Source organism: Argopecten irradians, chromosome 8 (genome assembly GCF_041381155.1).
Source record: "Argopecten irradians isolate NY chromosome 8, Ai_NY, whole genome shotgun sequence".
NCBI lineage: Eukaryota > Metazoa > Mollusca > Bivalvia > Pectinida > Pectinidae > Argopecten > Argopecten irradians.
Genome location: NC_091141.1, coordinates 3262869 through 3334957, shown reverse-complemented (window position 1 = coordinate 3334957; position 72089 = coordinate 3262869). Strand labels below are relative to the sequence as shown.

At 34.9% G+C, this 72089-nt stretch overlaps 3 protein-coding genes across 4 annotated transcripts in view; 1 reads left to right on the top strand and 2 right to left on the bottom strand.

Annotated features, from left to right (window-relative positions):
- The window catches only part of LOC138329108 (NSFL1 cofactor p47-like), a 24332-nt gene extending 1833 nt beyond the window's left edge, over window positions 1-22499 (bottom strand). The window contains exons 1-10 of the mRNA XM_069275857.1: window positions 22344-22499; window positions 19879-20033; window positions 19388-19480; window positions 18944-19018; window positions 18392-18536; window positions 14808-14917; window positions 14333-14470; window positions 12544-12672; window positions 12043-12102; window positions 1-420 (exon numbers count right to left, since the gene is read on the bottom strand). The exon at window positions 1-420 is cut by the window's left edge and continues 1833 nt beyond it. Of these exons, the coding sequence (XP_069131958.1) occupies window positions 288-420; window positions 12043-12102; window positions 12544-12672; window positions 14333-14470; window positions 14808-14917; window positions 18392-18536; window positions 18944-19018; window positions 19388-19480; window positions 19879-20033; window positions 22344-22451 (1146 nt within the window). The 5' untranslated portion in view covers window positions 22452-22499 and the 3' untranslated portion in view covers window positions 1-287. The remainder of the gene's footprint in view (window positions 421-12042; window positions 12103-12543; window positions 12673-14332; window positions 14471-14807; window positions 14918-18391; window positions 18537-18943; window positions 19019-19387; window positions 19481-19878; window positions 20034-22343) is intronic.
- A 4450-nt stretch (window positions 22500-26949) lies between these two features.
- On the top strand, window positions 26950-35008 carry LOC138329107 (uncharacterized). The gene is made up of 5 exons (XM_069275856.1): window positions 26950-27127; window positions 30594-30681; window positions 33307-33419; window positions 34184-34266; window positions 34777-35008. The coding sequence occupies exons 2-5, from the start codon at window positions 30605-30607 to the stop codon at window positions 34810-34812; spliced, it is 309 nt and encodes a 102-aa protein (XP_069131957.1). The 5' UTR covers window positions 26950-27127; window positions 30594-30604; the 3' UTR covers window positions 34813-35008.
- Window positions 35009-44956: 9948 nt separating this feature from the next.
- On the bottom strand, window positions 44957-71869 carry LOC138329106 (DNA helicase MCM8-like). 2 transcript variants are annotated; one of them, XM_069275853.1, is made up of 28 exons: window positions 71785-71869; window positions 70292-70531; window positions 69361-69486; window positions 68031-68113; window positions 67554-67614; window positions 64839-64927; window positions 63939-64083; window positions 60886-60986; window positions 60436-60477; window positions 59800-59885; window positions 58953-59035; window positions 58173-58241; window positions 57602-57782; window positions 57379-57409; window positions 56917-56979; window positions 56424-56492; window positions 55967-56044; window positions 53906-54043; window positions 51121-51164; window positions 50707-50793; window positions 50226-50289; window positions 49748-49803; window positions 49472-49505; window positions 48467-48574; window positions 47414-47479; window positions 46816-47070; window positions 46159-46248; window positions 44957-45871 (listed from the first exon to the last, which is right to left on the bottom strand). In XM_069275853.1, the coding sequence occupies exons 2-28, from the start codon at window positions 70476-70478 to the stop codon at window positions 45758-45760; spliced, it is 2550 nt and encodes an 849-aa protein (XP_069131954.1). In that variant the 5' UTR covers window positions 70479-70531; window positions 71785-71869; the 3' UTR covers window positions 44957-45757. The 2 variants fall into 2 exon arrangements, with proteins under 2 accessions (XP_069131954.1, XP_069131955.1); XM_069275854.1 differs by lacking the exons at window positions 69361-69486; window positions 70292-70531; window positions 71785-71869 and adding an exon at window positions 69103-69134.
- Between the last annotated feature and the right edge of the window lie 220 nt (window positions 71870-72089).

Here is a 72089-nt window from a genome sequence, read left to right as displayed (position 1 = left end):
CAAGTATGAAGTAAATCGGTCTGCCTTAATGGTAGGTAGTGAATAGCGACTTTGGAATAATTTGGATTATAACGATTTCTATTTTTTTGTTTATTTAATTGTTACCAAAAGTAAAATATCTTGGAGTATAAGTTCTATCTGTTTATTTTGATTTGATGTCCAAGACACTGTATATTTGAACATCACTGGTACGTTTGTGTATTTTTTTTAATACATCTTTGGAATTTTGTATGACACCTGGCACAATTTATGTTTATATGAATTCCCTCACACACCTTTTCTCTCCTTCACTTAATTCTTTGCACTATCACAGCATTTAACAGTTTCCCCTGCTCCAACGTCTGGGACTCATCAGTTAATTCTTTATTCGGAAACGTTGTCATGAGAACGAAATTTGCACCTGCATATCTTGGATTATTTCTGGTGATAGTTAAGGAATAAATAGGCATTACATTCATTACATACTTTCTTTTCACATATACATCAAGGAATTTTTTCAGGAATTGTTGCTGTGAAACAAAAACAATGTTATCAGAATTATACTAAAACATGTCCACTTTAATCTGAGGGAACTGGACCGAGATGTAAAGTTTGAATAAAGATATCCTGTATAAAGACATAATTTTGTGACGAATGTGTGATCGATGGTAACCAACAGAATATTTCCAAATTATACCAAAATGTAAACAAAAATTGTTGAGGTCATAAGAGAGTACACAAAATCTTGGCAATGATATGGCTGTACTGGTGAACATAATTTTATATGATTGAACAATACAATTGGATATTATATATATATATTGTTCCATAATCAATATAACAAGGTATCCAATAAGTACTGAGAAAGACTAGAAGGTTTATCTGAGAGATATTAGATAACTGACCAATATATATACATAATATATCCAATTATAGCATTGTTCAATCCTATAAAACTATGTTCACCAGTACAGCTATATCAGATAACTAACCAATATATATATACATAATACATTTATATCCAATTATAGCATTGTTCAATAGTATAAAACTATGTTCACCAGTACAGCTATGATATCAGATAACTAACCAATATATATATACATAATACATTTATATCCAATTGTTCAATCCTATAAAGCTAGGTTCACCAGTACAGCTATGATATCAGATAACTAACCAATATATATATACATAATACATTTATATCCAATTGTTCAATCTATAAAGCTAGGTTCACCAGTACAGCTATGATATCAGATAACTAATCAATATATATACGCAATACATTTATATCCAATTGTTCAATCGTAAAAAACTATGTTCACCAGTACAGCTATGATATCAGATAACTAACCAATATATATATATACATAATACATTTATATCCAATTGTTCAATCCTATAAAGCTAGGTTCACCAGTACAGCTATGATATCAGATAACTAACCAATATATATATACATAATACATTTATATCCAATTGTTCAATCCTATAAAGCTAGGTTCATCAGTACAGCTATGATATCAGATAACTAACCAATATATATATACATAATACATTTATATCCAATTGTTCAATCCTATAAAGCTAGGTTCACCAGTACAGCTATGATATCAGATAACTAACCAATATATATATATACATAATACATTTATATATCCAATTGTTCAATCCTATAAAGCTAGGTTCACCAGTACAGCTATGATATCTGATAACTAACCAATATATATATACATAATACATTTATATCCAATTGTTCAATCCTATAAAGCTAGGTTCACCAGTACAGCTATGATATCAGATAACTAATCAATATATATACGCAATACATTTATATCCAATTGTTCTATCCTATAAAACTATGTTCACCAGTACAGCTATGATATCAGATAACTAACCAATATATATATATATATAATACATTTATATCCAATTGTTCAATCCTATAAAGCTAGGTTCACCAGTACAGCTATGATATCAGATAACTAACCAATATATATATACATAATACATTTATATCCAATTGTTCAATCCTATAAAGCTAGGTTCACCAGTACAGCTATGATATCAGATAACTAACCAATATATATACGCAATACATTTATATCCAATTGTTCAATCGTAACAAGAGGCCCAGAGGGCCTGTATCGCTCACACCTGTTTGTAATGCAAAAGTCCAATGTTCAGCTAATTACACCGGCTTCGTCTAATTCGTTTACTTTTTCTGAACATCGGACAATTTGACATCAAGGTACCACCGAATTTTCAAACATTTTGTGTCACTCCATCTCACCTGCCCCTGGTGGGTTAAGAGCCAAAATTTTTACATGTTCATGTTTCCCTTCCGAAAAAAGAAGGTTTAGCGTGCCAATTTTGGTTTCTTATTCCTTGCAGAACTATAGGACCAAAAAGGAGTCTCAGATTATTATAGGATTTTAAACCTTTCCTCCAATTACTCCACTCCTAATTGAATGGCCTGCCCCTCCTCAGCCAGCCCAACGTGGGCGGTCAGAGCTTTCAAATAATGTATACAAGTTTCTTGATCCCTTTCCCCCAAGGATTAGTTTGTGGCCCCCATATTTGGTTACAATCCATGCAAAACTCTAGGACAAGTAGCGATTTATAGGATTTACCTCTATTTCCCCTATTGGGCCCCGCCCCTCCTGCCCCCGGGGGGTCAGAGCCAAAATTTTATACAAGCTCTGTTCCCCTTCCCCCAAGGATGTTTGTGGCCAAATTTGGTTACAATCCATGCAGAACTCTAGGACAAGTAGCGATTTATAGGATTTACCTCTATTTCCCCTATTGGGCCCCGCCCCTCCTGCCCCCGGGGGGGTCAGAGCCAAAATTTATACAAGTTCTGTTCCCCCTCCCCCAAGGATATTTGTGGCCAAATTTTGGTTACAATCCATGCAGAACTCTATGACTAGTAGCGATTTAAAGGATTTACCTCTATTTCCCCTATTGGGCCCCGCCCCTCCTGCCCCCGGAGGGTCAGAGCCAAAATTTATACAAGTTCTGTTCCCCCTTCCCCAAGGATGTTTGTGGCCAAATTTGGTTACAATCCATGCAGAACTCTATGACTAGTAGCGATTTAAAGGATTTACCTCTATTTCCCCTATTGGGCCCCGCCCCTCCTGCCCCAGGGGGGTCAGAGCCAAAATTTATACAAGTTCTGTTCCCCCTCCCCCAAGGATGTTTGTGGCCAAATTTGGTTACAATCCATGCAGAACTCTATGACTAGTAGCCATTTAAAAGAATTGTTGACGGACAGACGGACGACGGACGGACGGACGGACGGACGGACGGACGACGGACGACGGACGGACGACGGACGCCGCGCCATGACATAAGCTCACCGGCCCTTTGGGCCAGGTGAGCTAAAAAACTATGTTCACCAGTACAACTATGATATCTGATAACTAACCAATATATATATACATAATACATTTATATCCAATTGTTCAATCCTCCTATAAAGCTAGGTTCACCAGTACAGCTATGATATCAGATAACTAACCAATATATATATACATAATACATTTATATCCAATTGTTCAATCCTATAAAGCTAGGTTCACCAGTACAGCTATGATATCAGATAACTAACCAATATATATATATATACATAATACATTTATATCCAATAGTTCAATCCTATAAAACTAGGTTCACCAGTACAGCTATGATATCAGATAACTAACCAATATATATATATACATAATACATTTATATCCAATTGTTCAATCCTATAAAGCTAGGTTCACCAGTACAGCTATATCAGATAACTAACCAATATATATATACATAATACATTTATATCCAATTGTTCAATCCTATAAAGCTAGGTTCACCAGTACAGCTATGATATCTGATAACTAACCAATATATATATATACATAATACATTTATATCCAATTGTTCGATCCTATAAAGCTAGGTTCACCAGTACAGCTATGATATCAGATAACTAATCAATATATATATATATACATAATACATTTATATCCAATAGTTCAATCCTATAAAACTATGTTCACCAGTACAGCTATGATATCTGATAACTAACCAATATATATATATACATAATACATTTATATCCAATTGTTCGATCCTATAAAGCTAGGTTCACCAGTACAGCTATGATATCAGATAACTAACCAATATATATATATATATAATACATTTATATCCAATTGTTCAATCCTATAAAACTATGTTCACCAGTACAGCTATGATATCAGATAACTAACCAATATATATATATATAATACATTTATATCCAATTGTTCAATCCTATAAAGCTAGGTTCACCAGTACAGCTATGATATCTGATAACTAACCAATATATATATATACATAATACATTTATATCCAATTGTTCAATCCTATAAAGCTAGGTTCACCAGTACAGCTATGATATCAGATAACTAACCAATATATATATATACATAATACATTTATATCCAATTGTTCGATCCTATAAAGCTAGGTTCACCAGTACAGCTATGATATCAGATAACTAACCAATATATATATATACATAATACATTTATATCCAATTGTTCAATCCTATAAAGCTAGGTTCACCAGTACAGCTATGATATCAGATAACTAACCAATATATATATATATACATAATACATTTATATCCAATTGTTCGATCCTATAAAGCTAGGTTCCACCAGTACAGCTATGATATCAGATAACTAATCAATATATATATATATACACAATACATTTATATCCAATTGTTCAATCGTATAAAACTATGTTCACCAGTACAGCTATGATATCAGATAACTAATCAATATATATATACACAATACATCTATATCCAATTGTTCAATCCTATAAAGCTAGGTTCACCAGTACAGCTATGATATCAGATAACTAATCAATATATATATACACAATACATTTATATCCAATTGTTCAATCCTATAAAGCTAGGTTCACCAGTACAGCTATGATATCAGATAACTAATCAATATATATATATACACACAATACATTTATATCCAATTGTTCAATCCTATAAAGCTAGGTTCACCAGTACAGCTATGATATCAGATAACTAACCAATATATATATATACACAATACATTTATATCCAATTGTTCAATCCTATAAAGCTAGGTTCACCAATACAGCTATGATATCAGATAACTAATCAATATATATATATACACAATACATTTATATCCAATTGTTCGATCCTATAAAGCTAGGTTCACCAGTACAGCTATGATATCAGATAACTAATCAATATATATATATATACACAATACATTTATATCCAATTGTTCAATCCTATAAAGCTAGGTTCACCAGTACAGCTATGATATCAGATAACTAACCAATATATATACACAATACATTTATATCCAATTGTTCAATCCTATAAAGCTAGGTTCACCAGTACAGCTATGATATCAGATAACTAACCAATATATATATATATACACAATACATTTATATCCAATTGTTCAATCCTATAAAGCTAGGTTCACCAGTACAGCTATGATATCAGATAACTAACCAATATATATATATATACATAATACATTTATATCCAATTGTTCAATCCTATAAAGCTAGGTTCACCAGTACAGCTATGATATCAGATAACTAACCAATATATATATACATAATACATTTATATCCAATTGTTCAATCCTATAAAGCTAGGTTCACCAGTACAGCTATGATATCAGATAACTAACCAATATATATATATATACACACAATACATTTATATCCAATTGTTCAATCCTATAAAGCTAGGTTCACCAGTACAGCTATGATATCAGATAACTAACCAATATATATATATATACATAATACATTTATATCCAATTGTTCGATCCTATAAAGCTAGGTTCACCAGTACAGCTATGATATCAGATAACTAATCAATATATATATATATACACAATACATTTATATCCAATTGTTCAATCGTATAAAACTATGTTCACCAGTACAGCTATGATATCAGATAACTAATCAATATATAGACGCAATACATTTATATCCAATTGTTCAATCCTATAAAGCTAGGTTCACCAGTACAGCTATGATATCAGATAACTAATTAATATATAGACGCAATACATTTATATCCAATTGTTCAATCCTATAAAGCTAGGTTCACCAGTACAGCTATGATATCAGATAACTAACCAATATATATATATATACACAATACATTTATATCCAATTGTTCAATCCTATAAAGCTAGGTTCACCAGTACAGCTATGATATCAGATAACTAACCAATATATATATATACACAATACATTTATATCCAATTGTTCAATCCTATAAAGCTAGGTTCACCAGTACAGCTATGATATCAGATAACTAATCAATATATATATATACACAATACATTTATATCCAATTGTTCGATCCTATAAAGCTAGGTTCACCAGTACAGCTATGATATCAGATAACTAATCAATATATATATATACACAATACATTTATAATCCAATTATAGCATTGTTCAATAGTATAAAACTATGTTCACCAGTACAGCTATGATATCAGATAACTAACCAATATATATATACACAATACATTTATATCCAATTGTTCAATCCTATAAAGCTAGGTTCACCAGTACAGCTATGATATCAGATAACTAACCAATATATATATATATATACACAATACATTTATATCCAATTGTTCAATCCTATAAAGCTAGGTTCACCAGTACAGCTATGATATCAGATAACTAACCAATATATATATATATACATAATACATTTATATCCAATTGTTCAATCCTATAAAGCTAGGTTCACCAGTACAGCTATGATATCAGATAACTAACCAATATATATATATACATAATACATTTATATCCAATTGTTCAATCCTATAAAGCAAGGTTCACCAGTACAGCTATGATATCAGATAACTAACCAATATATATATATATATACACACAATACATTTATATCCAATTGTTCAATCCTATAAAGCTAGGTTCACCAGTACAGCTATGATATCAGATAACTAATCAATATATATATATAATACATATACATTTATATCCAAGCTAGGTTCACCAGTACAGCTATGATATCAGATAACTAACCAATATATATATATACACAAATACATTTATATCCAATTGTTCAATCCTATAAAAGCTAGGTTCACCAGTACAGCTATGATATCAGATAACTAACCAATATATATATATACATAATACATTTATATCCAATAGTTCAATCCTATAAAGCTAGGTTCACCAGTACAGCTATGATATCAGATAACTAACCAATATATATATATATACACAATACATTTATATCCAATTGTTCAATCCTATAAAGCTAGGTTCACCAGTACAGCTATGATATCAGATAACTAACCAATATATATATATATACATAATACATTTATATCCAATTGTTCGATCCTATAAAGCTAGGTTCACCAGTACAGCTATGATATCAGATAACTAACCAATGTATATATACACAATACATTTATATCCAATTGTTCAATCCTATAAAACTAGGTTCACCAGTACAGCTATGATATCAGATAACTAACCAATATATATATACATAATACATTTATATCCAATTGTTCAATCCTATAAAACTAGGTTCACCAGTACAGCTATGATATCAGATAACTAACCAATATATATATACTACACAATACATTTATATCCAATTGTTCAATCCTATAAAGCTAGGTTCACCAGTACAGCTATGATATCAGATAACTAACCAATATATATATATACACAATACATTTATATCCAATTGTTCAATCCTATAAAGCTAGGTTCACCAGTACAGCTATGATATCAGATAACTAACCAATATATATATATACATAATACATTTATATCCAATTGTTCAATCCTATAAAGCTAGGTTCACCAGTACAGCTATGATATCAGATAACTAACCAATATATATATATACATAATACATTTATATCCAATTGTTCAATCCTATAAAGCTAGGTTCACCAGTACAGCTATGATATCAGATAACTAACCAATATATATATACATAATACATTTTATATCCAATTGTTCAATCCTATAAAGCTAGGTTCACCAGTACAGCTATGATATCAGATAACTAACCAATATATATATATATATATACATTTATATCCAATTGTTCAATCCTATAAAGCTAGGTTCACCAGTACAGCTATGATATCAGATAACTAACCAATATATATATATATTTACCAATACATTTATATCCAATTGTTCAATCCTATAAAGCTAGGTTCACCAGTACAGCTATGATATCAGATAACTAACCAATATATATATATACACAATACATTTATATCCAATTGTTCAATCCTATAAAGCTAGGTTCACCAGTACAGCTATGATATCAGATAACTAACCAATATATATATATACATAATACATTTATATCCAATTGTTCAATCCTATAAAGCTAGGTTCACCAGTACAGCTATGATATCAGATAACTAACCAATATATATATATACATAATACATTTATATCCAATTGTTCAATCCTATAAAGCTAGGTTCACCAGTACAGCTATGATATCAGATAACTAACCAATATATATATATACATAATACATTTATATCCAATTGTTCAATCCTATAAAACTAGGTTCACCAGTACAGCTATGATATCAGATAACTAACCAATATATATATATACACAATACATTTATATCCAATTGTTCAATCCTATAAAGCTAGGTTCACCAGTACAGCTATGATATCAGATAACTAACCAATATATATATATCATAATACATTTATATCCAATTGTTCAATCCTATAAAGCTAGGTTCACCAGTACAGCTATGATATCAGATAACTAATCAATATATATATACATAATACATTTATATCCAATTGTTCAATCCTATAAAGCTAGGTTCACCAGTACAGCTATGATATCAGATAACTAACCAATATATATATATAATAATACATTTATATCCAATTGTTCAATCCTATAAAGCTAGGTTCACCAGTACAGCTATGATATCAGATAACTAACCAATATATATATATACATAATACATTTATATCCAATTGTTCAATCCTATAAAGCTAGGTTCACCAGTACAGCTATGATATCAGAAAACTAACCAATATATATATATACATAATACATTTATATCCAATTGTTCAATCCTATAAAGCTAGGTTCACCAGTACAGCTATGATATCAGAAAACTAACCAATATATATATACATAATACATTTATATCCAATAGTTCAATCCTATAAAGCTAGGTTCACCAGTACAGCTATGATATCAGATAACTAATCAATATATATATACATAATACATTTATATCCAATTGTTCAATCCTATAAAGCTAGGTTCACCAGTACAGCTATGATATCAGATAACTAACCAATATATATATATACATAATACATTTATATCCAATAGTTCGATCCTATAAAGCTAGGTTCACCAGTACAGCTATGATATCAGATAACTAATCAATATATATATATACATAATACATTTATATCCAATTGTTCAATCCTATAAAGCTAGGTTCACCAGTACAGCTATGATATCAGATAACTAACCAATATATATATATATAATACATTTATATCCAATTGTTCAATCCTATAAAGCTAGGTTCACCAGTACAGCTATGATATCAGATAACTAACCAATATATATATATATACATAATACATTTATATCCAATTGTTCAATCCTATAAAGCTAGGTTCACCAGTACAGCTATGATATCAGATAACTAACCAATATATATATATACATAATACATTTATATCCAATTGTTCAATCCTATAAAGCTAGGTTCACCAGTACAGCTATGATATCAGATAACTAACCAATATATATATACATAAATACATTTATATCCAATTGTTCAATCCTATAAAGCTAGGTTCACCAGTACAGCTATGATATCAGATAACTAACCAATATATATATATATATAATACATTTATATCCAATTGTTCAATCCTATAAAGCTAGGTTCACCAGTACAGCTATGATATCAGATAACTAACCAATATATATATATATATATAATACATTTATATCCAATTGTTCAATCCTATAAAGCTAGGTTCACCAGTACAGCTATGATATCAGATAACTAACCAATATATATATACATAATACATTTATATCCAATTATAGCATTGTTCAATAGTATAAAACTATGTTCACCAGTACAGCTATGATATCAGATAACTAACCAATATATATACGCAATACATTTATATCCAATTGTTCAATCAATATAAAAACTATGTTCACCAGTACAGCTATGATATCAGATAACTAACCAATATATATATACATAATACATTTATATCCAATTATAGCATTGTTCAATAGTATAAAACTATGTTCACCAGTACAGCTATGATATCAGATAACTAACCAATATATATATACATAATACATTTATATCCAATTATAGCATTGTTCAATAGTATAAAACTATGTTCACCAGTACAGCTATGATATCAGATAACTAACCAATATATATATACACAATACATTTATATCCAATTATAGCATTGTTCAATAGTATAAAACTATGTTCACCAGTACAGCTATGATATCAGATAACTAACCAATATATATATACATAATACATTTATATCCAATTATAGCATTGTTCAATAGTATAAAACTATGTTCACCAGTACAGCTATGATATCAGATAACTAACCAATATATATATATACATAATACATTTATATCCATTGTTCAATAGTATAAAACTATGTTCACCAGTACAGCTATGATATCAGATAACTAATCAATATATAGACGCAATACATTTATATCCAATTGTTCAATCCTATAAAGCTAGGTTCACCAGTACAGCTATGATATCAGATAACTAACCAATATATATATATACACAATACATTTATATCCAATTGTTCAATCCTATAAAGCTAGTTTCACCAGTACAGCTATGATATCAGATAACTAACCAATATATATATACACAATACATTTATATCCAATTGTTCAATCCTATAAAGCTAGGTTCACCAGTACAGCTATGATATCAGATAACTAACCAATATATATATATATACACAATACATTTATATCCAATTGTTCAATCCTATAAAGCTATGTTCACCAGTACAGCTATGATATCTGATAACTAACCAATATATATATACATAATACATTTATATCCAATTGTTCAATCCTATAAAGCTAGGTTCACCAGTACAGCTATGATATCAGATAACTAACCAATATATATATATATATATAATACATTTATATCCAATTGTTCAATCCTATAAAGCTAGGTTCACCAGTACAGCTATGATATCAGATAACTAACCAATATATATATATATACACAATACATTTATATCCAATTGTTCAATCCTATAAAGCTAGGTTCACCAGTACAGCTATGCCAAGATTTTGTACTTACATGTCTGTTATGACGTTAACAATTTTTGTTGTTTACACGTGTATCCATGACGTCACAATTTTTGTTGTTTACACATGTATCCATGACGTCACAATTAATTGTTGTTCTGAGGATGGCTCTTTTTGAGCCAAAATATGTCAACAACTCTCTGATTAAAAAATCAATTTACTGGAAGGAAATGCCTTGTTGGACTCAGTCTTTTACATGTTTTTTGCTTTATGGTTTTATATACACCAAATACAGGGAAAATTTTCTCACTGAAATATTCTTTAGATAAATAGTGTAAATCCACACATAAACACACCTCACAAAAACTCCATGTTTATAGTATATTCATATAAACAGCTTTAGATTAGGAAGCTGATCTATACTGATCTGTTTTCAAGTCAAAGGTGGTGACCGACTCATTTTCTGTGTGTGATATATCTTTTGATTCCCTCCCTTGAAATAATATTCATCCAATATGTAGTTCATAATCTTTCTAAACATTTTTATTATTATTTCACAATTTCCTCTTAAAGCTGAATATTTGAATTCATTCCATCAATTATCTAAGGAATTTCAAAATCAATCATGCTTACTGGACAGAAAAAAGGATACGCTATAATGTGTTGTCTTATGTCACTGATTCTGTGTGTGTGGTTAAATTTGGCAACCATCCTGAAATGTAGAAACAAAATTTTATAAAACTATTCATTCACACCAGAGCCACTAACTCACTGTGACACGCAGTGACAGATCATCAATATGGACACTTCATCCTGAATGTTACCTTGTGTCAGCTGTATAATACTGTAGGTAACTAATACATACATGTATTACTAAGTTTTCCAAAACCCTGTAAAAACAATCTTCATTCTTCTGAATTCCTAAATAGTGTATTTTCAGTAATATTTACTCTTTTATGAAGTCTACAAGTATTTTTTGCAGATATTTGAGAATAATTTGATTTTTTTTCCAAAATTTTTTTCTATTAATAACTGAAAAACATTAAACAGACTTAAATGTATGCACACTTAAAACTCCATTTCAGTAAATAGATTTACTATCACTTTCCATTCAGAAGTACCAAACAATATTCTACCTGTTTACACCACTCACCTTGACCCATCTGCGAGCCTAATTTGGAGACTGGTAGTGGGGCGGGACTGATCTACATTAACATTACTTTGTGGACCTGTAGTCGCTGAACCGGCAGCAGCTGAAGGTACAGCTACATTTGGTGCTGGACTGAAAAGTTTGAACTGAATCATAAACAACTGTTTCATAGACAGTCATCAAGTCTAGGAATGCTTCTATACATCAGTTACAATTAACACTATTAAATGGACATGAACCTAACTCACCATGTAAATTTGTGTAAAATACAAATTTATGATATGTCAGATACCTTACTAAATGAAATACATCAGTTATTGTGCAAATATGTCAATAAAATAATTATCATGGAAATTCAATCTTTCTTTATTTTGAACCAGCCCGGTCAAGACAGATATGTTGATTGAGTGCCATAAAAAAAGTAGCATTGAACTCTAGACACCTTCTACAATGCACTGCATAAATTAGGTGAATGTAAACAAAATGATGGGTCATAAATGGGGGTGAAGCCAACATAAACAAATTCCAGGTAAACGGAGTATGACAAGAGTCAGTAACGCACACGATTGGGAAAGTAGGTAAATATAAATGGATCGCTGCAATGCTAGAGACAGGAATAACTTGACACTTGCCTGATGTAAATGTGCTAATCAATTTCACTTCATGTCCCTTTAAATACAGAAATAAAATGATGTGATTTTCAAACATGAAGTGAAAGTCTGATGAGTACACATTTGTTACACTAGGTCACAGAGTTACCCCCTTTCCATTGTGACGTCATTATTGTGCGAAGGCAACTCCCGTAGTTTTCTCTGAAAAGTATATATGCCATTACCATCTGAATCACATGACTTCACAATCAATACCTACCCGTAAGGGCAGATAACTCTGTAATACGCAAATACAGAATGTCCTTGGTCATTTTCGTTTATTCGGAACAACCGGTTCGACCGTTTGTAAAAGTTATTATTTCAAGTATAAATCCTGACGGACCTGCAGTTTACGATACAGGCCTGTGGGGGCTTTGTCAAAGCTTGTCTGAAAACAATATATATGAAATCACCAGGTCCGTTTTTAATTCATAAACGAACAACTAGGTCAAACCAGTCAAACCGCATAATTGAAAACGGCCTTAGTCTCCAGTGGCTTTCAATCAGAACTGTTTTCTTGTCTACAGAATGTTTGGATTATCTCCCCTGAACCTGGTTTCTACTGAATTTCATGTCGAGGACTTTTGTCCTATGCTTAAATATCAGTTTATAAACTGAAGTAGAAGGCATGTTTCCTCCAGAGAAGGCCAGGCTAGCTCCATTACAAGGCCAGGCTAGCTCCATTACATTATACCCCATAAATGACTCACCTTCCAAGCATATTTCCATGTCCAGAGAAGGCCAGGCTAGCTCCATTACATTATACCCCATAAATGACTCACCTTCCAAGCATATTTCCCTCTCCAGAGAAGGCCAGACTAGCTCCATTACATTACACCCCATAAATGACTCACCTTCCAAGCATATTTCCATGTCCAGAGAAGGCCAGGCTAGCTCCATTACATTACACCCCATAAATGACTCACCTTCCAAGCATGTTTCCATGTCCAGAGAAGGCCAGGCTAGCTCCATTACATTACACCCCATAAATGACTCACCTTCCAAGCATGTTTCCATGTCCAGAGAAGGCCAGGCTAGCTCCATTACATTACACCCCATAAATGACTCACCTTCTAAGCATGTTTCCCTCTCCAGAGAAGGCCAGGCTAGCTCCATTACATTACACCCCATAAATGACTCACCTTCCAAGCATGTTTCCATGTCCAGAGAAGGCTTTAAGTGTTTCCTTGGGTTTGACATAGTTCTCTTGTCGATGATCTTCCATATTGAGATTGACTTCCCCTCCTCTAGCCATTCTGATAAGCTCGTTGGGTACTTCTCTGTCAATGGATGGAAATATGTGTGTTTATTGAATCATAGCAATGGTACCACAGTATAACAGTCAGTGTTTTACTTTAAATTTACTAAAAAATTCTATAAAACCAACTTATTTTTGTCAAGCTTCTATGTCTGAACGACTTTTTAAATGTGATTTATCGGTGCAATTTCTACTCAAATAGTTGTTCTGCATCTATAACATTTTTGTAGGGATAATTTTTTTTATTAAAGCAGTTAACTTTAACCAGCTCTCCATAAAATAAAAGAATCGATAGTAACATACAGTTCAAAAACGAAACTTTTATTCAAATCTACATATATATTGGATCTAATATTTACCCTTTTGCCACGGAGTCTAGGAATTCTTTGTTTGCAGGATTGTGGAAGTCTCTCAGTTCCCCATTATCCACACTGAAGCCATCCTTCCATAACTTAAGTACCATATCAACCTAGTACACATATGACAATATAATGATTACTCTTCTAAGTGGTAATAAATTCAAAGTTAAATGAAATTCAAAGTAAATAATAAGCTTGATCAAGTCCAAGGAGATACTTTGTGTAATTGTAAATACCTGATACATTGACCTTAAGGTGAGCTTACAGAAGTTTTAACTAATCTAATTAAAACATCTATCCTAGATGAAAGCCTCATCATAATTTGTAAAGTTTTACATGATTTACCTGTCAGGGACTTGATTGTAAAAGTTTACATGACTACCTGTCTGGGACTTGACTGTAAAGTTTTACACAATTTACCTGTTGGGTACCTGACTGTAAAGGTTTTCATGATTTAACTGTCTGGGACTTGACAGTAAAGGTTTGCATGATTTACCTGTTGGGTACCTGACTGTAAAGATTTGCATGATTTACCTGTCAGGGACTTGACTGTAAAGGTTTACATGATTTACCTGTCTGGGACTTGACAGTAAAGGTTTGCATGATTTACCTGTCTGGGACTTGACTGTAAAGGTTTACATGATTTACCTGTCTGGGACTTGACTGTAAAGGTTTACATGATTTACCTGTCTGGGACTTGACTGTAAAGGTTTGCATGATTTACCTGTCTGGGACTTGACTGTAAAGGTTTGCATGATTTACCTGTTGGTACTGACTGTAAAGGTTTACATGATTTACCTGTCTGGGACTTGACTGTAAAGGTTTGCATGATTTACCTGTCTGGGACTTGACTGTAAAGGTTTACATGATTTACCTGTCTGGGACTTGACTGTAAAGGTTTACATGATTTACCTGTCTGGGACTTGACTGTAAAGGTTTACATGATTTACCTGTCTGGGACTTGACTGTAAAGGTTTACATGATTTACCTGTCTGGGACTTGACTGTAAAGGTTTGCATGATTTACCTGTCTGGGACTTGACTGTAAAGGTTTGCATGATTTACCTGTCTGGGACTTGACTGTAAAGGTTTACATGATTTTCCTGTCTGGGACTTGACTGTAAAGGTTTGCATGATTTACCTGTCTGGGACTTGACTGTAAAGGTTTGCATGATTTACCTGTCTGGGACTTGACTGTAAAGGTTTGCATGATTTACCTGTCTGGGACTTGACTGTAAAGGTTTACATGATTTACCTGTCTGGGACTTGACTGTAAAGGTTTGCATGATTTACCTGTCTGGGACTTGACTGTAAAGGTTTACATGATTTACCTGTCTGGGACTTGACTGTAAAGGTTTACATGATTTACCTGTCTGGGACTTGACTGTAAAGGTTTACATGATTTACCTGTCTGGGACTTGACTGTAAAGGTTTACATGATTTACCTGTCTGGGACTTGACTGTAAAGGTTTACATGATTTACCTGTCTGGGACTTGACTGTAAAGGTTTGCATGATTTACCTGTCTGGGACTTGACTGTAAAGGTTTACATGATTTACCTGTCTGGGACTTGACTGTAAAGGTTTGCATGATTTACCTGTCTGGGACTTGACTGTAAAGGTTTACATGATTTACCTGTCTGGGACTTGACTGTAAAGGTTTACATGATTTACCTGTCTGGGACTTGACTGTAAAGGTTTACATGATTTACCTGTCTGGGACTTGACTGTAAAGGTTTGCATGATTTACCTGTCTGGGACTTGACTGTAAAGGTTTACATGATTTACCTGTCTGGGACTTGACTGTAAAGGTTTACATGATTTACCTGTCTGGGACTTGACTGTAAAGGTTTACATGATTTACCTGTCTGGGACTTGACTGTAAAGGTTTACATGATTTACCTGTCTGGTGATTTAGTTGTAGGTTTACATGATTTACCTGTCTGGGACTTGACTGTAAAGGTTTACATGATTTACCTGTCTGGGACTTGACTGTAAAGGTTTACATGATTTACCTGTCTGGGACTTGACTGTAAAGGTTTACATGATTTACCTGTCTGGGACTTGACAGTAAAGGTTTACATGATTTACCTGTCTGGGACTTGACTGTAAAGGTTTACATGATTTACCTGTCTGGGACTTGACTGTAAAGGTTTACATGATTTACCTGTCTGGGACTTGACTGAAAGGTTTGCATGATTTACCTGTCTGGGACTTGACTGTAAAGGTTTACATGATTTACCTGTCTGGGACTTGACTGTAAAGGTTTACATGATTTACCTGTCTGGGACTTGACTGTAAAGGTTTACATGATTTACCTGTCTGGGACTTGACTGTAAAGGTTTACATGATTTACCTGTCTGGGACTTGACTGTAAAGGTTTACATGATTTACCTGTCTGGGACTTGACTGTAAAGGTTTGCATGATTTACCTGTCTGGGACTTGACTGTAAAGGTTTACATGATTTACCTGTCTGGGACTTGACTGTAAAGGTTTACATGATTTACCTGTCTGGGACTTGACTGTAAAGGTTTACATGATTTACCTGTCTGGGACTTGACTGTAAAGGTTTCTTTAGCGGGACTTGACGTAAAGGTTTACATGATTTACCTGTCTGGGACTTGACTGTAAAGGTTTACATGATTTACCTGTCTGGGACTTGACTGTAAAGGTTTACATGATTTACCTGTCTGGGACTTGACTGTAAAGGTTTGCATGATTTACCTGTCTGGGACTTGACTGTAAAGGTTTACATGATTTACCTGTCTGGGACTGACTGTAAAGGTTTACTGATTTACCTGTCTGGGACTTGACTGTAAAGGTTTACATGATTTACCTGTCTGGGACTTGACTGTAAAGGTTTACATGATTTACCTGTCTGGGACTTGACTGTAAAGGTTTACATGATTTACCTGTCTGGGACTTGACTGTAAAGTCATGATTACCTGTCTGGGACTTGACTGTAAAGGTTTACATGATTTACCTGTCTGGGACTTGACTGTAAAGGTTTACATGATTTACCTGTCTGGGACTTGACTGTAAAGGTTTACATGATTTACCTGTCTGGGACTTGACTGTAAAGGTTTGCATGATTTACCTGTCTGGGACTTGACTGTAAAGTTTTACATGATTTACCTGTCTGGGACTTGACTGTAAAGGTTTCATGATTTACCTGTCTGGGACTTGACGTAAAGGTTTACTGATTTACTGTCTGGGACTTGACTGTAAAGGTTTGCATGATTTACCTGTCTGGGACTTGACTGTAAAGGTTTCATGATTTACCTGTCTGGGACTTGACTGTAAAGGTTTACATGATTTACTGTCTGGGACTTGACTGTAAAGGTTTACATGATTTACCTGTCTGGGACTTGACTGTAAAGGTTTACATGATTTACCTGTCTGGGACTTGACTGTAAAGGTTTGCATGATTTACCTGTCTGGGACTTGACTGTAAAGGTTTGCATGATTTACCTGTCTGGGACTTGACTGTAAAGGTTTGCATGATTTACCTGTCTGGGACTTGACTGTAAAGGTTTACATGATTTACCTGTCTGGGACTTGACTGTAAAGGTTTAAATGATTTACCTGTCTGGGACCTGACTGTAAAGGTGCTCCCTGTACAATATCAGCAGGTCCATCCTCAGTTTCACCAAGTCTGTAGCCAGAACCTTTAAATGCCATACTCTTTGTTGGTTTCTTTTCTGATCGGTCCACCTCCTCTGCACCATGTCTGTAGACAAAAAAATGAAAAGATGGATGGTATTAGCAAAAATTTTGGCTTTTTTAACATATGATAGGGTCTCTTTATTGGTCACTGATAGATAATTGAAGTTCTAAGCTCAGTTATAACTAAACAATGGATGTTAACCCCCATCAATCAATCAATTAATCAGGTCATTGGTAGGCGACAGGTCAGTTACTAAATATTGTGCTGGAATGGCAAACACCTTTAATTTATTTGTTAGTGTTTTATGCCAAACATAGTTTCTATGCTTATAGTTAAAGTGTACTAGTTTCTGTGTTTATAGCCCTTTGAAAGCAAATTTTATCATATATTTGTATACATAAAAATCTTATTGTATAAAAGAACAGAACTCTTCTCCTAAAGCTATAACATACACCGTAACCAACACTTACTCCCTTGCTGACTGAAACAGGTTATCTACCACCTTCTTCCCGTCACGTTTCTTTGGACCAATTATCTGTTGACCACTGAAAGCAAAAAGTAAAAAGTCATATTTACCCTATAAGTCAAAGTAATACATCTAGATTATTTAAAATGTCCTGGTATCAATTGAACAAAAATTCAAATACATGATAAGAAATAACCAATAATATTCTGTCTTTGTATATTACAGAGTTACCTCCCTTGTGAGTAGGTCCCATTAACATAATTATCTTTTTAGCGAAAATCACATCATTTTCTCATAAAAGATGACGTTATGCTCAAAAAGACATGACGTGACAATCATTACCTAACATTAAGGGTAGATAACTCTGTATTATGAAAATTACAGAATAATTTAATAATATGTTAAATTATGTAGTGCAACCTCTATCACAAGGGTACAATATATTTACCTGGTCTCAGAGCCACCAGCATAAAAGGCCTGTCCTTCATCCTCTTCTGATGAAGAACTTTCTTGTGTCTGGTAATTACCTAGCGTTGCAAACCTTAAATCAAAAATTGTGAAAAAAAATATCATCAAGTTTTATTCGTTCTGTTATAATGGCCTGTTATGGAACAACATTGTCAAATGTCAAAGATCATTGGTAAACCAAAAGTATTTCAATGAACTAGACATTGTAATATCTAAAGTACCGAGAATAAAATATTCAGAACTGTTTTTGCAAAATTATTGAAATATGACTTACTGTTAGAGAAGTGAGAGAAAAAAATTAGAAGTGAGAGAAAAAAATCACATCATGCAACTACAGTTGAAAAACATTGATACAGTATTACACAGACTCTAATCCATGAATCAGATACACATACAGCAGCCAAGGATCACTTAAATATATATGATTAATTTGTATATTCTGACATTTGTTAAGAACTGTATTATGTCTACCTGGATGGCCTTGAGCTTGGAGGTGGAAAGGCTGACGCTGCTGATGGCCCTGTGGGCTGTGAAGGCTTTGGGGGCAGTGGTTCAGGCTGTGCTGTTGGTGCCTCATACAGATCTTCACCTCCATCATCATTGTCGAAAAAACTAGCTACAGCAACCTATCAACAATCAAGTGTGATGAGTGAAGACTATTATGCTCTGGTAGGTACACAAATAATATCATTTTTCTGGTAGATTTGGTTTGGTTTGTTTAGTTTAATGTCCTATTAACAATCGTGGTCATGTACAGACGTACCAGGTTTGATGGTGGAGGAAAACTAGAGTACCTGGAGAAAACCACCGACCAGCGACCCAGAACTCGCGACCCAGAGTTGTCAAGACATCTTAACCACTCGGCCACTGCCACCTATTTTTTTCATCTAGAAAACCACAGAGGGAAACTTTCGAAATGTGATAGACTTCATACCCTAGATTGACTTAGCTTTGAACGTCAGTTACTCAACGTAGCTGATAACAAATTGGCATTATATAAGCACTATCTAACAGCATTAAAGTTAATCTTGCCATGAAACATTTCATAGGTGATAGGTTAGCAAATATTTTCATACCGTAAAACAGGTTTGAATGAACCATCAAGGTTGTTTTAAGTCTTAAGATGTCTACAATTTGTCTATAATGAACTTTGCTATAGTTGACTCTGGTATTAGAGTACATGTACGTATATAACAGTGGAATCAGGACTTATCCCCGACCTGTTTAAACATCTGTAGCGGGATTGGACTGGGTTGTTCATCAGTGACCAAGTAACACAGCGGTAGAGCATTTGGCTAGTGTTAGGAGGTCCTTGATTCGAATCCCAGTCTGGCCGCTACAATTTCTCCTCTCCTGTTACAAATTGGCGCCCAACAAATTTATAAATTACCCAATGGTGGTGGTATAAGGGTCTTGTACATGTATGTCTTCGAGGGCGAAGATTTTAAAAAAGGAAGGAGGAGTGTGGCGGGATTCGACTGGTCGATTGCCAGTGACCGAGCAGCTCAGCGGTAGAGCATTTGTGTAGAATTTCCCATTTGGATGTCCCAGATTCGAATCCTGGTCTGGCCCCTACATTTTCTCCTCTCCTGTTACAAAATTGGCGCCCAACTATTAAGCGTAGCTCTCTTGGCGGCAAAAGGCCGTGTAGAGCGAAGCTATACTAACCATATAACACGTGCGTGAGCTTATATATTCCAATACATTCCAGTACCCCTTGAACTTTGAAATCATGTCCCCCGGGAAAAGTATCGTGCCTCCATTAGGCAGCCATGTTTTAATTCTCGTTATCAGCACAAAGAGATTTGAAATTTTCTGTACTAGGCGAAAACGTGTCATCGGGATACGCTTTAAAATTACTTAACTTACACATATACAAGAACAAGGAAACAAATGTATTGGTCAAATATATTATATACTCTGTATGTTCTCAAGCGCACGGCACCGTCAGCAGTGACGTCACAAAACCTGACGCCAAAGATGACGGCACTGATTCCCGCGTATTTTTGATAACATGTGTGGCATATAATGCCAAGTTTTCTCCCCATCTGATGCAAAGTAAATTGAACTTTTCCATTTGGATTATATCAAATTCTTTCTAAATATTGATATCCTGTGCATATCAGTGAAATATATTTTAATGTTAATCTCGTAGAAAAATGTAGACAATATAAATTTATGATGTTATATAATCCTGTATTTACATGACATGGAGCTGCGCTCTTCTGAGGCTTTGCCTTAAATTCAAATTAAATTACCCAATGGTTGTGGCATAAGGGTTTTGTATGTCTTCGAGGGCGAAGACTTTGAAAAAGTAAGGAGTGTAGCGGGATTAGACTGGGTCAATTGCTAGTGACCAGGCAGCTCAGCGGTAGAGCATTTGTCTAGAGTTTGCCGTTTGGATGTCCCTGGTTCGAATCCTGGTCTGGCCGCAACATTTTCTCCTCTCCAGACTCCTGTTACACATCCAGTATTCATCCTCCTGTATCATTGAATTTAATTGAAGTTAATGGACGTAGGCTAGAAGCCTCTATGTCCATATCATAAAACATCAAAATATACATTACAATTACATTTATGTCAATGGTACAGGTATTTGTTAGCTCATATATATACATATATCAATAATTATTATAAATGTTGTCCTTTAAGTGGTTATCTAAGAGGATTTCGAAGTCTTTTGTAGTATTCATCCTCCTGTATCATAAGTGCTTGTTTCTAATGTGAAAATTGGTTTATTTTGTATGCTAACCGACAATGGAAAAAGTCTTCTCGTCCTACAATGAAATGTAAGCAGTATTCATAAGCATGATGAATAACGCTACATCATGCGCACGAGATTTTTTAAGAGATGTTAGGCCTACTGTAGGGTCACACCAAATTGATCCGAATTCTGCTCATGCAAGGATGCGGTACATGGTCAAAGCTTAATTTACCTCATAGTTCCAGTTTGAAGATTCTAGATAAAACTTAGCTCTGCCGCTGTCGCTGCCTGTGAGTTGTATAAATTTACTTATTTGTTCTTTTTGAACGTTGTCAGCCATGATGAAGCACTAATGATTTTATTGTTTCCTCAACTGAAGAGTTCCATTTCCGCTAAGTCTACTTTCATTTTAATCATTAAAGGCCGACGTGCACAACGTTTTCGAAACTTTCATCTTTAATCCATACGCTTGCTGTTACCATGCTTATCATAAGTTCCTAAACAATTTTGAATAGATAGATGTTTTGTAATTAGTGTTCATAATGTTAACGCGGGTCGTCTACATTTTCATATGTACCTACATGTAAGCCGTGACATGTATTTCCCAGCGTCGTACTACGTAAATACTGCGCAGCAGTTGATGGGTTACACGTACACTTCTTATTGGTGCCATAAATCCATCGATGACGATGATTATATTGTGTTGATTGGCAGGGGCATGATTGTGGGGGGGGGGGGGGGGGAAGCTGAAGTTTTTTTACAGTTATTGTAAAGGTGCAGGTTTATTTTTTTTTTTTTTTTTTAGTTATAAGATAAACATATGTTAGAGTTTTAGGGAGTGGGGTTTAGGCCTTCAAGTTCTGTTTTTAGGATATGTGACTTGAAGACCTCTAGTGTAGTGCTGTAACCACCGGGAGGATATTCCATTGTTAATTGTGTGTGGGAAAATGAATGTTTGAGTATGTCCTTGATGGCAGCTATATGTCTATGTGTATGTAAATGGGTGTGATTGTCGTTAAAAGGCAAAGTAGCGAAATTGTCATATTAAACTATGAAGTTTCTTGAAAAATAACAAAAACATAAGAAGATATTTCGGGCGATGGTCTAAGATGAGGTTACAGCATCAATCAATGCCAGATTTCCTGAATAGCCGTACTCTATTTCGCGCTGTTTTAGTTTCTCGAAAAACAACAATAAGTAGACCTCTAATGGATAATTTCCTTAACCTGTCCATTATTAGAGAGAATGGATAGGACCGAGTCTGCAGGGCAAGGTACAATCCATTTTCTATAGCCAATACCATTCATACATTAACTCATCTGATCATAAAGTGCCATATACAGCAAGGTATTTAATTAGATTAATGATTTACATATATTTAGATTATTCAGATTTTGTACATTAATCAGTAAGCTGATCTCATCAAAGATTTCAAACAGAAAAGATCAATAGATTTCACATTAATGTATACTTCAGTATCGCTTGACGGGACGAGCCTCCACGCTCCTAAAGACCCCCACTATACACCTATCGATCAATTATCACCATATATCGCTGCACTTGGGATGGACTTTCTTCACCATGAACTCTTCACCACGATTGCTCTCTAAATGCTCCGAACTCGTTTGGTACTCATTACATCACTGGAGTGTCATAAAACTCGTTGATGAGTCTTAAAGGTAAGTTTACCTTGCCGTTCTATTAACGGCAAGCATTCGGAGAGTATTGTTGAAGCAATACATGTCCCATGCCGGTACCCATCAGATGTCACATTGACCTTAGCCGCTGTTTAGTAATAGTGACCTTTGTAGTTGACCATATGGCCCCAAAATTAAAAATCTTAAACTGAGTTACCTACATAATTTCATCAGATTTGTTTGAAATTTCATGACAACTCATCAATCCCTTCGTAATATATCATCTGGAAACCAAACATTTGCCATAAGAATATGTTTTTAGTAACAGTGACATTTGTAGTTGACCTTTCGACTTCAAAATCCATGCTGCATTACATGAAGTCTCAACAAATGTCATCAATGCGTTCGCAAGTTATCGTCTGGAAACCAACTTCCACATAGACAGACGGACATACCAAGACTAACACTACATAAGTCCCCTTTGTTTTCACCGGTAAGGAACTAGCAACCTTGGTTCATGATCTATGAATGTTACCGACCTTTCCTTAACTCCATCGGTACGGACGGAGCGAAACGTAGGTGGTGATTCTGGTAGATTTTAACTTGAAGGAATTCCTTCGTCAAATATACTTATTTGTTAAGGTGTTTGAACTCTGAGAGTTTTATTTACAAACTATCCTCTATTTATTCCATAGAATCATCTTGAAATTATAATGTTCTTCATTACAGACATACGTTTAATGCTACATTTTAGGATATTTAGTGATTTAGGATAAGTATTATAAATATACTGTGGGAAAAGAGTTGAATGAGATGATACTGAAATGTTGATATACATGTGTATGGAGAATGAACTTCTTTACTTTAGTAAATATCCCATGTTACCCTAGACATGCTGTTGATATTACTTTTTTGACCCATATTGTCGATCTTAAACATTATAACACGTAACATCAATATTACAGCATTCATTTTATGTTTAGGGTTTCAAAACCTGACGTCCCCACACAATAACAACGCCATTTTAAAATGACCCTTAACCCCCTAGTCAAGCAGAATATCAATACCATTCAAACATTACAGCATTTAATCATATTTAGTGCCATATAAAACAAGGCATTTCATTATATTAATGATTTATTTAGATGGTTCCGATTCCGGACATTGATCAGTAATCTGATCCCATTAAAGATTTCAAACAGAAACGATCAATAGATTTCATATTAATGTATACTACAGTGAATCTTGACGGAACGAGCCTCCACGCCTTTGAAGACTCCCAACTGCAGTTGCCACCATTTCGCTGTACTTGGAATGGGCTTTCTTTATCATGAACCCTTCACCACGAGTGCTCTCTAAATTCCCCGAACTCGTATTTAACTTCTAACATTACTGGCGTGTCCTAAAGCTCGCTGTTTGGTTTGGTTTCATGTCTCATGGCCACCAAGGTCAAAGCACTGAACCAGTGTGTGGACACCCTTTTAACATAAACGCGTCTTCTACATTTCATTTTTATTGTATGTTTCAGCTTTGGGTTTCTTTTATGTAATGCATTACTAAAGGAAGGACGTCATCCTATGCAGTACTGCTAATGTGTGAAATCTGGCGAATTTATATTTACAACCCTTCGACATTGCTGGTACACTTGTATGCATTTTCCCAATTCTCTTAGATTAATTGCCATCACATATATGTTAAGTTTAGTTTTCATAAAATAACACATATTCATAATTATGTCATTTATGGATTTTTTTCAAATAGCCGATTTTTAGTTTTTAGCATTTTGCAGATATATTCATGGGGCAGTCGTGCGTTTGGACATTAAGGGAGTGTCGAAGTTCTAAACATAAAATGAACTCTAGAAAAGTGGTAATACAACTACCGGTATTGCCGAATGATGGCGGAAACGGATATTAAATGTATATCATAAACAAAAAGGTCAGCTCTTGCGGATTTCCCGGTAATTAATGACATCACTTCGGGTCAAATTTTAAGGGCGTATTACTTTTAGAAATTCGGGTTGCGTGAGCGAATCAATGAAGGCTTATGCACGTAAGACTTCATTGCTGCTCTCGTGCATTTTACTGTTCCGGAAAAATTAAAACGTCATATTCATTTAAAAAAGTTTAATTTGTATTTAGTCATCTCACTTAATCCACATCTTTTGACAATATGCTAAATATCATTATCGTTAAACAATTGTCAGTTGTTTGTACTTAGATATTTTTTTTTATTGAAAATTTACCTTCTTTTCATTCAGTATCACGAAATTATAATGCTCTTCAATACAGACGTATGTTCAATAGTAAACTTTATATTTAGTGACTAAGAATAAGTATTGACTTATACATCGTGGGAATAGTGCTGAATGTTCTAACAATGGTGACACGGTAAACATGTTGTTTATTCTACATCATGTGACCGTGATTTTTATGTGTATCTCGATAAAGGGGCAGACTGCCTTGATAATTTGACAATTTTTTTTGTACATGGTTGGAATTACATCCTTGTTCTACTTATACGATTTTAAGTAATTAATATCCTACAGTCATATGTTTGTAAGGATACCGTGTTACCCGGAATATACCGTCGATGTAGAATTATAGTAACAAGCAATGGATAGGGATCTAAAATGTCAGAAAAATGTATAATGATAATGTTAATTAGAATGTTGGGTATAAATGACGTGATGATGATTATTTAGATATAACGTATGAATATATTGTGACGAGACAATGAAAAGTCGATGATGGTAGCTGACATTGAATAGAGAATACTAATTAATTAATATTTATTAATGATTCAATACTGCCTATAACGAGCATTAAAATTTACTTCTAAAATCTATAAAGAAAAAAAAAGACGTTGCCGATAATCCTTAAATAAATCAAGTATTTTGAAATAAAAATTGCTGTGAAATGATGAATATTAATCAGTTGTAGCAGTATAATGTGATACATGTATGTCTCTGTATGGTTTATCCTGTTTGTGTATTTCATTGTTTATTTTTTCTTTGTTTACACTGTATGTAATTTGCTCCACTGATAAACCATCAGATTAAAGTATCAAAATACCACCCTTTCATCATTTTTTTAGCATCTATGTATAACAGGGCACTAGAGTAAGTTGTTTTGAAATTTGATACCGGGAAAAGGAAGGGCGATGTTTCCGATACCAGACTAACTTATAATAGTTATTAAGTTTCATTGCAGTGTGTCACCTCACAATAACAACCCCCGGGTAAACAAATCAATGAGATTATTGTGATTAACGGCACGTATTGATTTTAAACGTGTGGGATGGAGTGGTTATATCCATCAGCTGTTCACGACCTTCGCTACCATTCGCCCGTCAGCCGCTCAGCCCAGAACATACAATCGTGAGTATAAGTCTTATTTTGTTTTATGAATTAACTATTGAAGTTGCACTGATTTTACAAATAGCGAGAAAATTTTATATATTTGCACCATGTTTTATCATTTTCTCGGTACTTTTGTACTGTACTACTGAGATTAAATAATAAATAATTATATAAACTTGTGGTCAATGTGTTAAAATGCAATAGATTATCTTTAACATGATGCTAAATTGAGTAACATATGTCCTTAATAACACAAACCAATCTAAAATGGAATTCAAAATATCGGTTTTGTTAATTTAAGTTCTTTTTTAAAATTACGTCTTCTAAATCTAGACAAAGAGGTTGAGTATAACAACTCTTATAAGCAAAACAAAATCTGGATACAGGCGTCGACAGTGATGCTATCATTTGTTTTATTGTGAAAGACATTTTAGGTTAGACAATTCTTAATAACATTTACTATTTACTATTCACTGACATTTTTCATGAATCAAATTAGATACGAACAGACCCACGGAAAATAAAAGAAAACGGAAGCAAGTTAAACGTAGCAACGGAATCACTTTTCAGTGACATGATTCATGGTGCATTTTCAGGAAATTCATCCATATAATGGTTTGATTACTTAAAGATGCTCCACCGCTGACAAATGGTATTTTTTCACTATCAAAAACAGGAGCAGACGATTTAGTATTTTTATTCAGTTACAAAAGTTACTTACTTTACACCATTACCACCATTGGAAAGTTTAAGCTTCTAATTTTACTTCAAGTTAAAATTACAAAAAATAATTAATTGCATCCCGAAAAAATTCCGTGGCACTATATCCTATATGGAATGAAGTACTGATTTGGCATGCACCAAAGGCAAAATAAATTATTTTATGTAATTTTTTGTGTTAATTAGACATACACTTACACGATTAAACACCAATTATTGTTCAAGTGATGAATATCATTTATGCTCTGTCGGCGGTGGAGCATCTTAAATAAATAATTAGAGACACGAGGATAGATTTGTGTACGCCATGTATATAGTGGTTATTTTAAATATTTATTTTCAGATGTTTTTCAGTAAATGCCTTTAATTCTTATTTATATTTACGGAATTTATTATGCTAATGTATATTTTATTTATTTATTAGAGAAATAATGCTTCACAGACATATTGTCCAACAGTATATATATAAACAATGTGCCGATCAGCTCATCTTTGAATTCTTCGAAAGTGTGCACAAGTTGAAGAGAAATGCGCTATAGCAAAGAAATACAATTTACATTGTCAAATGTTTCTATTTTGTCTTTATTTGGATAATTTTAGTTTTACATTTTACGTAGGCAGCTATCCTGATTATCCTCTTTACAGATTTTATAAACATAATTTGATTTAAAAAATATTAATCTATTACCGATAATGTGAAATGATAAGCTTCATTTGGCAGATGGAATATTGAATGAAATGGGAAACTCACTGATAATCAATGTTCACTTAATAAGAAAGAATTCGATATCTGAAACTATTATGATACTTTGTTTTGATAGTCTTTTCGATGATGTAGTCAAAAGGGAAAGGACATGAAAAATTTAAAAAAATATTGCGTGCGAACGGACATGAAATAAATAAAACAATTGCGTGTGAACGCAATAATTATTGCGTGTGAACGCAATACTTTTGCGTGCGAACGCAACACTTTTGCGTGTGAACGCACTTTTGCGTGTGAACGCAATAATTATTGCGTTCGCACGCAATACTTTTGTGTTCGCACGCAATTGTTTTATTTATTTCATGTCCGCTCCCAGCCACCGTAGAATTCACCAACAGATACACGGTAGACTAATTCAATACAATAGAATATATAACCAGTACCTTATTTAGTTTAAACAATACTGCAATGAATAAGGATACCATACAACATACAAATCATGAAACAGGAAATAGTATCAATTACTTATATCAATCCGTCTCCATATAAATACGATAAAAGCAATTGGACAGTACTAGATATATTTATTATAAATTATTTGTGCTAAGATGCCGGGGTAGGAAAAGGTAAAATGCATGAATAGTTACGGAATCTGGTGTTTATTTCCAACTATACAAAACTACAATTAATAAAAATGTGTTGAAGAAAATCGGTTATAGTTTGACCATTAGTAACACTAAACACGTTTGAACAAGTATACATGTATAAACAATATACCAATAGAGATAAGATTAACTTAAATTGTCAGTATTAATATGATAGTACTGATGGATGAATGTGTATTTATATCATAAAAACGCATCTATAGATCTACTTGAAGCGCTTCGAATGACCAATAAAAAAAATGAACCGTATCAAATATGTTTTTTTTTCTTCTCTTATATCTACGGGTGTTGCACTGGCTGGTCTAGAGCAATACACTCATGTCGCCTGAGGCTGTATTTCATGGCTACCCATGCAATACAGCATCGTGACGTCATGGCGTCAACAAAATTACTATTTTCTCGTTGAAACTTTAACTTTTTTCCGAAACTGGTGTTATTATTAAAGATGCAAAGAACTGGATTTGCATTGAAAAAAAATCATTTATATTAAATATTTTCATGTATCGAGAATTACTTGCAGTCGCAAATTTTTCTTGGAATTTATTTCAAAATGGCGGAAGATTATAGTAATAATATTGCAATAAAACGTGGAGTTATAACATAACATGAATTAATCGTGGGTACTTTTTGCGTGGTTTGAAGCTTTCAAGTTATTTTGTGAATATTAATATTCGTGGTTTGCCGATGGAACAACGATAATAATGACACATAAAACAGAATTCATTGTTTTTATATCCGGGGCTTTATATATATAACCCATGGAAATAGGTGCCATTCCATGTGATACGATATTCTATAACTAAGTGTATGTTTCTGAGAAAAAAGTCATTGTAATATACCACGATTTCTTATGTTCCCTAAAGCTGGTAGCTGCAGTCACTAATAATCCTTTAGATATGCTGATTAATGACTTAGATGAGTCTAGAGTGAAAAGTTTAAGGATGCTTATGTACTGTTAATACGGCTATTCTGAAAACTGAACAAATAATAATAAAAAAAAAACGTTTTCACTTCACAAATCAAGAAACTGTCTTTCAATTGACGGATGGAACTGTCAATCAAACTGCACTAGACTTTGCAATTTGCAATATTGAATATGCTACGATGTTTGCTCCGACATTGAATAACATACTGCTTGGTGATATTAAAGCGAAAGATTCATCGATTAAATAATTAAAACATGTTCACTTTCCAATTCAGGAAACAGTCTTTCAATGACGTTCATGACCATCCCATCTTCCTGTTTCTGCCAACCACCTTGTTTACGATAATTTGAATATAAATGCGTAGAAATCCTAGTGATAATAACTCACAGCATTAATTTGATTTTAATATCCACTAATTGATATATCATTAATTTGATTGTAATATCCACTAATTGATTTTTGGTTTGTAGACGTGTCCACCATGACCCGTACACTGGTGTACGCCGCGTGCATGTCCATCCTCATTGGTGTGGCACTAGCGACGGTCTGTCGAACAGAGTAAGTGTTAAATACCATTGTATAACAGTATATAGTAGACGATTACTGCCGGGACGTTTCCCCCTACGTACATCTGTAAGACGAGAAATAATTACTAATCTTTGCATCTGTTTATTATTATCAGACTAGTGTGTTAGTCTGGCCTTGACACCGGACCCTGGCTGTCTGGTGTTATATCTGGTATCAAGGCAGTTTACATCGGGCTACTATTGTCATCTGTTGTTGATTCGTCTAGTTAATTGGAAAATACATTTGTGTTTATGTTATTATGAAGCAAAGCACCAGTTTTAGGACATGCACCTGTAAGGAGTCTCAAAAGTGTACAACTTAATATAATGATGGGTTCAATCAATTCTCCAGTGAATTTCTAATAGCACAAAAAATATCTTAAAAATTGTTATCTGTTAACAAACAAAAAACCAACAAAAAAAACCTGCATTCTGACTTTATATAGATCCCATATCAGTATCTATACGAGTTACATCCCTACGTAAGTAGTGACGGAGTAAAACAAATAGATGTAAATCTGATTCAACAAAATTATTTATGATGACATACCATGCATGGTTAAATATGCAGGCCAAAGAGATCCTTCAGTATCAATTCTACCTCCATATTAATTAATACTGCAAGACCATCAGGGCCAGAATACAACTATATGACAAATGCTATGATTATGATTTAAATAATTTTGATTTTCTGATTTTTTTATCATATAATTATTTTACATAATATATACTAATAATGATAACAATACTGTTAGAGGTATCTTCATAATTCCTATAGTTCCGAAATCAGAATGATTTTTAGTGTTCCAGCAAAATTAATATTTTATAATTTACTTGCTTTTGAAGAAAATCAACTTTTTATGTCCCTGTTCCACCGATGCAAATTTTCACTTGGAAGGTCTTTATCACTAATTTCTTTATTTTGATCACCATTTCTAAATTTGATGGTTTGATCCCGAACATTCCAGTGACGTCACTTTATAGTCCCATATGAGCCCGGTGATTCGACCTAGCAAGCTGGCGTTTCGAAGGAATAAGCATTCATTTGTAGTATTATGGTGTCAATTTGCACTCATACAACATAATTATGTAAGTTTATCTTGAAACGTTATATCAAAAAGAGAGAGGAAAAAAACCAGTACTGAGACGCGACCAGTTATCGTGATTTTTACGTGTTTTTTTTTTATTTATGATAATTAACTTACATTATATATAATAATAATAATAATAAAATACTGTAAGAGGTATCTTCATAATTCCAACTGTTCTGAAATCAAAATGATTTTTAAGTGTTCCAGCAAAATTAATATCTTATAACTTTCTTACTTTTGGAGAAAATCAACCGAGATGACTCGGCAAAACCTCCTCATCTCATCTCATCGCACAAACGATATTACAGCAAAATAAAAATGTCCAACGTTGAAAATATTGCAAGTACATTCATTATTTACATAAACCAGTAATTAGAATAATCATTTATTTCATCTAGACTAAATAATTTACAAATCCCATACACCGCCTGCAAGGAGACGTCCTTGGCCTATCGCTACCCACGATGCTCTCGATCTTGGTCTTATATTATGTAACTTTTCATGGGATATTAAATCTAGATATATCTGTTTTCGACAGTTAAAGGTCTACGAACATGTGTAAAACAAGCAGTCTCAACTGCTAATTCGAGACCGTAAAATGCAATCTTGGTCACCTTAACCACGCGAATTATGATAGAAACGTTTACTAGTAAATTGATACGTATGTCATTTAAAAGTATTGGAGACCTTTTGATGTGCACGTGTATATCATGACGTTTCAAGTGGCCGTATTATTTTTGTGAAAAATGAATTTTATTGTATGTATATATATATATATGTTATAAAATTAGGATAGCTTTTTTATTATCATTATTGTATGTGATATTTAAACGAAATCATAGATTTTACCTAAGAAGTCAATGATATATATAATGTAAGTATCGGTTAGCTTGTAATAGATAGAAACCTGATTTAGCCAAGGGCTAATCTCACTCAGGGTCCTCAGGATTAGAAAAGGTATTAGTTACAAATTACATAATAATATAAGTATCTATACAAAATATTTCACTTTCTAAAATTATTAATATTGTTGTGGATAAAGATATAGTTGTTTTCATAAAAAGCTTATGGTACTTAAATGCTTAAGGTAAGTGGCCAAAGCCTCATATACATACATGCTAATACAGTTATTGCCCTTGTATTCTTAACATATGGTCCTAGATGACCCGATAGCCCATATCTTGTTACCCAGTTTCTTTTTTGTTTAGAAAAAGTATTGTTTAATGGTTTAAGATAGTTGATGAAGGCTATGTGTATGGTCGGCACCGTAATCGCATCAAATCTAATGGAAATTCATTCGTTTATAATATGACTGAGTTATAAGCTATTTTTATTTGTTTCGTTGTTAATGTTGAGGTAGGCGTCAGACAGTAAATAAAGGATCAGAACTATTATTGATAAAACGTTCTAGAAAGTCTGATCGACTTAAGATATTCAGATAAATGGACAAACTATCACGTTTTTCATTATGTAAAATTATTTTTGTGAATAATATCCTCATATGATTGGTGATGTGTTTTATATAGTATGGACTGCTGGGAAAACGAGGTAAACAATGGCCAGAAGTGTGTTCATCTGGATATACAACAGAACAAAAAGAAATTATGTAATACGGGACAGTTCTGCTATTGTGCGTCAGGTGAGTGCTGCTATTGTGCGTCAGGTAAGTTCTGCTGTTGTACGTCAGGTGAGTTCTGCTATTGTGCGTCAGGTGAGTTCTGCTATTGTGCGTCAAGTAAGTTCTGCTATTGTGCGTCAGGTGAGTTCTGCTATTGTGCGTCAGGTGAGTTCTGCTATTGTGCGTCAGGTAAGTTCTGCTATTGTGCGTCAGGTGAGTTCTGCTATTGTGCGTCAGGTGAGTTCTGCTATTGTGCGTCAGGTGAGTTCTGCTATTGTGCGTCAGGTGAGTTCTGCTATTGTGCGTCAGGTAAGTTCTGCTATTGTGCGTCAGGTGAGTTCTGCTATTGTGCGTCAGGTGAGTTCTGCTATTGTGCGTCAGGTGAGTTCTGCTATTGTGCGTCAGGTAAGTTCTACTATTGTGCGTCAGGTAAGTTCTGCTATTGTGCGTCAGGTAAGTTCTGCTATTGTGCGTCAGGTGAGTTCTGCTATTGTGCGTCAGGTGAGTTATATATGACAGTTTTTAATATTTCATTCTGCCCCAAAAGTTACTAACATTGTCAACACTTTGAGAATTACAAATAATTTCAATGTTTTTCACACGCGTTAAAGTATCATGGTGTTACTAAGGTTTATAAAGCATCATGGTCGTATGTGGTATTTAATGATACCAGTTCTATTCACCAAGTCTTGTGGATGTCAATGACAAACTACGTTAACAAGTCAAAATTTTCGACAAGTTTATATGCCACTTGTAACTTTCGGTTCTTGTTTTCTTTTCTTTAGGATGTAAGTCAGGCGAATACGTATGGTTAACAATTCGGGGACCGGAGTCCATGTGTGCCTGTAATAATCCTATCACAAACCAGGTAAGAAACGAAGGTATTCTAAAATATTTGCATTGTATTTATTACAACATTATTATCTAGACAGATAACATTGTATTGCATTGGAAGAAATGCATCAAAATCTTTCGCCGTATAAATGTTAAATTTCATAAAGGTTAAAGGCCCACTACCTTTCCGAAGATTTTTTTTTAATTTTCTTAAAAAAAACCAGTAACCTCAGAAAATTTATATTAATAGCTTAAGATGAGTTCGCAACACATAAAATAAATGCAAAATTCCTCCGTTATCTATGTTAAAAGTAATGATTCATTTAGCTGTTTTGCGTAGTGATAGTCAACTACCGCGCGGTAACTAGGACAGCGGCGGGAAACATAAGACGACCCGCGTTATGAAAATTTAAATTTAATTCATTTTAATTAAATAGTTCCGAAGATGACTGTGAGTTAAGTATTAAGAGTGTTTAGAATAGATATCTATATTTTACTCAGTTGAAGCAAAAGAATAATGTTTTTTTTTAATTTTGTTTTACAGATGATTTGTATAGATTATATGAACAGTGAAAAATAAGGAGCCGGCTGACACTTAAACTATATTGGGGGAGCGATCTGATATTACAAAAAAATCAAATACAAAAGATTGAGCGAGCTGATATTTTGTGGACGCAAATGCGAAAGGAATAAGAATGAAGAATAACTGTTAGTGAAATCGTTTTACTTTATATTTTTAAAATTAAATAAATGCCAATTAAACATTTTGTCAATTATCATTTGTTTACTTTTTCCTATTGGATTAAATAAAAAAAAATAGCTCTACCGTACACATATACGTGGAAATTTTAATGGCAGCACTAACAGTATAAAGCGGTATATTTATGATATTTCGCAAAAATAGCATCCTTTGAGATCCGTACGTCCTATTGACAGTTAAGATTATTAAAAGATGCATCCCCCATCAACCACCCCCTGGTTGCAATGTATTGGGGACTGTGGCATATTCTTGAGTTCCATGTTGTGTCTTTGTAATAGTGGCATTCGTAGGCTTTATGTTTGGCTTCATTGGTTTAACGTCCTATTAGCAGCCATGGTCATAGGAACGCCGGAGTACCCGGAGAAAAACCACAGACCAACAGTCAGTGCCTAGCAACTGTCCTTCATGAGATTTGAACTCGCGACCCAAAGGTGGAGAACTTGTGGTAATATGTCGAGACATATTAACCACTCGGCCATCGCAGCATATCGTAGTGTAGCATGTGGTCAATGACACCGCGCTGAACACCACTCCCTGTCACCGACACGGGTTAATTAGTCGTACCACTTCCTTAATGCTGACGGTACGTTGCGCGCACTGGTTCCAGAATCAAAATAAAATCATGCTTGAATTTCATCCTTCAGCATCAGAATCCAGAATCTTTGCTCTCGAAGGCAAATCTGCTTGGAATTCTTTACTAACTCGTGAGATTTTAGAATTAAACACTTTTACGTCATCGGGTGAATTACATCGATTACACTTAGTGCTAGCACAGGGTCCCAACTCAATGAAAATGGATGTTGTCATACATTTTTTTTTGTATTTGGAGGATGGACTGATGAGTATATATGACAGTCATGTGATTTTTTTCAAAAAATATGAGATTTGAAAAATTATTAAAAAATCGGGATATTTACTATAAAACAGATTAAATATCCCGATTTTTTAATAATTTTTCAAATCTCGTATTTTTGGAAAAAAATTACATGACTGTCATATATACTCATCAGTTCTCCCTCCAAATACAAAAAAATGTATGACAACATCCATTTTCATTGAGTTGGCCCCCTGTGAGTGCTAGCACATGTAAGTACTGTCATCTCATCTATGCAAAGATCGTACGTTGTAAGGCGTCCAATTTGCTCACGCAACTGTATGTGAGGCATCGCCCTCTATTTTCGCCACTTCCCCATGTTTGCAAAAATACATATCGAGATAATAGGTAAAGATGTTAATGATCACTTGTATGCCTTTTTCGCCATAATTTACAGACAGACTACTAGTATATGCTATACTCTGTACTGACTAAATGGCCACTTCCCCGCTTGTAGACATTCGCAATCCGAGGTAACACATGACATTAACAATAAATATGTACCTCATATCAAGACATTTAAGTTTTGGAAGTCTATAATCACGACATTTAAGGTTTTGGAAGGCTTTAATCACGACATTTAAGGATTGGAAGTCTACAATCACGACATTTAGGTTTCGCAAGTCTGTAATCACGACATTTGGTTTTGGAAGGCTAGTATCACGATATTTGGTTTTAGAATGCTATTATCACAACGTTTAGGGTTTGGAATGCTATTATCACGATATTTAGCGTTTGGAAGGCTCTGATCACAATATTTAGTGTTTGGAAGGCTATGATCACGATATTTAGCGTTTGGAAGGCTATGATCACGACTTTTAGCGTTTGGAAGGCTATGCTCACGATATTTAGCGTTTGGAAGGCTATGATCACGATATTTAGCGTTTGGAAGGCTATTATCACGATATTTAGCGTTTGGAAGGCTACTATCACGACATTTAGCGTTTGGAATGCTATTATCACGACATTTAGCGTTTGGAAGGCTATTATCACGACAATTCGCGTTTGGAAGGCTATCATCGCGACATTTCGCGTTTGCAAGGCTATTGTCACGACATTTAGTTTTGGAAGGCTATTATCACGACTTTTAGGTTTTGAAGGCTGTTATCACTACATTAAGGGTTTGGAAGGCTTTTGTCATGACATTTAGGGTTCTGTCACGAAATCACTATCTCTTTTGATTATTAAAACGGATGATCAAAACACATCAAAACTAATATCATTACGAAAAATGACAAATGTGACTTTATGACCGAGGAGAGAAGACCTACTATAGAACTGGTTGACTTTTAAAATGATGAAATACGATTCGTGCTTTTGTGTCATTTAATGTAATTGTACCCTCAGATCTGCCTGCCATTATCATCCGGACTTTACGACAGGAACCAGAGAATCTATACCAAATTAAGAAATAATGACGACCAATCTTTTGACAATATTCTACTTCATCTTACAGCAAGTAGTATATACTCATATATATGGTATAATGATATTCTAAATGGATATATTTTATATGGATTTAATTAATAAAACAAAGTCATTTTGATTTCATGAGTTAAATGAATCATTTTATTTTTACACTGAAATTGTAAATTGGCATTTATTTCCATCGTTAACATTTGTTCGTCTCATCGTGTTTCCGGTGACAGGTCAACTTCGCTAGCCAATGGTGTCTTCTAGTGATTCAGGGAGAATATATCGTACTGGATACTCTAGGCTAGCGAAGTTGGGCTTGTTTTTCTTTCAGATTTTCATTTTCAGTATGTATTCGCTTTACTATATTTGATTTGTCTAATAAACAAGTTAATATGGGGAACTCACTGGTAAACGCTACCTATTCAAACAAGTTTCGATATCATGTCCAATGGACCCCATTTCACATATTTACACTGACCATTATTCAATTATGTATAAGGAAACCACAAACATCTATTTTGTTCGTCCCGAACCTTTTAAAGGATAAAGAGTGTATTTGTTTGTAATCTGGCTGCAACGACACTGGCCAAAATTGTGTGGAAAGACATAATACAGGTGTTTATTTATCCTGACTCATTTTTAACAAACAGTTGATTTGTCGTACACCAATAAGCAGCGTCTTTCCATTTATGTTACAATCAAGTTGTGGACAAGAGTATTTGGTAATGTAAACGCATAAATCAGTGCATAACTTGCAGTAAGTAGGAATTTATACCTGCACATAATCACTTTAGGTACATGACTTGTATACTTCCAGTAATTTAATTACAGACAAATGATTTCATAAATAAATGGACATTTCTGAAAAGACCAACGCATAAGTGCATAATTATACAACTGAACGGACAGCCAATATATATTATATATATACATCTTCATTATGTTATACTCTTAGTTCACATAGGAGTTAAAGCAGCTCCGAATGAAGAAAACATTGAATCAGTATACGAGATATTGATATTTGCCCTTACTATAACACTTTCAACTTGTGCTTCTTACGGAAGCTGGAATTACAAACGTCCTGTGCTGTAGGGGTCGTGTCCTTGAACAGCCTGAAATAAGACGCCAAGCGATCATTTCGATATGTTGTTGAGGAAGTACACATTCGCCCATTGTCGCCCAATCATACGGTTATTAACGGCAATATGATATTTTCAAACTGTGCCATTTTTGACAGATCAATGACAGGAAGGTGTGGGAGGCGCGGCCAGATTTTTATGAGTAGGAACTGACCGGTCTTATCACAGCCATGACGGGCGACTAGGCGGCGATAATGACGCAGGATGAGATTAATTCAGCTGATTATCCTCATGTTTTGCTTATGATTTTTTCTTTTCTGATTATAATTCCCTTAATAATATCAACATTTACAGCGGATTTGCGTGTTTATAGAGTCACGATACGACTATCTTGGGCCTGCTCTTCTAAATAATTATGACAATTATAAAGATAACGGTACGTGTAGTTTCAACAGTGATTTCCTGGACGTTTTGTCGTAAATAGTATAATATGAAAAACATATCTTGACCAAGAAGAGTTTCTTATTTTTATCTCAATTCTGTATGCAATGCAGATTTTTAGAATTTACGCTTTTACTTCACAGTGGTTTCATTAAATGAAAAATATTCCCTTCAAAAGTGTTAATTTTAATTTAATATTTAACGTTATTTGCAAACTTTTGTGAGAATACGCTACGTTGATTCACACAGTTTGCAAACAATGTTTTCTTCAGATCCCGAACTATATCAGATCAATGCTCCTGGCAGAGATAGATTCCCAAAGTGTTTTTTTTTTTTTATCGAGTGAGCTCGTCTCAGGACGACACAACACAAGTACTAAACTAAACCCAATACCATCAACATTTCAACCACTGTTTGTTTATGTGGCTCAAAAGCAACACTAAATGTGTATTTCTCTCGTTTTACCTAAATTGTATTATTTTCTAAACATATGCAATATATATCATTCATATTGTATATATTTATGTATGCTGAAATCTTACCAAAGCACGCGTTAAACTTGAAACTGATTCTGGGAAGAAAGACTTACCATTATAATTTGTTCATCACCAGTGATCCAACTAAGACCTTTCGGGGATCACTCAAGGGTTTTAGCGCACGACCATTCAACATAGACCATGTTCATAATTGAGGTTCTGTTCAGTTTACTTATAAATGTGTTTATTCAGCAATTGACGTAATCTGAAAAAGTGAATATAAATACATCCTATTGATAACTTAACATGAGTTACATAGGAGTACTTATATGTAATCCGCTAGATTACATAGGACCAAGCGCGAATACAGGATTTGAATAAAAAAAATATCATTAGTAGACATATCGACAACGAAACTTTGCAAGGTCTTCCCGTTACCTATAATGTGGAGTGAATTAATAGAGTCCTGGACAGCAGCTGTTTGTTTTTCACACAATCGACTAGAAATAAAAGACGCAGAAGTTGTAAACAGTTGATGTAACGACAATGTTATTGTCATATTAACATTGAAATAAGTGTATCATATTTAAAAGAAGCGTAAAATGTCAGTACAACGAAATACCTTGTCAAGGAACCTAGAGCAAGGAAAGTAGAACCAGGAGCTCCAGAAGAGATATTGGTCCAGGTCACTACTGGGACGAGTTGGTGTAAAAACATGACTTACATTATGTCTTGGTATATTGCATATATTTAGTAATCACCTTCTCTTGCGGGTAGGTATTGGTAGGTATTGATAGAAGCGTCAATAGTTTGCATTCGAAAACAGCATCACACACCACCTCCCAATCTCTCCAAGAGCTGTAAATGATGTAATTTAACGGAAATAACATGTAGCAGTTTTACTGAAAAAAATATGACAATGGCATAAGAAGATAGTTCGCCAATAATTGTAAGCACAATCTAAAAAATGAAGCTGAATTAATAACGCAAAGTTCAAAAAGTATCTACATAACGTCTGATTTTGGAAAATAACTTCAGACTCCGCTGGTTGTAGTTTGTGTATCATGTTTTACTGTCACTTCATCGTATTTGCATATTTTAGCAATGCTTGTTTACCTTAGGCTATAGAATTACAGCTGATGTAATTGTAGTAGAAACAAGTCCTTCGTCCAAACCATTCATGGATGTTAAATATGGAATTTATTTCACATCCCAAAGTTTTTTTGTTTTTTAAAAAGACATTAAACCTCGTGTCATTTAAAAAAATATACTTGCTTCTTGTTTTGAAATAAACGCTTGTCAAACAACCTACACATTGAAAAAATCTCCATCTTATCAACTGCTGTTTACGATTGATAATGAATAAAAAGTAAGCGTGACAAAATTAATTCGGGCACTCTCAGGATATGTGTTACTATCCCCCACCCCTATAAACTCAGCTGTATTGTGTTCTAAAGAACGATTTATATAGGTGGACTTTTAGTTTTCTAGTATTTTCCATCACCCTTTCAAATAATGATTGTATATATCAAGTTGTTCAGCAAAAATCCAATCACTTCAATTGGGAAATTCAATTTTGACTCTGTCTGCCATGTTGTACTTAGGCTTCTTTAATTTAGGGAGCTAGATCTTTTCAGTACCTTCTAAGAAAGGGACAAAGTCCAACACGGTTGCTTATCTATCAGACCGTTTCTTTTTTAATGTACTAATATAATCGACAATCTATAGGGACAAAGAAGACCTACTCATATTTTAGAGAGATCATTTTTGCAATAGGGTTTTATTAGTTTAACGTCTTTTTAACAGTAAGTGTCATTTGAGGGCGTCGGTTTCGATGGGATTCGAACTCGCAATCCAGAGATAGATGGCTTTTGGCAATATGTCGTCACTCGACGACCGCGGCCCTTTAAATAGCGCGTTTTGAGAAGTAGCATCAAATTCCAAGACGGCTACCTTCCATCCATATTTCCAAGATTGCAATATGCACCACTAGGGTTCAATGGGAACCAATGTAACGGCTTTGAGATAGATCTCTTCAGTAATTGGTACCCAAATGCAATATGCACAACTAGAGCCCATTGGAAACCTGCATATGAAATTTGAGAAAGACCCGTTCTTTATTTTTTTTAATAGAAATAGTGGTAACAAATTAAACTTTAACGATTAAATTCCGACCGATCGGTGTAAAATGCAATATACAGAACTAGGGCCCTAGAAAAACCTATACAACTGTACAAGAAATTAGAGGAAAAAACACCTTTTGTGCTTTCTAAGAAATAGTGGTAACAAGAATAAAAAGCCTGCCATCTGATAATGACCAAGATGGCGGCCAATCATTATCTTGTTTACCGATTGGTCCAAAAATGTATATGCACTAGAGCCCATGGGAAACCTACAAATGGAATTTGGGAAAGACCATTCTGTACATTTTTTTTTAGAAATAGCGGTAACAAACTTTAACTGTTAGATAATATAAAGTCTGCCATATTGTTGACCGATCTTGATCTTGTTGATTATATATGAAATTTGAGAAAGACCCACTCAGTACTTTCTGAGAAATAGCGGTAACAGGAACTGATGAGGGTGGGCTATTTAAATGCACTCGATTAAGCTTGGTTCTAACGGGCTTTACATACCTTTTGTCGGTATATATGTCCCTTTCCTGTGAGTCTCGCTGATAAACCGGACATCAGGTCTTGACTTAGGATTCCCTTCAGGTGTATTTTAGCACGCCCTTAAATAGTCTTATCATATGGATTTCCCTTTGTCTGCGCTTCTTGTTCGTGGAACCATTGGAATGAATATACTGAACAGGCAAAGAAGTGTGAAGTAAAACGTTTCGGTGTCCTCCAGCAGACGAGCATTGCTCCTCGAGGTTCACATGTACACTTGATAGTGAAGTGGCATCTTGTTTCAGATTCTTCAGAAAGATCACAGGTAATGTCAACCTACAAATGGTTGAATATGGCTTGACTTGACTGTAGGTTATATATTCTAGTCAGAAGCCTTGTTTGTTTCTTCATGATGTATGTTTTCTAATTGAGCAGAATTGGTGTGGTACTTTCAATAGGATTTATTATGTTATGTGATTAATTCTTCATGTGGTATATTTCCAGTCAGTCTCTACCCTCCTGTTTACATCGTTTCCTGTTTGTATAAAGTGTGAAATAGTATGCAGGCAATTGGTAAGTTGTACAACTGCTATTAGTCTAATAACCTCCAAGAAGATACTGAGCTCCGCCGGCGAGTACAGCAATGTGGTACTCAGTGGAGGTTGGATTTTTAGGACGAAGTAAAAAAGGTTAAGACGGTTGTTTTGGATGACCGCAGTACTAGAAGGAATTCCAACAAGAGCTATGACAACAACGGATAGTGTTTTGTCTGGGAAATGCTGCATTTCTTCCTGGGAACCGACTGAAAGGGTCTAGGTATGGTAGTCCTATCACCATTAGGTATCTGGCAGTCCTCCTGTTCTGGTCAACCCTCTCTTGTACACTAAATGTCTGGTTAATAAGCATTTGGGTATTCAGTTCATACAGAACCCTAGGGATAACAGAGACGGGTCATGTAGACCTATCACCATGAGGGATACGACAGTTCGTCTGCTCTTGGCAATCCTCTCCTGCACACCAATAGTTTCTATCAGTCAACAGATCTTGTAACTCTGATGTGAACCACTGCCTCCTATACGCCAAGGAAAGGTAGTGTGTATTTATGGTTGTGAATATATGTAGTTATTTCCCATTTTTACATAGTTCTAGGATGGTTCCCTTCGTAAAACCTGCTAGTAACTTGGATACCTGGTAGGGGTTCTCATAATTTTCATAACATGTTTCAGAATCCTGAGTACGATGATCCTGAGGGTGGTGTGGATTCCTATGTAGTTTTTTGGTTTTTTGTTTGTTTGTTTGTTTGCTTCCATTGAGTTACTATTTTCCTTCATATTACTCCATACCATATCTGCGTTATGCATCCACCAGTCAACCCGATGATATCTGGGCCTTTAGAGTTATGTGATTTCAGTCGTACTGACTTGTAGGATCACTATATCTCCTATCTTCAAATGGACCTGGAGATCTCGTGTTCGACCTCAAGATTGTGTTTTCATCAAGAATGTTGTCATCTTTTAGAGGTAGTTCTTGATGGAAAAGTCAACTAGTCCGTCCTTGACATCACAATTCAGTTATGTTTACGGTGGAATAGTACTAATAGATCTTTATCCTCAATATTCTAGGAATTACTATCGTTAGTTCTAACCCTGGACTATGTCTTATAAAATCAAAACTGAATGTTATTTATACAGCAGATGAGACAGGTAATTTGGTGCTTTGATGTACACCAATTGTACGGCTCTGAAATCTTAAAACAAAGATTTTGTATTCCTGTAATTTGTCAGTTTTCCTCCCCTGAACTACCTTCAGGCTATGACATAGTCCAGTATAACCACAAGTGATAGTAACCCCTGAAGTATCAAGGATGGTAGACCTAACGTCCTTTGACGTTTCACAAGCTTGTACAACATGTCTTTATGTTTATTTATACAAGCTATTTTTCTTATTGGCTTCCTAAGGGTTGGTGTGCCTGTCACAATGCTTCATTACGTGCTGGCTGTAATTTGAGCATTCACCACGCTTTTTCATTAACTTCTCTAATTTTTTTGACAGAAAGGCCAACTGCGTTTCAGGTTCCCTTTCGGATTTATTTACCTTTCCAAGGATACGCTTTTGGGCGGCATTTCCTATTTTCCTTGAAGTGACTGTAAGAAGACTAAATGACTTGGTTGAGTTCACCTTATCTGGGCTAGTGTTATTTTTGTACTTTGTCAAATTAAACAGAAAGAACAAGCAATATATCTTCCCTTTTTGCTATTTTATATCGCATACACATTGTCATTAGCAGCTACCCACGTATAGAGACTTATATTGTATAGAGGCATACAATGGTATATGGCATAAATTACTTTGACTTGGATGTCATTGATTTAGTGATCTACGGTATTCTTCTAATTTGTCCTTTCTTTCCTATCTCTTACATTCACTCACCTTGACTTTCCTACCTCGTACATTCACTCACCTTGACTTTCCTATCTCGTACATTCACTCACCTTGACTTTCATATCTCGTACATTCACTCACCTTGACTTTCCTATCTCGTACATTCACTCACCTTGACTTTCCTATCTCGTACATTCACTCACCTTGACTTTCCTATCTCGTACATTCACTCACCTTGACTTTCCTATCTCGTACATTCACTCACCTTGACTTTCATATCTCGTACATTCACTCACCTTGACTTTCCTATCTCGTACATTCACTCACCTTGACTTTCCTATCTCGTACATTCACTCACCTTGACTTTCATATCTCGTACACTCACTCACCTTGACTTTCCTATCTCGTACATTCACTCACCTTGACTTTCCCATCTTGCACATTCACTCACCTTGACTTTCCCATCTTGCACATTCACTCACCTTGACTTTCCTATCTCCCATTCCCCCACCTTGACTTTCCTATCTCCCACATTCCCCCACCTTGACTTTCCTATCTCGCATTCACTCACTTTGACATATTCCTCTAGATGACTAATATAATGCAGATAAATACCAAGATCATCATACATCCTTCCGGGAATGAATTCTTTATCAATTTCCTGCTCGATAAAAAACAATAAGATTGAATAAAAATTTTTTATTCATCAAGTTCAACAATAACAAAAAAATTCAACAAGGACCGATACACAAGTTTAACAATATCATAAAGAATATAATTCCAACATCACCCCATCGTTGGAGACCAAAATTGTTGTATTTCTAAAAAAAACCCATATCAGCTCTTTGTCATATGTTATCTGAATATTAAATTAGTTATTTTATTCTTTATATGCTATTTTAAACAAAACAATGCAGCAAATTACCAGTCTCTATCTGTAAACTATGGCCCGTCAATTTCTGTCTCCATCATAACTGATCTGTGTATCAGGAATATAAACTTCTGGGATATCACTGATGTTCTGAGGAAGGCTTCATCCAAATTCATGAGAATCTTGGTGAAATAACAGAAATTGTAATGAAATATCCTTCATCTTCCTCCGTGTGTCTGAGCTGCAGTGAGTCACTAATACTGTGACAAAGTTCCCATCAATATTCACAAAATTCATCAAACAAAAGTCATTTCTATCCTGATGAAGTTCCCATCAATATTCATTACATTCATCAAACAAGTCATTTCTATCCTGATGAAGTTCCCATCAATATTCATTACATTCATCAAACAAGTCATTTCTATCCTGATGAAGTTCCCATCAATATTCATTACATTCATCAAACAAGTCATTTCTATCCTGATGAAGTCTCCACCCATACTGGACTGTAAACCACGTCATATAAGGTTAATCACCTACAGTCTGGTTCAATTTCAACCTCTTTCATCTGTAACTATGGAAAGTCGATTGCATCATAATGAAGCCTTCTTCCATCAATAATCTGCAGTCTGTAACTGATATACTTTAGATCCTTTCTTCAGCAAATATCCCTGGTTGTTTAATGAACTTATAAATCCTTCAAAATCCATTATGTTGAGTCCAATATCCTAGAAAGGAAAATCAACACATGCAATAAGGATTATAACATTTTAATTTACATGGCAGAGATCTATATGAATTATGTGTTTTCAGATGAAAGCCAAATTAAGATAAGTATAACTAGTTTCATCCTCCTCTTTCTGTTTCCTTTAGAAGGGATCATATTTGTGCTCAAGTTTACACATAATGACAAAAGAATTTATCTTCACTACAATGGTTTTGTAATATCATTCATGTTTAATCAAAAGAGAATGTAACTGCCATTTGAAAATATTCTGTTGTATTTTATGACTACCTTTGAAATCTGCCTCAGTTGTGGTACTGTGAAAATCGAGTTGTAGGTCTGCTCAGCAATTTTCTGCAATGCTGCTACAAATTTCTTGGGCTAAAAAAAAAAGATCACCAAAAATGTAAGATTCTGACAGTCATTGCAATAACTTGATTTAAATCATTCAAATCCAAGTTAAATTGCTAGAATATCTGCTAATTACAAAAGTAATTCAATATTGTTTTAGATATAGATATTAAAAAACCTGTAATAATTCAAATATTATTCGAATGTCAGCTATCTGATGAAACAACAATGTGCTTTAAGTTCTTCTTCACACAGAATATTTCAGACATTTAGATGTTTAATTCACTAAAACCTTTACTTTTAACTCCAATAGAACTCTTATTCCTCTGCCAAACATTCCTAGACATTACTCAATTGAAGGCTATCTATGTACAGTAAAACATGTTTGTATTAAACAAAACAAAATATTCCTGGTTATAGAGGTAGTGTAGTAAATTTTATCCCTTATCATTATTGCTGTTTATTATATGTTAACAATATATATGTAACTAATAATACTTATAACAAAGTAATTTCGTTGTTGCCCTGAGGTTCATTATATAAAGTTTTACTGTATTAAATTTTGATCATTAAGATATAGTTGGACATGTACAGTACCTGTGAGCGTCCACTCATGCCGGAGCCGTGTTGTGAGCGACGGAAGTCCAATCCTCCGTACTGATCTGAGTATGTATCCACCATACTGTACTTCATGATCTCAATCACGTCGTTAGCATCCTCCTTCGTCGCTTCCTCCCGCAGTTCCAGACGTGCTCGGGCCTCAGTCAGCCTTATCAGCGATTCAAGTTGTCGTGTTGTGATGGGTGTACTGTCTTGTGTTTGGTGTTGTTTACGGAGTTCCAGGTAGAATTCCTACAATAGAATAGAACCCTTTTGTAATAAAGGCAGGTCACAGCTAGCTGTTTAAAACAAAAAATAAAAGTATTACTGCATAAGTGGGGAATTTTCCGTCACAGACAAACGATTACCATGGCATTGCAGTACATGAATTTAACTTAGGTAGGGTATCTTAAGCCACTTAAACAACAACGATGGTCTAACAGTTAAATCATGGTGTCTTTAGATAAAAGCTAGTCACCATATTAAAACATATGCAGAGAATATTTAACAGACCAAAAACATTATTAAGTTGTTTTAACAATTTATATTGAAAATCAATTGTTTGTTATACTAAGATGTCCGTTTATAATCTCACCTGTAGAACAGTAGCTGCTTCCTTCCCTATCTTGGGGTGAACATACTTCCTGGCATACCCAACATACTACAAACACAAACAGACATAGGCTTGGTTTAATAGTTTGTATCACTTAAACAACTGGCTAATTATTGTAATGGAGGTGACCATATTCAGGTCACCAGATACTGAGAGATAGTGGTTAAGTGGTAAAGCACTATGACTCCTGACAATTATCAAACATCTATGACACAATAGGGATGTTTTCTGTTATAATGTAAGAACAAGTATACCAAGTATTGCTGAACTATACATGTCCCTGTCTGTGAGTAAATCCTATCTCTGTCTTTACTGAACATAATAAAAACCTAATTGTTTTAAATTCAGATAAACCGTATTGATGTATCTACAGTATAACTTGTCTAAACCAGATGTGAACGGGACCAGTCGATATGTTCGGTTTATACAGGTGTCCGGTTTATAGAGGATAGAACCTTATCACAATATGTTCACATGGAAATCATCAGAAGAATTTTTTTATTACAGCACAAACATTTATTCTCACATATGTACATGGTAGAACACAAAATTCCATCCTACATTTTCTTGGTTTCTGAGGTGTACATGTACGATCCATTTCTCTTGGTGTGCTACATTCAAATGAACTTTCAGAAGTTATGTGTTTGTTCTATTGTTAGAATTGACCGTGAAAAGTATTCACAAATACAATGTACATGCAACAAAACCGTCGAATGAAAAGTTGTCACTATCTAGCCCTTAGTATACCAGTACAGGTAAATCCCCTTAGGCGCCTCATGATCAGTCCAATGTTGTGAAAGCATTGTTGCCGGTTCGCCCAAGTTAATTTTACAAAGAAAGGTATAGTAACATTACCTAGACAGTTCCGGTTTTCAGAGTAGACAGGTTCCGGATTATGCAGGTTTTGGGTACTATAGTTTATTAAGAAATTTGCCAGGACCAAACAAATTAATCGGTATAGACAAGTTTCCGGTTTATACAGGGTTCGGTTTAGACAAGTTATACTGTATATGTAGACATATTAGTGTATCTAACCTTTCTGAGTAGCTGGGCTGGAATGGGATCAAAGGCCTCACCCCGAGGGACTTTTAGTCTGTCACTCAACGGTTTATCAGTCTCCATCAATAAAATAGAGTCGTCTCCCTTGGAACAAGTTGAACATCACATATGAGCATCACATCTTCCATGATTGTCCTTTAAATTGTATTTCCCAGATTTAATATGAATGTGTCCTAATTAATGTGTGTATTAAAAGATAATTCATACATAAAAACAAACGAACAATTAAGAAAACACTTTTTGCAAAAACCTTGGCATGCTTTAAAACATTTTTCAATCTGTTTATTTATTCAAACTTTTGTAAACTTGTGAATGTCTCCTAATTGATATGTGTGAGTATCAAAATGATATTTATTTCAACAAAAACCTTTAACTCTTGTTTCACTCTTGGCTATCCTAAAAGATATCTTTACCTAACCTAATTTTACAGACACTTCCTACGGTTCAATTTCCTCCAATATTTATTTTTATGTAATTTACTAACTCTTTGCATATATGGTACTCCTAAACAATCCTGGATGCTACATGTGGAATCTACTTCACTGTACAGGCCAACATTGTACTTTAGATTAATTGTGAAGAATAATCAAGTACATCAGCTTATCATAAAACATTTAATGTACAGTCAAATCTGTATACAATTGTATATACACAGCCATGTGATCTTTATATACAGGTAAAATTGTGTGTAGTCATTAAGGATTCAGAAAGTGGTCTCACAAATGTATAAAGCAGGTGATCTTTAGACAGAAATGGTCGCATAGAAAAGTTTGAATGTATTATAAATGTGAACAATGACGGGTGTAGCCCACTGTCAGGCGGAGTAGTATGCGAGTACAACTGAAGAAGTGATTGATCAGGTGTGAACTACATGGACCATTGCCACAACCATTGACAAGTTGACCAAGAGGAGGATGAGAAACCCAGTTATGTAGACTCATCACATTTGCTTACAACAGATTCACAAGAACAAATATTTACCCCTGATCTTCTAGCTGTTGCTTTCATGATGGATCTGAAAAAAGGCGGATTGGAATAAATTTACACGGTGTATGTGGTAACTTATAAATACAAAAAATTCTGGAAGAGAGAAATAAAATGTCAGCTTGACTTTATCTACAACAATGTCTACTAAAATGCTAACTGTACACAACCACCATATAAAAGTAAGACTGGAGAAGCAGGACCACAAATCCAATGTAAAAGCATCCTTCAAAAGCCTTTAAAAATCTTTATTATTTAGATATGCTACTTTACCTATTTTTGCCAGCATGAAGGGCCATGACGTGTTCAGATAACATACTGTCCATTTCCTGTCAAATGCAAAACAAACACATCCAAAATCCATTTTTCTGAAATTAACATGGTTAACATTTAACAAAAAGAAAATCGAAACAAAGCAAATCAAACTGTGGACTTCATCAGCAACCCGAATTATTTCTGGCAAATCATCCCTTTTTTGACCCAGCATATCAGCCCCTTGACTGACGTTTCACTTTGATAACAAGTTTGCAGTAGTTGCTGTTAATTAATAAATAAATAATTCTTCCATTGGAAAGGTTTTGGAGGTCAGGAAAATCAAAGCACAAAACACCAACTGATAACTACCTCAAAGGAATAGGGAACAGATATGTAGATATAGAGAGGCTAGAGGTAGAATGTTGGTTACTACCTAATTCAGTCAGGACAGCCCCCTACCAATCCTACATGGTAAGGTAACTCTTTATAAACTTACCTCATCTGGCTTGTCAAGGAGGATAAAAACAAGATCAAACCTGGACAACAGGGCACTCCCCATCCTTAAACACACAAAGGAAACTTCAATATTTAAATCTAAACATTATCACAAAAGGTACTTATTTTTACAAAAAAAATATGATTGAATCTTAGACATCAACATCTAGTCACACAAAATAGTCAACTTCATTTCTTGAGCAGAAGAATACGGATAGCAAGGACACAAAGGAGGCCAGACCTTATCCCTCCATGTCTCTCCAGATATGCTACAACTGTAGAGTTTTTCATAGCCACACATCCAATATTTTTTTTGTTTTTTTTTAATTGTCCATTTTTTTTTTTTTTTTTTTTTATAAATACAATATAATTGAAGCCTTCTGAAAACAAACACTTACACTTGCATTAATTTAAACATTCTTGTTCACACTCTTTTTTGAGGTGTTACTATAATGATTCTAAATTGAGAATAGAAAACTTACTTGAGGTTTTCAGAGACAGTTTTAGATTTATTGTAGTGACCTCCGACTGGATTTGCAGCGGCTATAATAGACGTCCGTGCAGGCAAACTAAATCAACCAATGAAATGTTAGCATTGTCAAATTACAATTGGTCCTCACCCAGCCAAGATTTAACAAGTTTTCATACAATAGAATGTTATGATTACCAGGGAACAGATCTAGTGACAAATGTTGGCACAACTTCTAAAGGCTATAATATGCAATTGCATATACTTTTCCTTAAATCTTACATCAACATCCTGACATCAGCTATTCTTAACAACTTCTGTGAACGTTCACAATTGATGCTGCTCTAAATTTGATTACCCCAAAACGGGCACGTTTTACAGTATATATTGTCATGACAACACAAAAACTCCTGAAGGCTCTACCTACCTACAGACAATCCCTGCCTTAGCTACGCTGATACTTTGTTGTTCCTGCACATTAAACATTATAGTATAGTCAAAATTTATTTATCAACTGTCAGGCTTGTAAAGAGCTTTAAAGATGTTATCCTAATGAAATTATTTATCACATCATCAACCTTATATCCAGTAACTTTGTCCATGCAGGTCACTAGTGAATATTAAATTTGTACGCTTATTGTTATTTAATGTTACACTTAATTAGTAAATCAAATATTCATTATTTATACTGGCAAGCAAAACTATGTTGTGTACTGCTATATAATAACAAGTACATTATATGTGAGTGATCTGTAGTTACCAGATGTACAGTTAACCTACCATAACTTCTATAGTTACCAGGTGTACAGTTAACCTACCATAACTTCTATAGTTACCAGGTGTACAGTTAACCTACCATAACTTCTATAGTTACCAGGTGTACAGTTAACCTACCATAGCCTTTAGTAATGCCTGGTGTACAGTTAACCTACCATAGCTTCTATAGTTACCAGGTGTACAGCTAACCTACCATAACTTCTATAGTTACCAGGTGTACAGTTAACCTACCATAACTTCTATAGTTACCAGGTGTACAGTTAACCTACCATAACTTCTATAGTTACCAGATGTACAGTTAACCTACCATAACTTCTATAGTTACCAGGTGTACAATTAACCTACCATAACTTCTATAGTTACCAGGTGTACAGTTAACCTACCATAACTTCTATAGTTACCAGATGTACAGTTAACCTACCATAACTTCTATAGTTACCAGGTGTACAGTTAACCTACCATAACTTCTATAGTTACCAGGTGTACAGTTAACCTACCATAACTTCTATAGTTACCAGATGTACAGTTAACCTACCATAACTTCTATACTTACCAGATGTACAGTTAACCTACCATAACTTCTATAGTTACCAGATGTACAGTTAACCTACCATAACTTCTATAGTTACCAGGTGTACAGTTAACCTACCATAACTTCTATAGTTACCAGGTGTACAGTTAACCTACCATAACTTCTATAGTTACCAGATGTACAGTTAACCTACCATAACTTCTATAGTTACCAGGTGTACAGTTAACCTACCATAACTTCTATAGTTACCAGGTGTACAGTTAACCTACCATAACTTCTATAGTTACCAGGTGTACAGTTAACCTACCATAACTTCTATAGTTACCAGGTGTACAGTTAACCTACCATAACTTCTATAGTTACCAGGTGTATAGTTAACCTACCATAACTTCTATAGTTACCAGGTGTACAGTTAACCTACCATAACTTCTATAGTTATCAGGTGTACAGTTAACCTACCATAACTTCTGTAGTTACCAGGTGTACAGTTAACCTACCATAACTTCTATAGTTACCAGATGTACAGTTAACCTACCATAACTTCTATAGTTACCAGATGTACAGTTAACCTACCATAACTTCTATAGTTACCAGATGTACAGTTAACCTACCATAACTTCTATAGTTACCTGATGTACAGTTAACCTACCATAACTTCTATAGTTACCAGATGTACAGTTAACCTACCATAACTTCTATAGTTACCAGGTGTACAGTTAACCTACCATAACTTCTGTAGTTACCAGGTGTACAGTTAACCTACCATAACTTCTATAGTTACCAGGTGTACAGTTAACCTACCATAGCCTTTAGTAATGCCTGGTGTACAGTTAACCTACCATAGCCTTTAGTAATGCCTGGTGTACAGTTATCCTACCATAACTTCTATAGTTATCAGGTGTACAGTTAACCTACCATAGCCTTTAGTAATGCCTGGTGTACAGTTAACCTACCATAACTTCTATAGTTATCAGGTGTACAGTTAACCTACCATAACTTCTATAGTTATCGGGTGTACAGTTAACCTACCATAACTTCTATAGTTACCAGGTGTACAGTTAACCTACCATAACTTCTATAGTTACCAGGTGTACAGTTAACCTACCATAACTTCTATAGTTACCAGGTGTACAGTTAACCTACCATAACTTATATAGTTATCAGGTGTACAGTTAACCTACCATAACTTCTATAGTTACCAGGTGTACAGTTAACCTACCATAACTTCTATAGTTACCAGGTGTACAGTTAACCTACCATAACTTCTATAGTTACCAGGTGTACAGTTAACCTACCATAACTTCTATAGTTACCAGGTGTACAGTTAACCTACCATAACTTCTATAGTTACCAGGTGTACAGTTAACCTACCATAACTTCTATAGTTACCAGGTGTACAGTTAACCTACCATAGCCTTTAGTAATGCCTGGTGTACAGTTAACCTACCATAACTTCTATAGTTATCAGGTGTACAGTTAACCTACCATAACTTCTATAGTTACCAGGTGTACAGTTAACCTACCATAACTTCTATAGTTACCAGGTGTACAGTTAACCTATCATAACTTCTATAGTTACCAGGTGTACAGTTAACCTACCATAACTTCTATAGTTACCAGGTGTACAGTTAACCTACCATAACTTCTATAGTTACCATGTGTACAGTTAACCTACCATAACTTCTATAGTTACCAGGTGTACAGTTAACCTACCATAACTTCTATAGTTACCAGATGTACAGTTAACCTACCATAGCTTCTATAGTTACCTGGTGTACAGTTAACCTACCATAACTTCTATAGTTACCAGGTGTACAGTTAACCTACCATAACTTCTATAGTTACCAGGTGTACAGTTAACCTACCATAACTTCTATAGTTACCAGGTGTACAGTTAACCTACCATAGCTTCTAGTAATGCCTGGTGTTGGTTTCCCATTTTATCAAACTCATCAATACAGCAGCATCCTTGATCTGCCAGGACCAGGGCACCTGCTTCCAGGGCGAAATCTCCAGACCCACCGTCCCTCGATAATGTCACCTACAAACATACAACATGTAGTCTTATTTAAGAAATATATCTTAGGTATATGTAAATATTGAAAGACAAATATTGTCCAGACACATTAAAAAGACTGAAATAAAGCCATGTCTTGAATAACGAATGCAATGGTCTGACCGTTGTATCAATAGAATTCAAACCAAACTGAGATTCAAAATGGCTGTTTGCAAACAATTATTACAGAGATACCAAGTAAATATATTTTTTTACAGCAGAAAATGGATACAAAACTAATGTAGATAGGTAACAATGCCCAACACTTCAATTCACCCTCAACATGCGAGATTCATGGGAACAGCTGGATAGCAATAAGATAGACTAACTGCAGCAAACATTCTGTAACTTACCGTTAAACCTGAAGTAGTGGTGGTATTACCACACATGTACACACTCCTTGGAGCTATATTGGAGGTGGACTTACCGTTAAACCTGAAGTAGTGGTGGTATTACCACACATGTACACACTCCTTGGAGCTATATTGGAGGTGGACTTATCGTTAAACCTGAAGTAGTGGTCGTATTACCACACACGTACACACTCATTGGAGCTATATTGGAGGTAGACTTACCGTTAAACCTGAAGTAGTGGTCGTATTACCACACACGTACACACTCCTTGGAGCTATGTTGGAGGTGGACTTACCGTTAAACCTGAAGTAGTGGTCGTATTACCACACACGTACACACTCATTGGAGCTATATTGGAGGTGGACTTACCGTTAAACCTGAAGCAGTGGTAGTATTACCACACACGTACACACTCCTTGGAGCTATATTGGAGGTGGACTTACCGTTAAACCTGAAGTAGTGGTCGTATTACCACACATGTACACACTCCTTGGAGCTATATTGGAGGTGGACTTACCGTTAAACCTGAAGTAGTGGTCGTATTACCACACATGTACACACTCCTTGGAGCTATATTGGAGGTGGACTTACCGTTAAAACTGAAGTAGTGGTCGTATTACCACACATGTACACACTCCTTGGAGCTATATTGGAGGTGGACTTACCGTTAAACTTGAAGTAGATGGTCGTATTACCACACACGTACACACTCCTTGGAGCTATATTGGAGGTGGACTTACCGTTAAACCTGAAGTAGTGGTCGTATTACCACACATGTACACACTCCTTGGAGCTATATTGGAGGTGGACTTACCGTTAAACCTGAAGAAGTGGTCGTATTACCACACATGTACACACTCCTTGGAGCTATGTTGGAGGTGGACTTACCGTTAAACCTGAAGTAGTGGTGGTATTACCACACATGTACACACTCCTTGGAGCTATATTGGAGGTGGACTTACCGTTAAACTTGAAGTAGTGGTCGTATTACCACACACGTACACACTCCTTGGAGCTATATTGGAGGTGGACTTACCGTTAAACCTGAAGTAGTGGTCGTATTACCACACACGTACACACTCCTTGGAGCTATATTGGAGGTGGACTTACCGTTAAACCTGAAGTAGTGGTCGTATTACCACACATGTACACACTCCTTGGAGCTATATTGGAGGTGGACTTACCGTTAAACCTGAAGTAGTGGTCGTATCACCACACACGTACACACTCCTTGGAGCTATATTGGAGGTGGACTTACCGTTAAACCTGAAGTAGTGGTCGTATTACCACACACGTACACACTCCTTGGAGCTATGTTGGAGGTGGACTTACCGTTAAACCTGAAGTAGTGGTAGTATTACCACACACGTACACACTCCTTGGAGCTATATTGGAGGTGGACTTACCGTTAAACCTGAAGTAGTGGTCGTATTACCACACATGTACACACTCCTTGGAGCTATGTTGGAGGTGGACTTACCGTTAAACCTGAAGTAGTGGTGGTATTACCACACATGTACACACTCCTTGGAGCTATATTGGAGGTGGACTTACCGTTAAACCTGAAGTAGTGGTAGTATTACCACACACGTACACACTCCTTGGAGCTATATTGGAGGTTGATTGCAACATCTGAACAAAGAAAACATTGATATATTGTATTTTGTTTTATCCGAAATGCTTTGTTAAACTATGATGGTGCTAGTGGTATTTCACCAATATGGTGATCGCACAAATCCATCATTGCACTAAATTAACCTGTTTAAGATTACTTTTAGGCTTACATGTTAATGGGCTAAATTATAAACTTAATTATATATTTACATATAGTTACAGTTTTATCACATTTGTGTCAAAATAAGCACATTTACAATAATCAAAAGTCTTCAACATTATTTTATCTCCACTTCAAAAACCAGTAAAAAAATTCAATTTTAATACTTTTATAAAATAATTATTTCTACGGAGGTACACAGCCATCATATAAATATATATTGTGTACAATACATACCTGACTCTTTCCCAAGCCTGGGTCGCCTACTACCAAGAAATGTGGGTCTCCTCGCACTGGGATACGGTTCTAGATCAAGCATAACGAAAAATACCAGTTTATTTAGACTGAAACACCATAACAAAATTAATGTAGAAATTCATTAAGATGTTTGGTTTGATTACTTAAACATGGATTTAACAGCCAGGGTCATTTAAGAAAGTGCTAGATTTAGACGATGGGGAAAGCCGAAGTATTTAGAGAAAAAACCACCAACAAATGATTAGTAACTGGCAACTTCCCCATTCAAACTCGCTACTCATAGGTGGAGGGCTTGTGGTAATATATCGAGTCATCTTAACCCTTCGGCCATGTCATGAAGACAGTGTAACTATATTGGGATGTGATAAGTCAGGACAACACACACATAGATAACACTATATGGAATATACAGAAATATCAAAACAATGTATGAAATAATTAGGATCTTTGAAGTCCTAAGTCAGGTCCTCACCTTATCATTGGTGTATTTCTGTGTTCCTCCAAAAAGGCCCAGGATGAGTCCAGCCTTCACCAGCTTTAAAGTACAAGCATGTAAACAAGTGATTTTCAATCATCTAATTTTAAGTAAGAAACAGGTAATTATGACAAGTAAATACTGTAAAGCAACTTTCTTTTGTGGCTACTTAATTTTGCAATTGCAATACAAGTTGGCGAAGATTAAAGTTTTCAGATTTACACAATTCCTATCAATATAAGTGGAATTAAATAATTTACTAACTTGAATCGCGAGGAAAATAACTTACACATACAAGAAAGTTGGGTTCCAGCATGTGATAAAAATACCTTTTTGAATTTACTGGTTTATAACCTATACAACTTGAACCTCAATATACTAAAGGGTTGTCCCACCAAGTTTTACATTTTCAATTGTCTTCCCTGAAGTAATTGTTTTTAAGTACTAGTTTTAGCTTACCTCATGTCCGTATATTGAAGGGCACAGGGACCTGTAACAAGAAAAAGGTAGGATAAAAGATTTCTTTTATTACAAGGGTGTATTTTACATTTTTCCATGCAGACTTCCATTACTCTAATGATAATCATGATTTGCATTATGAGAGAATACATGCTGCCTAGACTTTGTGTAGATGTACATGGATGGGAATCCTGTTAACATGTATGGACAAACGACCACCTACCCTACCAGGAGCCTGAATGTGTTAGGCTCACTCTGTATCTCCTCGATGGCGTACAGTTCCTTGATAGAGAAGTCGATGGCTAGGCCTGAAGTGTCCCCAGACTTATTGCCTTTAGTGTTGTGGATAGAGTTGGCTTGTAGGTACAACAGAAACATACACTTATCTTTGTTTCTCCCACGACCTGATAAAAACATGATAAAGATCTTATATATTACAATTAGTCCTGCTGACTTATCATCATCATTCCAGGGCTTTAGGTGTCTACTAGAAAAATAACACATTATAGCCTACAGGAAAAAAAACCTATTTGGACCAAACTTTTTGGACGGTAAACTCATTCCTGTCTGTCTCGCTTTACAAAGCGTTGCTATGCTCACTCCTTCATATCTTAATTCTCAATACATGAGGACTTTCACTTTTCCTAAAACATTTCAGTTAGCACCAACGGGGTCGTTTTATGGAAAAATACAATAATATGTACCTAAATTCAAAATGACAGTAATACTAGGATAAATCGAATATTTATAGAACACTAAACTGAGTTAAGAGGTTATAGATGTGATATACCTACCCTCATCTACACTGTTAACTTTGACAATTCCGGACACGGTCACTATATCCCCAGGTACAGCACTGTCCACTAACAACGTAAGATTATACAATACTGTCAGTAATTAAATATATGTTATAAAAAATAAATAATAAAATTAAAAACAAAAAGTTATAAGAAATAACCTGTAATCTTGATACATAGATATTAGTCATGCTTGTTTGGACTAGATGAAGGCTCTCGAGGGTCTTTCTGTGACTGGACATTAGAGAACCAGAGAAAGCTCAACAGCTTTTCCCTCAGGAAGGGAAAATCACAGCTGTCACATTAATTGAATTGTTATCGCTGTAGTAATTTAATATCAAACAAAAAGTGGTAATATTGGTATTCAAATGTTAGAGTGGTCTATATAGTATGTTTTGATTTCTTGGGGTTTGTTTTTTGGTGTTCCAGTGTATATTATTTTAATATATTTAAAATATGAATTGTAATTCAAGCATCTGTTCCTAAATCAAAATTAGAAAGGTTTGAACAAATTATGAAAGTATTAAAGGGAACAGTTTAAAGTTAATAGTCGGGCAAATTTATTTTTAGAACTGTGCTAAATTTACATGGGGCTTTTCTATAATATCGATGGTCAAAACTGGACAACATATAAGCAGAGCTTGATTGTCGTTTTGATATGTAAGGACTTTTGGAAGGCCAATAAACACATTTAGATTGATTTTTTTCTTTGCCTGACTATTCACTTTAATCTTATATTGTATCATTAAATGCTATGATTTTATTCATATATCTTACCTAGATCTTGTGTCAATTCACAGTCGATAGTTCTGGGTATACGTCCTGTTTCCTTCTGTCCATCTCCCATAATTTCTTGCACTCTTAAAAAAAAATAAAAAAAAATATGACAAGTTCATTATTAGTTTGTGTCACTCGAATATGAGATTTTACTTCTTACTATATAATTACGGCAAACTTAACCCAAATACTTAATTAATTTGAAGTTTTACTGTGGTCCCATCAACTAAAAAAAGATTTGACTGTACTTCAAACATTCATACTTTGATTACAAATGTTGCAAAAACATGCTTTCCAAACTCACCATTTTTACTATGATAATATTTAACCTTGAAATACATGTAATAATTTACACTAAATGTACTGTGTTGTTTCTTTATTAGATTTGTGCCAGTTGTACTGAATTGATATGGCACCATCTAATACAATACATTTTGATTTTTCCTATATGGTAACATTCGTATATTTCCTATGTTAACAACACAGATATAAAAGCAAAATCTAAATAGTTTTGGCACGCATTGAAATATATAACTTTTACAATATGTTATATGAACATTTTCTAACTTGTTTTGAACAAAGAAATAATTTCAATGACAATTGAAAAATTCTTGAATACATGTACACCATATTGGATCGAAGTGGTACATTTCAAGAAACGAACCATTTGTGCTACTTTGGTTTGACTGATACGGTACATTCCAATTCAGATACAGCTGATTTGTTCCGTACAAATGGTACAAATCTGTAAATGGGATGGTCTTTATTCTTAATATCAATATTAATAATTATTTTCGGTATCACCTTGGAAGTGTGTTTTACTGTATGGTTACTATGGTAACGGTACCTAATAGTCTGCCAGTCTATGGTCTGTGTGAGGTCAGAGCTCCGTCTCGGTACAAACGTCTTACTTCTACACTCATGGGCAGGACACTGTTGGTCAGAAGAATCGCTACTCAGATATAACATAACAAAATATTTATACGGTGTAACTCTTCAAAACCAGATTATTTCAAGATTATACATGCCATTCATTCATGCAAGAATACACAAAGATTTGGATGAGCAAAGACCCAGTTTAACTGTAATGGTAGATCAATCCAATTATCAATTACCTGACAATGCTATAAGGAACTGGATGAAGATTTATTACATAGAGCAGTGATCCTGTTGTTTATCCATGATGAGTATTTCATACATGAACAGATTCCAACAGAATAGGGTAAGAATCAACGGTCACAGTTGGTTAAGTGAAAGTAGCCTCCTTTACATTTCTTTGGATACACTAAATATTAAAAAACAAACTAATTTATGGAAGTATCTATGATTATATTGTTTGGATGACAAGACGCTTCTAATAAAATATATTTGAGATGCATTAGATAAATATTGATCAATCAAACTCAACAAAATGATATATTCTGGATAAAAAGAATCATCAGCTTAAAATGTGAAAAAGCAAGACTTTCTGAATGTTACTCACCCTCGTAGGTAAAATATATTTTCCATCTGGTAAAGCCACACTCTACAAAACACAATGACTATTTGTTTTACTTTTGCAGCACATGGGTGTGTTAAAGCCCTGAAGATGTCCTCTACCTGTACTCAAAGTCCACTGAATATCAGACTGAGAGCTTTTTACGATTAAATCTAAATGTCAAACATTGGAGTCAAATGTTAATGTCAATGTCAAAGAGAACCCAAACTTTCACTCTTGAAACTTTTTTTTTGATGCAGGGGAGATAATAACTGGTATATATTGCTTGACTTCCTCTCATTTTTCCATAAAATCCTATAATCAAGCTGTGATGTGTTACTCCTAACCCTGCTATGTGTTGGGGTGGGGGTAGATGATATAAAAGAACACATCTAATCCCATTCAAATCTAAACCTGGACCATTGTAAACCGTGTATTGGATTGCTGCATACTCACCTGAACTGTTCCACAGCTGTTACATTCAAATGCCAGGCGGGTACATAGTGGCTTGATATTTCCAACCCTCACAACTGTTCCCTTAATGGAAACAAACTTTCCTGTAATATTGAAAAAAATAAAATTTAGCCAGTTAAAGAGTCATAGGCGGAAAATTTATGCCACATGCATCTCCAAAATTTTAAAATCAAAATTTCCTAATTTGAAAACAAGAAGTTTGACATTATCCCTAACATTCGACTGTTTACAGTAACAGTTACCATGATAAATCTACTGGTCAATAGTACCTAAGGATACTGCCCCATTCAACCAACATTGGACTGTTTACAGTAACAGTTACCATGATAAATCTACTGGTCAAAAGTACCTAAGGATACTGCCCCATTCAACCAACATTGGACTGTTTACAGTAACAGTTACCATGATAAATCTACTGGTCAATAGTACCTAAGGATACTGCCCCATTCAACCAACATTGGACTGTTTACAGTTACCATGATAAATCTACTGGTCAATAGTACCTAAGGATACCGCCCCATTCAACCAACATTGGACTGTTTACAGTAACAGTTACCATGATAAATCTACTGGTCAATAGTACCTAAGGATACCGCCCCATTCAACCAACATTGGACTGTTTACAGTAACAGTTACCATGATAAATCTACTGGTCAATAGTACCTAAGGATACTGCCCCATTCAACCAACATTGGACTGTTTACAGTAACAGTTACCATGATAAATCTACTGGTCAATAGTACCTAAGGATACCGCCCCATTCAACCAACATTGGACTGTTTACAGTAACAGTTACCATGATAAATCTACTGGTTAATAGTACCTAAGGATACTGCCCCATTCAACCAACATTGGACTGTTTACAGTAACAGTTACCATGATAAATCTACTGGTCAATAGTACCTAAGGATACTGCCCCATTCAACCAACATTGGACTGTTTACAGTAACAGTTACCATGATAAATCTACTGGTCAATAGTACCTAAGGATACTGCCCCATTCAACCAACATTGGACTGTTTACAGTAACAGTTACCATGATAAATCTACTGGTCAATAGTACCTAAGGATACTGCCCCATTCAACCAACATTGGACTGTTTACAGTAACAGTTACCATGATAAATCTACTGGTCAATAGTACCTAAGGATACTGCCCCATTCAACCAACATTGGACTGTTTACAGTAACAGTTACCATGATAAATCTACTGGTCAATAGTACCTAAGGATACTGCCCCATTCAACCAACATTGGACTGTTTACAGTAACAGTTACCATGATAAATCTACTGGTCAATAGTACCTAAGGATACCGCCCCATTCAACCAACATTGGACTGTTTACAGTAACAGTTACCATGATAAATCTACTGGTCAATAGTACCTAAGGATACTGCCCCATTCAACCAACATTGGACTGTTTACAGTAACAGTTACCATGATAAATCTACTGGTCAAAAGTACCTAAGGATACTGCCCCATTCAACCAACATTGGACTGTTTACAGTAACAGTTACCATGATAAATCTACTGGTCAATAGTACCTAAGGATACTGCCCCATTCAACCAACATTGGACTGTTTACAGTTACCATGATAAATCTACTGGTCAATAGTACCTAAGGATACCGCCCCATTCAACCAACATTGGACTGTTTACAGTAACAGTTACCATGATAAATCTACTGGTCAATAGTACCTAAGGATACCGCCCCATTCAACCAACATTGGACTGTTTACAGTAACAGTTACCATGATAAATCTACTGGTCAATAGTACCTAAGGATACTGCCCCATTCAACCAACATTGGACTGTTTACAGTAACAGTTACCATGATAAATCTACTGGTCAATAGTACCTAAGGATACTGCCCCATTCAACCAACATTGGACTGTTTACAGTAACAGTTACCATGATAAATCTACTGGTCAATAGTACCTAAGGATACTGCCCCATTCAACCAACATTGGACTGTTTACAGTAACAGTTACCATGATAAATCTACTGGTCAATAGTACCTAAGGATACCGCCCCATTCAACCAACATTGGACTGTTTACAGTAACAGTTACCATGATAAATCTACTGGTCAATAGTACCTAAGGATACTGCCCCATTCAACCAACATTGGACTGTTTACAGTAACAGTTACCATGATAAATCTACTGGTCAATAGTACCTAAGGGATACTGCCCCATTCAACCAACATTGGACTGTTTACAGTAACAGTTACCATGATAAATCTACTGGTCAATAGTACCTAAGGATACTGCCCCATTCAACCAACATTGGACTGTTTACAGTAACAGTTACCATGATAAATCTACTGGTCAATAGTACCTAAGGATACTGCCCCATTCAACCAACATTGGACTGTTTACAGTAACAGTTACCATGATAAATCTACTGGTCAATAGTACCTAAGGATACTGCCCCATTCAACCAACATTGGACTGTTTACAGTAACAGTTACCATGATAAATCTACTGGTCAATAGTACCTAAGGATACGCCCCATTCAACCAACATTGGACTGTTTACAGTTACCATGATAAATCTACTGGTCAATAGTACCTAAGGATACTGCCCCATTCAACCAACATTGGACTGTTTACAGTAACAGTTACCATGATAAATCTACTGGTCAATAGTACCTAAGGATACTGCCCCATTCAACCAACATTCGACTGTTTACAGTAACAGTTACCATGACAAATCTACTGGTCAATAGTACCTAAGGATACTGCCCCATTCGACCCAATAAGCATAAAGGGCAATTAAAAAATGAGAGAAATAAATAAATAAGGGAACGCTTAAATAGACCAAGTTTGAACTAACCTTTCACAAAATCATTGCACAAAGTTACTCAATATGCAAACAAAATGAAATAAAGAAATCTACAGTTTTCATACTTTCAGTCTGCATTTAAATCTAGGAAAATGAAACTCAAAAAGGGAGAGAGCTCTTGTAGGGAGAGGAGTGGTAATTAGGTTACACTTTATTATAATTATTTAATTACAGTTTATAACTCTGCTTACCATAATAATTGGCCTTGAGGTTTTTCAGCGGTATGGGTGAGCCGAAGTTTGCGACTCTAGCCTGGATCATAGGGACACTGTAGTTTACATCAGACTGGTCTGTACTGTCGGCTGCTGCCTCTCTACGTCTCAGGTTAGTTATAAACTGTCAACAGAGACATCACAGTCTGACAATAACATATACAGTACCATAAATCAACTTTTTTTTTGCATGCGATTTACTTTCGCGAATTCCGTGACCCAAGTAAATTCGCGAAAGTTTATCTCCATGACTGAATATATCTAAATGTACATCCATAATTATAATTTGTAAATTTATAAAATGTTTTAATCTGGGAATGTTAATCTTCACAAACTTATTCTGAAATGGAAATCGCGAAAATTTGTAGCCGAGAAAGAAAGATGGTTTGCAATACCCATCAAAAAATGCAAGATTTAATTAAAGTTATTGACAGCAGTTTGATTATTTTTTGTTTTTTTTTGTTTTTATTAAAAAAGAATAATTCAAGTGGCAAGGTGGTTCAGTCGTTAAGTTTTTCACCCAGCCGACCTGGGTTGATCCCCAGAACTGGTGTGAAAAGTTCAGTGATGACCTGTTTCACAATCAATACAAAATAAATGTTTATGTTATAAGCAACTCAAGGTTAATGCATTGAACAAAAGAAAACTTGTTGTACAAGTGTTGAAATGGGGGTATTCTTTTATCAGAATAGCCAGATCCTAAAGTGTAGGAAGTGAGACCAATGTTTTACTGGAGAACCCCTAGAGACTTATCATGTGGGAAAGACGGAGAGTAAATAAGGCAAATATAATGTACAAAATTCAGTTTGTCATCACGGAAGGTTAACTGAAAAGATTTGACAGACTTTTTGTCCAGAATAACTTTACAGTATAAAATACCTGGTGCGCAGCGATTCCGAGACAGGACAGAATATTTTCTGGCATGTCCTTTAAGTCGGTCGCTAAGTCTGGTAGTTTGTCCTGAATTACTAAAAGTAGAAGTTATAGCTTTATCATTGAGAATTTACATAAATATATGTCATTTCACATGCATATTACCATAAGTATCTGATACACAAGAGGTCATATATAATTTTACACATGCTTTTCAGTTCCAGTACATTTATGTCACCCATATATCCTTTGGACGGCCGTAACATATTTATGCGTAATTATTCATTTGCCCCATTTCATGCACCCTTCTGGAGCCCCACTGAGACTGTGCAAACTAAATACTAGTTTTTTGAAAAGAAGATGTTCATCCCTATATAGCATGTCAATATCGATTCGGTCATTGCATTAGTGACGTCACAAATCAACTTTGAACATGCCCAAATAAGTCAAAAATTGAGGTCTGAAATCTGGATTTTAGTGTGTGCCCGGAAACCTGTCGTTGTGAGCTTAATTATCAACAAAAAACAAGTTCCACGCACAGGTTTCTGCCTCCCATGACCCGTGCGTAGTGACCTTTAGGGGACTTCCAGTGACTGTTTTTGCTTGTTTGTAGTGTGTGCTGTTTGTTATCATCGTGAAAATGGCATCAAACCGAAATCTAGATGCAAACTGCTTTCATAGATGGCATTTGTAATAACATACTATCAAAATTGAGTCAAGTTCGAATCCTGCCGGCCGTCGAAAGGATATACAGAAAAACTCAAAATTGGCTAGAAGCTTATTTTTATTTCATAAAATGTGACTACACAATGGTTTATTATGATTTCGACTCGAAAACCACAAGATTTTCCATATTCCGGATATTACTATATCCTTTGGACGGCCGTAACGTATTTATGCGTAATTATTCATTTGCCCCATTTCATGCACCCTTCTGGAGCCCCACTGAGACCGTTGCAAACTAAATACTAGTTTTTTGAAAAGAAGATGTTCATCCCTATCTAGCATGTCAATATCGATTCGGTCATTGCATTAGTGACGTCACAAATCACCTTTGAACATGCCCAAATAAGTCAACAAGAGATCCCAGAGGGATCTTGGCGCCCACCAAAGAATGATCTATGTCTGACAATGGAAAGAGGGATCTTTTCCCTGCTTTTCAAACTTTTTCAAACACACTACATATAAAATTTGAGACAGATCGCTATAGTACTTTCTAAGAAAAGTGGTAACAAACTTCAACAATGAAATCTAAGATGGCGGCCCGTTGGCCATCTTGTTTACCAATCAGTCCTGAAAGGCATTATGCATCAGTCCTAAAAGGTACTCTGCACAACTAGGGTACAAGGGGAATCTATGCATGGAATTTGAGAAAGATCCCTTCAGTACTTTTTGAGAAATAGCGGTAACAAACTTTAACTATCAAAATCCAAGATGGCCGCCTGTCGGCCATCTTGTTGCCAGATCCGTCCCAAAATGCAATATGCACAACTAGGGTCCTAGTAGAACCTGTATATGAAATTTGAGAAAGATACCTTCAGCACGTTTTGAGAAATAGTGGTAACAAACTTTAACTATCAAAATCCAAGATGGCCGCCTGTCGGCCATCTTGTTGCCCGATCCGTCCCAAAATGCACTTTGCACAACTAGGGTCCTAGGGGAACCTACATATGAAATTTGAGAAAGATCTCTTCAGTACTTTTTGAGAAATAGCGGTAACAAACTTTAACTATCAAAATCCAAGATGGCCGTCTGTCGGCCATCTTGTTGCCCGATCCGTCCCAAAATGCAATATGCACAACTAGGGTCCTAGTAGAACCTGTAAATGAAATTTGAGAAAGATCCCTTCAGCACTTTTTGAGAAATAGCGGTAACAAACTTTAACTATCAAAATCCAAGATGGCCACCTGTCGGCCATCTTGTTGCCCGATCCGTCCCAAAATGCAATATGCACAATTAGGGTCCTAGGGGAACCTACATATGAAATTTGAGAAAGATCCCTTCAGTACTTTCTGAGAAATAGCGGTAACAAGAATTGTTAACGGACGGACGGACGAATTGTTAACGGACGGACGGACGACGGACCACGGACGAAAGGCGATTTGAATAGCCCACCATCTGATGATGGTGGGCTAAAAATTGAGGTCTGAAATCCGGATTTTAGTGTGTGCCCGGAAACCTGTCGTTGTGAGCTTAATTATCAAGATACAGACATGCAGATGGTCTCAAACAATAGAAGAGATATCAAAGTAAGAGAAAATAGAGAGAAAGGGAAAAGGAAGGGGAAAATAGCACCGATTTCAAAGAAAAAAAAAAAGTCCCACGCGCAGGTTTCTGCCTCCCATGACCCGTGCATGGTGAACTTTAGGGGACTTCCGGTGACTGTTTTGCTTGTTTGTAGTTTAACATCCTATTAACAGCCAGAGTCATTTAAGGAAAAATCACTGACCAGCGGTCAGCACCTGGCAACTGCCCCACATGGGATTCAAACTCGCTACCCAGAGGTGGAGGGTTTGTGGTAATATGTCAGGACATCTTAACCGCTCGCTAACCGCAGTCCCAATGTTATGTAAAATCATCAGTAACTATCAAAACAATATTCCCAAAAATAAAATAACAAAACAGTCCATTGAAGCTACTTATTGGACTTTCACATAGAAAAATTAAGTTCTTGCCAATTTATTGAATTTGAGACTGAGCTCTGAGCTCAAACAAACTTACTATCATCAGAGATCATTTCCTTATATTCTGCAGTAAAACTTCCCTTTTCTTCAACATCATTCTGAAATCAGAATACAAGACTATCATAATATATATGTAATGAAAAATATAATACATTCAGTTGAAATTTTATCTGGTATTCAAATTGGAAAATTGAAATGACTTAGCTGTCTACAGCTGTCAGACATAAACCATTACACAAGAGCAATTCTTTGGTTTATCAATTAAGTCTTAAAAAAAAAAGTACCAGGTGTTTTTTTAAATGATGATTTTTTTTTTCAAATCACAATTAAGGTTCTAAGTAAGTGAAAAAGGACAAGGTTTTTTGCAGTGTAAAAAAAAATCAAAAATCTATTTTCTATTTAAGATTGGTATAATATACATTGCATAGTGAATTTGATATCATGATCACTTAACACAATTTATCTTTAAATATTGTTCAAACAATCAGAAGTGAATGAATTTTTACTTTCTTACCCACTTATAGGAGCTGGACCAACTAATTAAATATTTCTCAAACACCTGGATCCTCCTGACAGTTGGGGAATGCTCGGAATACACTGGAAATTGAATGATGTTTATTAATCATGTAATGCTGAGGATAAAATGCCTGCTATATGTTCAAAATTTAAAAAGTTAAAAAAAAAAACATGAAAAATAACTGATATTCTAAAACAGGGCCATTTGAAAGACATTTGAAATCCAAACAAAACTGAGAAAAGATGAGGAACTTTTAGTATATGGTAACCACTGCAGATGAAACATGTCCATAGGAAGGTGTTGGTTGCGACTTCATATGTTTGTGAGCATCATACCTTTTAGAGAAAACAATGCAAATTTTGCTCACAAAACAATGACATCTCAATGGATACCTACTCGCAAGGGAGGTAATTCTGTAATATCCAAAGACAGAATAGGGCCTGTAGTTTATAACAAGTTAATATAATTCAATTTTGAAGTAATGAGCATTTTCTTTGGTTTCAAAATTTACTTTAATAGCCCATAAAGGCAAAAAATGACGTCGCCACAAAAAATAGTTATTTACAGTTGAATATATTGTTAATAATTAAGTGAAGTTATTTAAGTACCGTAACTCTTGCAAACATTCACAGATTTTGACCAGTATCAAATCCATCTGAGATCTTATTGTTATAAAGCAATATACATAATTTGGTCGAAATCGCATAATAAATACAAAAGTTATTAAGCAGTAACCAAGAAATTGTCTGCTTTCATAATTTTAAAGACCAGTTACTCTTGCAAATATTGAGGGATTTTACCGGTATCAAACCCATTCTAGATCTCATTGATATCAAGCAATAAATCAAATTTTGTTGAAATCAAACAATAAATATTTATGTTACTGAGAAGAAACCATGGTTTTATCTGTTTTGACAATTTTAAAGTCCAGTAACTTTCGCAAATATTGACGGATTTTGACCAGTATCAAAGCCATCCAAGATATCCTTAATATAAAGCAATATACTAAATTTAGTTGAAATAAATACTAAAGTTATTGAGCAAAAAACTATGAATTTTACAGACTTACCTTCCTCAGGGAAGTACATCCTCCAGCCACAGTATGGAGATCTAGACAGGACCTCTATGTCTGACTTACCTTCCTCAGGGAAGTACATCCTCCAGCCACAATATGGAGACTGGACCTCTATGACTGACTTACCTCCCTCAGGGAAGTACATCCTCCAGCCATAGTAGGGAGATTGGACCTCTATGACTGACTTACCTTCCTCAGGGAAGTACATCCTCCAGCCACAGTATGGAGACTGGACCTCTATGACGGACTTACCTTCCTCAGGGAAGTATATCCTCCAGCCACAGTAGGGAGACTGGACCTCTATCCGAGTCTGAACCATAGGAGGAGGGCGTCGGCTGGTTTGTGGATCATCCATCAGACCAACTCTACTCTGATTATCTAAAAATGACAAATACTATCTTAAAGATGCTACACTGCCGTCTGACTAATGATATGTTTCAGGGCTAGCTCTGGGTCAAAAATTGGATTCGCCAATTGAAATTTGCGGGTCGCGTGTCGCTCTACCTGGGTGTTCTTCACGTGGACAATTTTCTATATCTTTTATATTGATTAAAAGAAGGGGAAACAATGCCAATTAAACATGTATTTAAATCCTAATACCTTTATATTTTATATATCTTTTATTGAAATATATATATAAAAAAAAATACTGGACTTAATTGAATGGAAATATTTACTTAATTTTCATCACAACAGAAGTACTAAATTAAAAAAAAACTGTGTCAAACCGGTTACAGTATCAGTTGAAATAATAAAAAATAGATCTAATTTGAGAGAGAGAAAAAGTGAAAATTTCTTTGAAATTTAATTGATTAAAATGTATTTATATTTACCATTAATGTTTTTTCATAATGTATTTTTATTTTCAAAAATGTACACAAAGTTACGGAAAAAAATCCCTTCCTATTTTTTTTTAAACATGATTTTTAATGAATTCATGAAGTTGTACCGATCCGGGTCGACCATTACAATTATCCAAAATGGCGGCCATTTCGATTGCAAACTTTGTGACTTGGGGGACAGTTAGGCCTATTAAACATTAAAAACGTGAGTAAATCATTTACAGTATGTTGTTAATAAAAAAAATTGAAATTAAATCACCACATAACCTAATTTTAGTAGATTATGATTTTCCTAAATTGCCTACATGCCAATCGTGTCAAGATGTGCCACATTAGCTTACTTGCACCTCTTCCACCTCTGTTGCCATGGTGACTGAAATATTTGCCACCACGTCCTCTCCCCCTCCATCTGCCACGCCAGTTCCCTCCTCGCCAGTTTCCCCTGCCTCCTCCCCTTCCCTGGCTTCCTCGGTTGCCATAGTTACTGCCCTGGCTTTGGTGACTGTAGTTGCTGCCTTGACTACTCATTGTGTTCTTGAGGAAGTCTTTGGTCACATCATTATACAATCTTGGAGCTATTTCTACAATTTTAAACAAATAATCAGTAACTGTGGTAGGTCATATACAATGTTCTTTCAGTCAAATATGGTGTATAATTAACAATACCCATGGTAAATGCATTTGTTTTTGATGATCATGAAGTAAAAGCAAATTAGGAGGTAGACTGGTACTGTGATTAATTTACTTTGTCTGATACGAGTTAGAACAAGTTGAAACATTCAAAAAATGAATCTCAAATACAAATTGTATCTACAAAGTTATATTTTTCCAAATGTAAACATGCATCATTGAACAAGTTATTTGGTCTCTGATCTTAAGACTTTTAAAATTATATATGCTTCAATTTTCATGTAAATTGGAATGACCTTACCTATAATATACAACAGGACTATCATATTTGACCCAATAAGCACCCAGAGCGTTTAAAATATTGAAAAAAATGAAAAAAGTGCTATTAAGGCGAAATTATTGCAGATTATACAGTTTCGTCTAGCTTTGGTCTTTATTTATTCTTGGGCAATTGAAATCGAGGCCCCAAAAGAGGGGAGAAGAACATGAGCGCTTATTGGGTCGAATTTGGTATATCAGAACCTTGGGTAGATAAGCAATTTCCAAGCAAAATATTGACAGAAGTCTGTCCAAATAGGTTGAGAAAACATATGTTTTATCTTATATTAATGCTGGTTCCAGAAACGGAGCTAGAGTTTTGCAAATGTGAATACATTTTGCAGTTACTTTTGTTGATGGAGTCGGAAACATGTACCAGATATTTCTGATGGAGTGCATTAAATTGGCATAGGTAATTACACAGAGAGTGCCCCGGGAAAGAACAAGTGTATATATCTATAGGTAAGTTTGGGTCCTTCATGGATATTGTAAAATATTTTTAATGTCAGATTATCTCAACTATTCCTCATTTTGATACACAGTTCTGTAAACAAAAACAACTTGCAAAATGTACCCCGTTATGTCTGCGTTCAACCGTGACTAAAGCCACAATAGACGGAATTCAGATGAACAACACTCACTGCATCACTATGTGTGAATACTGAATACCGTAAAAAGGATAAAAAAAACAACGTACAAAATGTTTGTTATGAGAGCTCAAGGGACTCCGATCCTAAGATATTTCAGAAAATTCCCCCAGAGCCGTAAATAGAATAGATTAAATACCCATATATCTTTACAATATTACGCAAGTAAATATGGAATTTAATATAAGACATTATTATCAAGGTTAGATTGAATCAGAGCATCACAAAATCATGTTTACAGTGCGTCTCCTAAATCTTCTTCGCATCTTCGTCTGTTTACATTTCCCGCTGAATCCTCATTTCCGGTTCATCGAGACCGGTGTCAACAGTATTTGCCCCAAGAATAAAAGTTCCGTGTTAACAGCTGGACTCAAATACGCTGATTGATATTAAAACTATTGTCGTTATTGATGTATTATGTTATTATCTTACATTACTGCTATTATTGATGTCAGTATTGATACTTTTAAAGGCCCAGTAGAATTTAAGGGTCTACACATCTGAGAAAATTTTCTTGTTTAAAATTAAACTGCTTAAATTTTCA

Excerpts from the sequence above, each read along its gene's own strand:
- LOC138329107 (XM_069275856.1), top strand. The coding sequence starts at position 30,605 with ATGACCCGTACACTGGTGTACGCCGCGTGCATGTCCATCCTCATTGGT. Across the intron at positions 30,682-33,306 it reads GCGACGGTCTGTCGAACAGA|TATGGACTGCTGGGAAAACG; the intron begins GTAAGTGTTAAA and ends TGTTTTATATAG. Across the intron at positions 33,420-34,183 it reads GTTCTGCTATTGTGCGTCAG|GATGTAAGTCAGGCGAATAC; the intron begins GTGAGTGCTGCT and ends TCTTTTCTTTAG.
- LOC138329106 (XM_069275853.1), bottom strand. The coding sequence starts at position 70,478 with ATGAGTAGTCAAGGCAGCAACTACAGTCACCAAAGCCAGGGCAGTAAC. Across the intron at positions 60,478-60,885 it reads ACAGCTGTGGAACAGTTCAG|AGTGTGGCTTTACCAGATGG; the intron begins GTGAGTATGCAG and ends TGTGTTTTGTAG. Across the intron at positions 50,794-51,120 it reads AAGGCAGGGATTGTCTGTAG|TTTGCCTGCACGGACGTCTA; the intron begins GTAGGTAGAGCC and ends TGGTTGATTTAG.